This window comes from Cygnus atratus, chromosome 5 (assembly GCF_013377495.2).
Source record: "Cygnus atratus isolate AKBS03 ecotype Queensland, Australia chromosome 5, CAtr_DNAZoo_HiC_assembly, whole genome shotgun sequence".
NCBI lineage: Eukaryota > Metazoa > Chordata > Aves > Anseriformes > Anatidae > Cygnus > Cygnus atratus.
Window position 1 is genome coordinate 3,264,646 of NC_066366.1, and position 55,224 is coordinate 3,319,869.

Genomic DNA, 55,224 nt, shown 5'->3' on the forward strand with positions numbered 1-55,224 from the left:
ATGTTCTGGATGTTCCATGCAGTTAGCACGTTTCCGTTGATCTGCTAACAGAATTGTAAGTGGGCAAACTGAAAAGTGACCATTTGCTTTGCCATTAAACTATTCAGACCAACCACCATCTTCCACAGTGGAGCAGCTGAAAATCACCCTAGTTCCTGCCTCCCAAGAAATCCCATGCCTTGCATCCTCCACGAGAAACAAACTCTTTGAGGTGCTGAGTGCTGTTCAGCTGCCGCATCATGGGCTCTGCTTTCCACATGCCTCACCTGACACATAGCCCAACAGCGTCTCGGGCTCCTCCTTGTTCATCCAGGCTTGGAGATCTGGGCAGGAGAACATCAACTGGTGCCTCCCCTCCCAGCACTGGGGCCAGCAGCTGTGTTCACCCCATCTTCCCGCTGCAGCCAGACCAGCACCATCCTCTGGGCCCTCAGAGAGCTGGGGGAGCTCTCACATCTGGAGATGGCTGTGCCACGCTGCTTTCTTATGCAAGGCTTCGTGTCTGCCATCTGACCGAACAACCTGCACTACTGGCAGCATTGCTATAAACTTCACATTTCTAAAACAGCTTTGACAGGAAAGCCAGGACACTGGTAAGCACGTGCAAAGAACAGACACAAATTAGGCCCACTTTGTAATTCAGACAGTTGAGTCCAGAGGATCTGGAATATTGGCTTGAGCTATTGCAATACCATAGAAATTAAACTGTCTACAGAGCTGCAGCAGCCAGCGTCCCTGCATTTTCATGCTGGCGTATACCAAGCTGCAAATGAGTGGAAAAGTACCTGCTGAGTCACCAGATGATGCGTAACATTTTTAACAATGGAAAGTCAACAGCACAGAACAACTTCAGGTTAGGTATCCTTGAAACAACATGAGGTGTAAGTGTACATTTCAGGCACCCCCAGACAGCATATTTTCCAGCAAAACCTCATGTTCAGGTTCCTTCATTCAGGAAGGTACCTGGGTTTCCACCCAAGTGCACCCAGAGCTGCTGCCTGGGTTTCAGTGTGCCGCCAAGAGAGGGCCCTACAGCAGGTAAGCTGAGCCTGAGAGCTGCTCAGGCCTCTCCTGACAGGTTTAGGAACTGAAAGCTTCAATCATTCGTGTGCACTGCTCCTTGTTCCTGCAACTAATGGTGCTTGACCAGAAGCAGTGTGAGGTGTTGCATACCTGTGGTGGCAGGTGAGGGCCACCGCCGAGCCTGCCTCCTTACCCATTTGCTGCCTTAAAAGAAGGAGGAGACAGCCTGTGAAGTAACGCTGCATGATTTATGTGAAAAACACAAAGGCACGCTGTGAGGTACCTTATGTCCTAACACAGCTGAGGAAAGCAGCATGAAAGCATGTGAGCTGCTGAAGAGCAGCTAGCCTTAAGGAGAAGTATGTGCCCCTGGGATGTGCAGATGAGGCTCCAGGTACCTAACGTCTGTGCCAGGGACTAGTGAGCCTTGAACAATACAATGTTCTATATTTGGGAAACAGGAAGGAGGAATGCTGCTCCTTTGTTGTTACATGTGCCCTCGTACTACTCTGCCAAAACAAAGCTCATAAAATTTGGCTTAATGATTTTCTCTGAAAATAGGGTACTTACATCCGTAAGAGCTTGAAACCAATGTATCCATCATATCCCTGTATTTAATTCTCCTTTCAAAGGATAATACTACTTCTAAAAAATCCCTGTTAGAGTCGTTACAATTTTAGTTTGCTCCCAGTATAATAAACAACTTCATCTGTCAGTCTCCAAACACTCTGCAAAGGAGTCAGCATCATTACTTACATCTTACAGAAAAGAAATCAGAGCATAATGACTTTCCCCACAACCACCAAGAAACAAGGAGCAGACGTACATACTGACTGTAGGCCTCCCACTGCAGCACCCTGTGCATTGCAATGCCTCCAAGTCCTGCACAGGCACAGGACAACACTGACCCTGCAATAATCTCTTGTCTGGAAGTGTTTAGAAACATGTCTTTATTTTTGCTGGCTGTGCAACCCATGCTTATTTCAAAGTCCCTCTTTTGGACAGGCTTTGCTACTAGACACACTGCTGCTACTAGATCGACTGGTGCTGCACTCAAAACAGCTCAACTTTTTTCCTTATAAGTGATTAACAACACTATATTTACTATACGTGCTATATGCATGCTATTTTAACTCTATAGAAAATACCATAATTACTAAACCAGCAAAAGTCTATAATAGCATGGGTGCTGATCTTTGTTTTTCAGCAGACTGTGCACTCCTCACAAAGCATATTATGAGAGAATTGCATGCTGCTTTTGTCCATTTGTGCAATTCTAATCACTACAGCAATCTCTTACTAGCTTTTTAGCTCGTTTCACCCCCGGCTCCTCCCTGCAATATTGGCTAATTTCTCATATTTACAGAAATTGTCATACATCAAACTCAGGATTGTGCCTATGGACAGCTACAGTGGCCTTCAGCAAATTATTGCTTTGTTAATACAGATTGGAAGTGAAATAAAAAAATTGTTTGGGCTATTTGGAGTGTTCCTTGGGCTTAATCAAGGCGTGGAGGCAGCCCCCGGTTAGGAAGGCTGACCTAGAGGCTGCAGCAACTGACACCAGAGCCACCAGAACTGGGCAGCAAAGCCACTCAACCGTGCAAGGACAGGGAGATTTCCTGTTAGAGCAAGTCCTGCTGGACAACACTTCTAGTGGCATCTCCCTCCAGTGTGACTTTGCCACGAAAACTTTCTCTACCTGCACAACCTTTTGGGTCTCCCACCAAAGCTCATCAGACAGTGAGTGAAGTACGGTATCTTCCAGCTCTTCCTAAACGGATGTCCCAAGCTGACTGCACTGTCACTGACCGCCACCATGGTGGGCTCGCTGGTGGCAAAGTGCAAGCCCAACACGACAAGGAAAGGACCCAGGAGAGGCTAGGAGTCACTAGCACAACAATACTGGAGGCGACCCATGCTACATCCAACCACAGCCCTTCCAAAAGTAGTCTTCTATTGCTCAGAGACAGTGCTAAATTAACACAGGTGTGCTGTTAGGGAAAACAACACTCTGCTTGTGTTCATCTTGTAGTTCAGTTGGAGCTGCAAACCGAAGAGTGATAAGGGAGGAATAATTTTAGAAGTCACCTAAAAAAAAGAAAAAGTGAATCAATGTATTTAATCAGAACTAGGAACTGAGGCCAGACCTCTCCAGCTCTTGTCCCTGTACAGTAAATGTACCACCTACTCTGTTAAATCGTCATATTCACACCACTGTGTTTTTTTAAAGTAAACTTTCCCATTCACTGCCAGTGCAAAAATCCTGGTGAATTTTCCCACATAAAAAGAACCTGGGCAGGGAGGGATGCAGAAAGAAAAAAACAACTAGAAAAAAATTAGCTCGATTCCAGTCCCCATCTGCTGGAGGATTTTTATATTACATTCATTCCTGGGGACCAACATCCTGGTTATCTGTGAATGTTGTTTCTAGCTTTCCTTCCAAAAAATTACACCAGATACTGTCTTCACTGCTGTGATTGAGCTCCAAGTAGGAGACGAATGAGCACCCACAGCATCAAGCAGCAAGATTAAGACTGAAAGACAGGTTCTGGGTAAGGGATGGTGTCAGCTCTCGGCAGTGCCTGGCTGGGCTCTGCGACATGCTGAGCCAGACACCCATTGAATCCTGGATCCCGTAGGAATGACGGCATCAGTCCCAGAGCAGAGCTGCGTCCTGCAGCCAAAAGGTGTTGACATCTCCACCCTGCATTATCCATGTCATTCCCCTTGCTATTCCTCCAGAGCTTCTGCAGGCTTTGTGATTCAGCAGTGAACTGTTAATACTTCCTTTGGTCATGTTTTTGCATGCGACTACTGATGCTCCTGCAGGTTTCTGTAACTACTACGGACAGGAGGCAAATTAGACAGCAAGGTAGGCCTGTCTGCAAAGCAATGCACTAACAGGGACGCTCTCTGGCTGGCTTCTAATACTGGAATTTTTAAGCAACTGTACATCCTGCTAGAGAAGTAACTCAGTACCAGGAGCACTAAAGCATGGTTCCTGCTCAGTCTTTTTAGGTCAGGATGCAAAACAAACCAACCACCACCAACAACAAAAATACCACATTTACCCTTTTAAAATGAATTTATAAAGCTTAAAAAAGCAAAAGTCAACATTAGTTAAGTGTCTTGGGAAACTGGGAATACTTTAGGAAGAAAATTAAACTGCAGAACCTGAAGTACATAAAAATATAAAAAAGTTAATTTGAGCTTTTGCAATGGCCTCCAGGAGGGACATGTGCCCGCGTGCACGCTTCAGGCTGCCCCCTTGCAGGGACAGCACAAGCTTTGTCACATCAGTGCTGTGGCACAAGTCAGAGGTGACATGGCCACCTCGCCTTGAACAAATGCTATCTTTGGGAGAACCAACAAAAAGTGAATACGGCTCCACACATCTGCCAGACCTACCACATCTCAGTTTTTCCTTGTACAAGACAATCACAGATTTCATGGTGGAAAACACGGGTACTGTAACTACAGCTTTTTAGTACAATTCTGAAATGAGTAACATAACATGCAGATATGACAGAAAGTCACTTAAGTTGATCTTGTTCTGGCTGAAAAGAGCTTTTAATTGCAAAATCCTTCACTAGACCAGAATATCGTGACAGAGTCACTCTTACGCAGGCCTTGCCTTCTGAGGACCCACCTCTGGGTGTTAACCATTAAGCAGCAGAATTTTTGTCAGGTGATCAGCTGGAAACTAAAGCAAAAGCCTTTTAACAGGCTGATTTCCAGTTCATGAGCTGTGTCTCACAATGACAGGCCAATGCATCCCTTTGACGCACCAGCTATGACACCTGTTTCACCGTTCACTTAAAAGGTCCGAACCTGAGCTGCAAAATGCCTTTTGTTTCCCCGTCACACCAAGCTGCCTCTTGCCAGTAGCCAACCTAGTCCTAGCAATATGAACCAGCCCAAGTAATAAGTCAAACAGCAGCAGCCCATGCTAAGGGAGTGCTCTGTGCTGAGTGTGAAGCGGGTGTCTATTCTCCGTTTGCATATCCAGAGCCCTCCAAAGACATTAGAGATGACAGTCAAAACAGAGCAGCTCTTGGCAGCAGGCTGTGTAACGAGATCAGCAATGGCAGAGCCCAGCTCTCAGGACTCAACAGTGATAGATGCCTTGCCAGACATCTTGTAAAACCAACAAAAAGTGGAATTAGACCCTGGCAGATGTTGACAGCATCATGAAGCTGGCTATTGTAAGGAGGATTTGATGATCTAAATTGGTTAAGGGAAAGATAAACAGGATAGGTCTAACTTCCTTTTAATTATATTAAAAAAAAGAAAAAAAGGATCAAGAAGTTAAGAAGTTCATAAAGACAACTCCACTGGAGAGGTAAGCAACTTCAGTGTGCAACTTGCACCTTAGGAATCTACAAGACAAAGAAAAAGATGTGCCCAAACATTCAGAATTCACCAGGTACTCTCAACTCCTGCCAGGAAATCCAACTGGATGAACGGCTATTTAGGAAGCGGTGTGAGGAAAGAAGAGAAAGTTACATAAGGAAGCAGTACATTCTACAACCTTGAAAACATAATCTTCAGAATGACTCAAAGTCAGCCCTTCAAAAGTTCATTAAGACACTCGATTATTTTGTAGATACTAAAAATCATCCTGAGACGCAGAATGGGTTAGTCTCCCAAGAAAATGAATAGGAATGAATGCCTTTTAAAATGAAACAAAAAACCAATGGTGGAGGAATTCTGTGAAGCAATGACAGACAGAAATGTTTTACGGGTTGCATGAGAGATATTAAAGCACAGATGTTTTTTGTGTGAAAACACAAAGTCTTGCAGCAGGAAGGAAAAAACACTCAAATTTTGTTTCACTTTCAAGGGTCGGTACTGCATTCAAAAGATTTCCCCATTCAAAGTGTCACACCTAGCACCTAGACAAGTGACAGCATTTACCTCCTCCTAACAGCAAGCCTCATTTAGACCTCTTATTTAGCTGAGCAGTGGGTGTTTATGCATAACTTTCTGACTGCAAACCGTACAAGTAGCTAATGATGGGCTCCTGTATTCCGATACAGCTGACGACTATGAAAGTCTGGCAAACTATACAGAAATTAAGAATTTGTACTCTTATTTTAAGCTGCCTTTACTATTTTAGATCACAAACATCCTTCCTTCTTTTCCTGTGAATTTCTTCAGAACGACTCCTTATAAATCATGTTTTTTGCCCTAGCTACCAAAAAAAAAAAAGATTTTAGAGTTTACAGAACAAAATACTCTGAAATAGCACCGGCACACAGCCCTGTTTAATCACGTGTTGACTGCTTTGTTCTGTTTCTTGTATTTCATTCGTGTTCTGCTTGTAAGAACTTTAACCCAGTCTCAGTGCAAAGGCAGTGCTTGGAGCCTCTGGAAGTCAGGTGCACGCCCACCCCAGGCGACACCCTGTGGTTCCAGAGGGTGGTTTCATGCAGTGTTGGCACTTGGGGGATCCCTCCAGCCCCACGCTGCCCCGGGTGAGCGCTGCCCAGCTGCCGGGTTTCCCAAGCACCTTCGCAACACAAAGGTAGCTGACCACTTGCTCCTGGATCGCAGCTTTCCACAGTGAGGATGAACTTGTTTGTGTAACGGGCTGGACATATGGTCCAAGATAGGTCTCAAAGCATTACATTACCAAATACTCTTTAAGGAACGAAAGCTATCCATATCACTGGAGTGAGCTCACTTTTACATGTCACGAGAAATGTGGGACACATTCAGAGAAGCATTTGTACCCTGCTGACGCTCTTCAACAGTCAGGTTCAGCTGACATTAAAGCTTTCTCAGGTACAAATTAATTCATGCCCAGGACTCAGAGGTGAGAAACTAAAAGGTGTTCTCATTGCCTCTACTCGCATTTCAGGTGCCTGTACTTTGCCACATTAATTTGCCATGCCCTCTCTACACTACTTTGTTAGAGGCATTTTTAAAGAATGCAGTAATTTATGAAGTGCTGACTACTAATTAATGAGTAACAAATGCTCTGTGTAGCCTATTACAGTTCACAGGACCCAATTTAAGTAGCTGCACAGATCAGTACGTTCCTTCCAGCAGCAAGATGCATTTAGTTCTGCTTGCTGGCTGGCTCAGGAACATCACTAATTACATTACATACATTAATCCAATTTAGCTTTTGCGTGGGACATCATCTGCCCTTTATGTTCAATCCACAAAAAATCTCTCAAACTCTCCAAAATAATTGTGGTCTTACTGTAAAAGTCCAGCACGGCTGCACAGAGCAGATATAGCATGCATTCCCAATGCTGTTTTTGGGTATGACGCTCTCCTTGCAGTTTAATCCGTTGCCTCTTCAACATCTGCTGCTGCTCACTTAGAGCTCTTTATCTTCCCAGCTGAAGGCTACTATGACAGCCCTACCTATCCTCATTTCTGCACCTGATCAGCTGCATAGGAAAGTACCGAGGTTGTTTTCCTCACCTTCTGTGTATTACCATTACTAGACAGCCACACAGTTTTAAGGAAAAAGTCGATTCCTTTCAACCAGTTATTTCCACAGTTAGAGTACTATGAGAAAATCTAAATATCCAGAACATTCACAAGTTTTCTGGCCTAGCATCATGTGCCACACAACACAGGTCTTAAGACCTCGAAAATACTTATACTTACTCCCACTTAAAACCCAGAATCTGCTTCAGGACTACAACTTTAGCTCAGCTCTCCGGTATAACCTGGTGAGCATGGCAGAAGAGATGTTTACAAAGCAGTGAGCACTGCATTTACCCCTCGGGATGCTCTGAGCAAGAGAATATCTTAAAATTGTTAAGATTTCAAGTTTTAATGAAGACTACTGCTCTGCAGTGGGCCAGCTGGTTAACAGTGAAAACAAGGCAATGCCCCTGGATTTCCAGTTGTGTGTTTTTGTAAATTCATTTTGAGTGTTTCATCATGGTTTCGGCACATGAGGGTAACCAACTACCACAACTTATGCCTAAATCAAGTGAACAAATGCTTCACAAGTGAACAAGCTGCTTAGCAGATTCCTGAGCTTCTCCAGGCAACAAACTTCAAACAATAAGTCCAGATAACTTCTGGTAGCGCTTTGTCTAGTGACTGACACTGAGAATCTTGTTTGAGATAAGCTCATTAAAGCACTAACAAGATTGTGTGGGAACTCCAGTCAGTGATGGCCACAGCTACGCCACAGGTGAAGTGCTGCATAAGCTGATGTTAGAAGAGAGTTAAGCTTGTAATTTTGTTTGAATCCAGGCTTCAGCTTTATCACTGACAACTAACCACAAGGCCATGTATAAAGTCAGAGTTTTCCTTGGCATTAGCGGGCGTTAACTCCTTCCAACTATATTTCACTTTATTAACCGTCATACAACAGCTCGTCTTGTTACATGCTCCCACACTGGGCTAGCCAGGCTTGCTTAGGGCATTTATCTCACCGCCTCCTGCCCGACAGTGTAAACACAGAGCACTTCGACACAGCCAACAGGAACAATCAAAGTAGCAAATGAGGGGCGAGCAACCTTTCCTTTTGTTGTAGGAAGAGGGATGGCAGGACAGGGCAAACGTATTATCAAAGAAATGAAAGCAAAACAACATTGACAGGAGGATCAGATCCTTGAATCTCCCTAATGTTACATTTGAAAATTTCCCTGCATGTTCCTCTCCTGCAGAAGCCTTGAAAACATGTGCAGGGGAATATACTTTATTCATTAGTAAACTTAAAGCAGATTTCCATGGCAGCACCCGGTGGTCCCACTTGTTTAACTTGTTGAAAAAGTTTACCATGTTTACAATGTGGCTTAGCAGATAGGAGTAGGCTGCTTAGCATCAACCACCTCAAAGCAACTTTGCTTTACAAATGAGGAAATGCAAGGGTGGGGTGCTCTCCACCTTTTCTATGAATTACAGAGAGTTACATATTAGAATACCTATCTGTGTAACAGTTATTTTAGGATCAATTTATTATGAGTGAACAGTCAAAAAATGAAAAAGATGAAACAATAAGCATATGCGCACCTCACAGATTTTATCTCAGATGGGCATGCTGTAATGTGTCTGAACTCACTCTAATGCCACACATTTAGTGACTTAACTCCAGAGACCTTGTCACATTTAAGACAATAAAACATAAGATCTTTGCTACAGGCTGTAATTTCTTACATTTGACTTGAAAAACATAATCCATCTCCCAAATGCACTTTCACCATAACTTCTATTTTGAATTTTTTAGGCATTATTCATAAGTAGCCTTTCATCAACCAATAACTTTATTTAAAGGTGGGAAGGAGGAGCCACTCACTCTCTCAAATTCAGAATTACAGAACCTAATCTAAATTATGTAAAAAAAACCCAAAACTTTGCATTCCTCTGCTATGCATGGCACTAGTGTTTCTTCTAGTTTCTTCTAATAGCTTTGCTGCAGTAAATATAACTAGAACTTGCTTAAATACTGTTTCTCAGCAGACATTTACAGATTCATGGCACAGCCTGAAAGCACAAAGGAATTGTTGAGTGGCCCACTGACTACATATTTTAAATCAAAATAAACATCAGCTTTTACCATCTATCATGATTTAAGTAGACTTTACTTTCAAGCTTGAAGGAAAGTCATGCAGATATGCACATTACCTCCTAAGTTCCATCAGCCTCTTCTTCCCCCCACCCTCCAAAAAAAACATAGGTTTTAGAAGAGTCAGAAAGAGGCAATATGCTTACCCCCAATAACAGTTAGATCATCTTTAATTCTAGCACCTGAAGTTATACAAGGGTTTGCTTAATAATCAAGTTTCAAAGAACTGTTGGACACATTCAGTAAGGTGACAACTGTGCAATACCACTCAGTATTTCAATATCAGGGAACATACTCTTGAATTGTTTAAACACAATCCACAGAACTCAAAATTAAACAACCATCCACAGTTTAACTAAACAATCAGTTAAAAGTCTTACAGTTTAATAATTCACATAATGGTCAGTCTTTAGTAAGGGATACTGCAATTGATTAAAACACAACACTAGATTTTACTCTACGGGTGTGTTGGGCAGGCACATAATTGGCCATTCTTGGGTATAACCAGAGGAGTAAGGAGAAGTTTACCACAGTTTGGCAAATCCCACATTTTGTCAGTTAAAAGTGAACTGTGAGAATTAAATACTCATCTTTACATATACACAAGTTATGCTGTGAAAGCATATTTGCTTACAAACATATAAAAATACTTGTTAACTAGTTTGATAAGAAAATAATGTATAAAAGTATATAGCAAAAACATTTAATCATCTCTGACAATGGAAAGATCAAATTCATTTTTATATCACATGAAACAAAAACAGCTAGAATTTTAGTTTTCCTTAATCCCTTACCCAGAAATACAAAGGAAGACACTTTTTTTTTTTGTTGTTTCCAAACAATGATGTGAAATTTCATATTAAGCTGAAATGCCTCAATCCAGAATGAGCTCAGGTATTTGGCCATATTCTAATTGTAGTAGTAATCATCCTGTAGCTGTTCTGGATTCATAAAATAAATACAGTAGACTGTTTTGGCCACTGAAATAAAACTGCAGCATAAACAAGAGATAAAAATTTTTGCTGACAATGAAATTCAGTGTAGGTTTCTTAAGGCTAGCTGAATACTCAAGTCTAATTTAGCTGAGGGCAAAAAAGCCAATCCACCCCTTTTTAAAAGTATTCTCTATGCTTCAGTATAGGTCTTTGTAATAGCTAATGAAACGTCAGAAGTAAAAATAAATTAATTCACAAGAGACAACTTATGCATGACTTCAACACCTTGTCCTACACGGTTTTGTTTCATCTCCTTTGCGAATAAAACTCCACAAGGTGCAAGCTCTTAAGAGAGAGGAGGGAACTGTGGTATTAAAGAAGCAGCCTTAGTGTTTTGCTTTGAAGTCTGCCCCAAGATGACAGTCTTCTTCAAGAACTATTCTGCCAGCTTCTTGGACTAAGGCTATTCTGGTGACCACTTTTAGGACATGCACATATAAGGCTAGACCAATACCAGAAGTGATGTAAAATGATGGAAAGAAAAAAAATAATCTGGCAGTTGATAGCTTGGTTCTTGGGATTCTCAGAAAATAACACAATGGCAGCCTTTCTTGTCTTTCTCTTTCCGTGTTGGCTCTGGTGAAGGAGGGCACTCTTGTTCTTGAAATTTCCTGGAAACAGATATTTCAAGTTAAATTCATAGACTTATTTTCACTAAAATAAATACTGTATTTGAATTTACTGTTTTTACACTTTTATAGAAGATGGACTTACTTTTGATGCTCAAACTACTTAAAAAAATGAGTGATGGTATTTTGATTTTGCCTTTTTTTTTTTTTTAAAGAAACCCCTCTTTTTACAGAAGGCCAATATTCAAATTTATTTTATCTGTTTGGCTTACTGGGTAATCAATAAAATCTGAAATAGTAAGGTGAAGAAGTTCTGTTTCAAATACATGTAACATTCATGTGAGCCTTTTTGCCAATACACAGGAAAATTTTAGAACAGAGTATTGGTTGAAGTTCACTGATAACAGCAGGCAGGATTTTTTCAGTGATCTCCCACTGCATTTCAATATATTTGCTGGAGCTATCCATTAATACAGGGACATCAATTATTTGGACTTCAGTTACCGTACCTTATAACTCTGACAAGTTCATGAAAAGCTTGGTCTACATTCAATCGGATTTTTGCTGAGGCTTCCATGTACGTTACTTTAAGTTGTCGCGCTAGCTGCTGACCTTCCTCTTGTGTCACCTGTAAGTGAAATCAATTGTTAAGCTAAATGTCATGCAGGCACATTTGTATCAGAAGACACTGCAAATACCATCAACCTAAGGATCTACTCCCCTCCAACAATAATGCTTATTTGACCCTAAACTAGTTCCTGCACTGTCTACATAATACAACTGGAAAACAAACCCATGTGCTACAACATACAAATTGGTTGTTTGTTAAGCATATGGATTTCCTCCACTGCAGCTGCCTGCCATTCACCTCATGTCTGCAATAACAAGACCAGAGTTTTCTTCCTAAGCAGACAGGAGTTCCTCAAAGCAAGTGCCTGAGTCAAAATCTGATGGATTACTAAGAGCACTCTGAATTCTATTGCTAAATTTACCCTCTTCCTGGCCCAGTTAAATCTAGAGAAAAAATAAAGATTACTTCTTTTAAAACAAGAAGTGATGTTTAGCTTCTGAATCTTTATTAAAATCATAAGAAATATATTTATGACATAGCAAAATGTTAAGACGGCCAATTTTAAATGTAGCCTAAATCGCAAGAGATGTAAAAAACACTGTGAAGTCTCCCCTCTTAAATATTAATGAGACATCATCTTGCCCCTTGTCTCCTTGTGGCAAATGAGAAAAGGGAGATTAAGAGGAAATAATGAGCACCATGAAGAGCTGGAATAAAATTTAAAATGATGAAGCAGAAGGCAGGAAGCTTCCAATACAGGAAGGAGGAATAAGTTGGTCACAGGGCAAAACCAAAGGAGATGGCTACATGCTTTTGGATGAGCCAAAAGCAGTGAGGTCAGATGACAGAAGGCCACCTTGAGCAGTGCAAAACATGAAAAAGACTTCAACAGGAAGCTTACCCCCAGCACAGGGAGGAAAGGGCAGCTTTCAGTGATAAAAGGAAGTACGACAGATCTTGCCAAGACAGCGGCTAGTGGCAGAAATGTCAAAGATTACACTGCTTTCACAGAAAAATGTTAAACCAGCACGTACAGGACTGATATCATGAGAACAAAAAACCCTAAGGGTTTATTTTTAGTTTGTTTTTGAAAAAGCAGTCAGATGCACACTGAGATTAAGAAACTACACAGAAATGGAAATAGAAAAACATCATTGCAGGCATTCAGCACAGTGCAAGATGTAGAAGTTTTAAGGTAAAGTTTTACTTTTTAACTTACAAAATACTTTCCTACAGCTATACACATGGTCTGAGAGCCTTCTTGCACAGCATCTCAACACACTTGACTCCTCTGTCACTAGCACCCCCACTTGCACTGTATTTATACAGTTATTGCTGAACTGAGAGCTGCTCCCACTAAACCCTCTCCAAGGAGCCCCCGCAGCACCTTGTGCCATTACAGCTAGAGTAACTCAGGGTGCATCCGCTGATCTCAAACACTCGCTGAAGCTACATGTATTTCAGTGTTATCACCATCTGCTGAAGCCAGGAAAAAAAAAAAAAAAAAACCTACACAACCAAGATAACTTACTGGAGCTGCATTTTTAATAGCCAGGCACAAAGTGAGAATGACTGGGATCCTTCATTTCTCCATTATTGTCTGAAAACTGAATGATATTCAAGTTTTCTGCTCCAGTAGCTACAATCATCCCACTTTCATCTTCCCCTCCAGCCCAAAATGTTGAAATGTCCTTGTTCCAAAGCTTATGAAGGCTGCATTTAAGAAATGTTTATAGCTGGCAGATTAGTGACATGGCATAATCCCACAAAGTTTGTATGAGGACTTTCAGAACCTTTTATGCCTCTCTGCCTCATTCACCAGACAAAAATAAGCTAAACTATCAGTAATATGGTAGCAGTTGCAAACCAGCCCCCTTTATTTTCCTTCATCCCTGCATAGTTACTGCAGCCCCAGAAAGTGAGAGATTAAAGTCTAATAAAAATAAATAACTGGGAAAGACAGCATGACAGCGAGGATAAACTCTATGCAGTCTTTACAGGTACCTGATTATTATTTTCTTCATTATTGTACCTAAAGCATGTTAGAGATACAGCTACATTTGTTTTGTAGGGAGCTAACACTGTAATAAAGTTAAGCTACACTTTCACAATATTCTGCATTAAAAAAAAAATATAGATATAACATCAGAGCCCTTACTGCTTTTGCTAGATTATCTGTAATTGCTCAATTCAATCTATCATTTTGTCTAATTTTACCAGTATTTCCTGAAGTAGCTTGCGGTCAATGCCAGTGACCACAAAGTCAGTTTAACAACAACAACAAAAAAAAAGCAACAAAAAATCTTGGTTTTGGACACACTATGGAAACATTTGCAGTGCTCAAACAGTAAATTAGAAGCCACAGCAGACCAGTTCTGTTCTTAAAGCTGAGGGGAATGTTGGAAGGACAAACGGAAATACTAGAAAACAAAAATATGAATTTACATCATGACATTCTCCCTTCTCCCTAGGTATGTACAACAACCCTGTGTGTGTCATGACAAATTTCAGTAAGGATGATAGGAAAGCTTATTAAAAATAAAATTATAAAAATTACAGCAAAATAAGAATTACACATTTTTTCTTCAAAGAACACTTATTTTGATAGAACTAAATGGAACCACAGAGTTTCTGATCGACTGTATGTGTTGGTTCTGCTCTGAAAATCTTAGTTTTGGTAAAATGAAGGGTGAACATGAACGGGCATCAGTTGCAATGCTTATCCCTTGTTTTAGGGCATTTTACCATTTGTTTTCAGATATTGTTCATTCACACTGTTCAATATTTGGTAAAAGTTTCTCAAATTAATGTAATGGATTATGTCCCATTGTATATACATTACATACATGTAATGTAATGTCCACTGTAATGGATGTAAATGAGCAAGTCAAACATGGAAAAACTTATTCCCCAACTCCCTAAGTAACAGGCTTCTTTCTGAAGAAGCTTCCATTTGAATATCTGCAGAAGAATCCTCTGAACATCTCAGATTGCCTTCCTTCTCCACTATTTTATCTGAGAATTGTCAGAAATACATTCATTTCTGAACTTTCTGTACTTTCCTGCACCTAGAGAAATGCTACAATGCTCTGCTGCTTTATACACTTATTTTCAGTTAAACACTGTGTGTGTATTTTGCCTCTATACTTACACAGACTAAAGGCTATGGTGTACTCATGTCAGAAGGTGACAGGTGGTTCCTCTCCACCTCGAGGAAGCACTTCATTTCTATCTCCTTGTGGTCATTCCGCAGTGCTCCCTACACAGCAACGTGTTCCCACTCCTGGGGAGAGCCCCATCATTCCTGAAGAGCAGCTTTGTCACCTATAGGTGCTGCCACCTCTGGCTTATACCAGGCAGCATTACCTTCATACGCCTGGTCCGCTATTCATACACTGTATTTTGTCCACGTTCTGATTTCAAAGGTCCCCCTGGCACACACAAACCATGGTTATGAAGAACTGATGCATTTAAACAGGCTGACTTGCTGTACTCAACTCCTGTATCAGATGGCTGATTGCTCATTATCTACAGAGTTCAAAAAAATCAAGCAAGTCATGGGAAAACCTGAAGGTACAACCCATCCGTGAGAGCAGACATCACCATAAGGGGCCGTAACAAAACATCTCAGGCCAAGCCATTTGTGAAACAGCACAACCACCCTACTAACCGCTTTTGCTGGCATCCAGGCTGATGCTGAGCAAGATCAAACCACAAGACTGCCTGCCCGCCCAGGATCATCAGCTGCCTAGGCATAAATAGAAGCCACAAGGACCTCACCTCTCTTTTAAAACCTTGTTTTAAAGGTATCTAGCAACATAGATGGTCTTAGCACTAGGTCACTGTATTCGTTCAGTAGTAAAGCAAAAGGAAAAAACTATCATTTAATGAAATTCAAGCACTTTCCTGTTGCAACTTGGATTTTCCTTGAACCCCTGCCATCTGGGGAATGATCGGACTTGATCTAACTTAAGCTAGCAGTTACCTTCAAAAAATCATACATATTGTGCACTGACAAACCTACTCCCCTGTTAGTAGCAGTTATTACCAAAATATCAGGTGCTCTACTGAATTGCCTTACTGTAGAGATATCCAGCGTTGTCCGAGTTGCACAGAATCAACCCATTTAAGAGAGAGACTACCACATGGCATTTACTTTATGGAAAGAGCAATGAGAGAGAGTGCTTCAGCTTTGGCTTTGTGGTCGGTCACAAATCCATGACTGATTGGGGTATCTGGAATTATTGGTAACTGTATTCTTACCATAGAAGGAAATTCAAAAGATTAACGCTTGCTCTTCCTCTAATGAATCGGTTCTCTTTGCCAACCTAATGCCTGGCTATTCAGGACTTTGCCTCCCATGCTACACGGGAGACAATTACATGAAGTCTGCTTAATTCCATTTATCTACAAGTATTACTGTAGTGAATTGCTATTTCAAACTTCCATTTCATCTCTTTTCTTACAAAACCACAGAAGTTGACCTGTAGTTATTACAGCCACCACTACTTTAGGCTGCACTTTCAGTATGCCACTGACATTTCATAAAAATCATACTACAGGTTGTGCACTTCTGCAGTACCAGGCAGCTCCCCTATTTCCTGAGAAACACTTAGAAACATTTGCCATTGCATCAGGATTATCAGTTACACATTATTTACTTCCAAATTTATGGTATCATAATGACAGCACTCTACACTGTGTTCAACTACAAATTACAGTTACTTGCATAAAGGTGTGGTCAGACCCTTGAGACACCCAAACCACTTTCATACATTTAACTCTTTCAGGATCCAGGAAGATCTGTGTGTTAATTCTATTGAGTATCAATCGCTGATCAAAACATATGCTAAATGACTTTAACTTAGTTTTACGTTCTCAGAGCACATGTTCGCTATTAGTTCACTGGTTTGCCTCCTGTCTTTAGGAAAAAGGAGGATGTCTAATACAAGCAGTTTTGTTCTAAAACCTTATATCCAGCCTCCTGAATTTCCAGAAAGTGCTAAATTCTGAAGCTGAAAAACATACCTTTCTAACTGAACAAGTTTAAAAGAGCAAGATGACTTTTTGCAGGACTGCCTCGTATGAAAAAGGAGTCTGGCTGACATGGTAGAAGAGAAGCCTGACACACCAGCAGACCGAGAACACAAAACGCAGAGGACTAGCACTGCTCTCATGTTTGCCCACAAGTCACAGCCCCGAGACACCTCGCTAGCACAGGGCTCCGGGCTGGGTGAGGGAGAGCTCTGCCTTCTTCCCCGGAGCTCCCTCGCAGCCGCCTGTGCAACCAGTGAGGGACAACCCTGCCTGGCAGGCTGAAGTTTTCCATACTTGGGAAGATGTGGTGGCAGGACTCGTTTTCAGCCAGGTCAGCAAGCTGATCCAACTCTGAATGGACGCCTGCAGTGAGAGTTCACGTGACGGAGCAGAGGCTCTGGCTGCTGTTTAACATCCAGCCGATAACATCTAACTGCTGACTGCTGCCAAAAGGCGAGGTCTCACTTTCTTCCCCCCACCCCAGCTCCCCCTTGCTCTGCTCAGAGCCACAGTCCCACCCCTTCCCATGCTTCGAGCTCTGGCACTCACTCTATCTCTCCATGAGCTGATTTAACTCGCACATGTACCAGAGCCATTCCAGCTTGCCTGTTTTTCTCCCTGTCTTGAGAGATGATTCAGCTTACAAAGTGCTTCAGATGAGTGCTAGAGCCAGCACAGGAAAGAGTGCAAACGTGAAGTCAAGAGGGACGGGAGGCCTCTCCCTTCTGGGGACCTCTTATGTCAGCTCGGCATCCCAAAACCATTCCTTTAGACTGACTTAAGACCAACTGAGCCCCCACCATGTGATGGGGGAAGGCGCAGGGAAGAGTTAAAAAGCACCTGTTTCAGCAAACTTAGAACTTAGCTTCTGCAAACGTCCAGCTTAACGAAGGCTGTTTAAGCCCTGCCCTATTGTGGAAGTGACAAATCCACTAATTAGCACATAAATTATGTGCACGGCAGTACCAGAAGTTACGCTTGCCAGTAGTTAATCAATTAGACAAGCCAAAACAACAACAAAAAGCTTCTGGGGACACATGCTTTTATTTGTGTTCAGATGTTAAGCAACTTTCCTTAATTTTGGAAGCAGCTGCTTTAAGCTTACACTTTTATCAGCCTATCACAATCTGAAAAAGAAAATAGGAATTGAATATGGAGGAACTAACAGGAGAAAAACGATGGGCATCTCTTCTTTGAGCAGAGAAACAGGTAAGTTACAGCCTGTGTAATAACATTAGGAGGGTGAAGGAGGCAGAACAAAGACCCTAAGTATTTCTAGAAATAGATCTATAGGATTACCATTTACATTTGTAGGAATCCTGTGAGAATTGGGTTTGACAGAGATGTTAATTCCCTCTCAAAGCATTCATATATTTGTCCTTCAGCTGTTAAAAGTCTGCATAACAGCTCAGTTTTACCTACATGGTTTCCATGGCAACATGTGTGCATTAAAGTACATCATGTTCCAGGACTTGCAAGGTTAAATCTGGGAATTTTGATGGGGGTATGATGTGTGAACACATTCCACTTTTGTCTAGGGGACAGGCCAGATAGTTCTGTGCACGTGGGAACACGTGAAGTAACTTCTGATGAGCCTCTGAGGGACTTCTACAAAAAGTTCTCTTAGACAAGAGTATCCCAAGTTGAAAGGGACCCGCAAGGCTCATTGAGTACAACTTTCGAGACACTATCTTTCAGCACAGGTTTTAGTTTTGTAATGACCTTCCTACTCATGTTCTGGGTAAAGAGGATGCAACAATCACGGGAGCATATTTGACAGCAACTATTTTGTACTAAAGGCTTCAGGTACTATTGGAGAAACTAAATAAACCACTAAAGTATTAACATTGTTTGCTTCAAGTCTATTTTTCTCATGTTCCATCCACCGGTTCTTGACATAAGACAAGATTTTGTTTAGCCAAGAGCAGTATTTATGTAAGCAATTGTGGACAGATACCAAGTCAGGTAAATAAATCTGAGAGTATCTTATCATATAAAGATGACTTCTCTTTGTTAATCTCAAAATAATTACAGAATTTCTGTTAGCATTTAGTTTACTTTCAGGTTACTTTCATGTTTGCCAGTAAAACTTTAAGAGTCATCTCGCTGTCTCATGAAAAAACACTAGAATTCTGAAACACGTTGAAGAACAACACAAATTTGACACCCGCTTCTCTCCTGCTGCTGTAGTACGATTATTCCCATTCCAGTTTGAACCACCAATTAGATTAACGAAAATCAATAAAGTAAACACGGAAAACACATGTAAGCTCCTTCTTTAAGTCATTCTAAATCAAATATTTCAAGCTATCTTTCAACTACAGGTGAGAATAAAATCTACTGCTTCCAAAATTTTAATGTTAAGGTACATGAGTAAGGAAGACATTGCGTTGCTGTACTTCCAACTTCTAAAGCTGTTAAGTTAGATGTACAGAAGGTAAGTGGTTAAATGGAAAAAGACAAATGGCTACTCATTCATACATAACAGCAGTGAGCAGTAAAAGCAAGGAATCGTCAGGATCATTAGAGCTAGTGCTGGAATGCACTCTGCTTGGCATAGCGCGCTATAGTGAGTAACAGAAAGGAAAAATTACACACATTCATGCTTGAGTCATGACAGATAGCTCTCAACCTCTGTATGTGAATAGATTTGGTCTTAACATTATCCAAGTGAGTCAGACTGAAGATCTGCTCTATGTAGAATGCCACCATACTTCTAAGATTCTTCAAGCAAAGACCCTGAGTGTTGTTTTTTGCATTGCAATTAGCTAATATATGACTTTTTTCATCTGTTTTTTGTTCCCACTATTTTTGGGAGGAAAACTGTGATGTTTCTATAAGAAAGTACGCAGTAACTAGCAATAAATTAGTTACCTGTCTTTGGTGGTCCAGATCTGCTTTATTACCAACTAGAATCATAGGAAACTCATCACGATCTTTCACTCTAAGAATTTGTCGCTGAAACTTATAGATTTCTTCAAAACTGTAAAAAGAAAAGTAGAGCATCAGTGTACTAATTCATAGATTCTCAAGTTCTGCAGAAGTTCAGGAACAATGAATCACCTATTTGGACTTGCCCTGCCACACCACACAAGCACAGACAGCTGCAGGCACTCTATCAAAGAGTTCACTGTCATAGCATGACTGATTAGAGAATCATTCAATACTCAAACTAAAAAAATCCTGACTCAAGCTAGCACTGGACTGGACTCAGTTTGGACAGCAAGGTAAGTAAAACCCTTGTTCTGTTCAATTCTAGAGGGACCAGGATGCCAATTAGTTGAACAGAACCAAGCAACCACAGTCCACTTTATAAACGTTGATTTTGGAGTTCAACTCTACCTAGAATATTGAAAATACAGTCTGGAGACACTGGTGATCAATGTTTCAGCTAGCTGCCTCCACAGCTACTTCTAGGAATTTTGGTGGAAGTGGGAAAATTATTTCTTGGAGAAAAACAGCTGGGATAAATCAGCAGAAAGCTTTCCAGTTACCAACTAAGTTATATCAGGTAGTGATGCTGTTTAGGCATTAAGAAATATTTCAGCAGCGCTTAAAGGTGAGCAAGGCAAAAATCTCCCCCAAAGGCAGTATATTTGAGAAGCTAATTCTGCCCTAGACAATGATTTCTGGAGAGAAAAAAAATGCACTACTTTCAGTAAGCACTGTTAAAGCTATGTCAATGCATATGGAGCTCCAGCACTGATACTGGTAGACAATTGCATTGCCTTTAAATCAGAGACATCCCAACCACTATATTTAAGTCTGGGCATATAGTATGAAGTCATTTACACTTACATTTGTAAACTAAAATTTAAAAGCAAGATGATCATCAGTAAGAAAGTTTCATCAAAAAATACATAGACATGATAATACCAATACAGCTCATTCTTATAAAACAACCATAAGAAGTGTGAATTAGAAAGAAGGAATGCCACGATGCATACTTGGATCTCCCTTTACATATGCATTTTTAATACTCTGCTCAGATGTCTGTAGCAACTGAAGGAAAAGAGTTGAAAGTGACCAACTTCTTCATCCAGACTTCTTGGTTCAGAATCCTTCCACCACACAAGACATATACCCTTGAAAGATACATAGTTCATGGACAGGCAAGGCAAGTCTTGAATTATACGGATAACAGAACAAAAATGAAAACCCTGCTCATCAGCAGTCTCTTAAGGATTTTAGAGGGAAAGTGATATGCAGGATTAACACGTCAAGTTCTGCTTAAGAAAAACTTAAGGTTTTTAGAAAAGCAAAGGAGTTCACATTATGACTTTTAAAATGTACAGTCCTCTGTTACAAAAATATTTATGTTAACGTAAGTGCTCAATGTGTCCTAAAAAGCATAGACACAGACCTCTAACAGAAGTATAAAAGTCTCTTTTGACAGTACGTCAAGATGAAGTTGTACTTCTAGCAGCATTCTTAAGTGTAAGGTACAGATCCAATTGAACATGCACATGCTCCATAGAATATTTATTTTAATTCTCATTATAGACAGATATTGTAACATCAGAAGTAAATTATCAGATCACAGACTGAATCTGCAAGGTAAAGATATTGCAAAGATTACCCCCCCTCATTTTATTGCTCTTCTTCACAACTCAAAGCAAGTAGAAAGACAGCTCCCTGACCTCTTCTCCTTTATCTCTACATACCTGGTAAGTTCAACAGGTGAAGACCATAGCCAAAACATTAAGGGACTTTCTGTACACGCATGGCATTTTCCTACTCTTACAATAATCAGGATCTACCTCACTGAGCTGTCTGAGCTTCCAAAAATGCACGTTTCACCTGAACTCTGCCATAAATGAGTTATGCAGGTTCCAGTCAATTCATGCAAATAGCCTGCAGAAGAGTGAGAGAGAGCCTGAACTGGGCACACATGCTCAGAAATCCAGAGCCAGCCACAGGATGCTGACAAGCACACAGCAAGGGGGTAGCTTTTTTTTTTTGTTTGTTTAAAAAAGAAAACATAATAGTGAGCAACTCTTTAAATCTGTCACCTACAGGAAACTAGGTATTCCGGACCATAATGAAGTGCCTGAACAGAGTTGGCTTTTTGTTGTTGTTTTTGTTTTCAAGTCACCTCCTCTAAGAGGCAGATACTTTCATTTACGTGATCCATTTCAAACGGGTTTTTGTCAGTGCTGAAGACATATTACATTGCAGAATGTAACTGAATGCATTCTGTTAGAGGTTATTTCAAGAAAGGATGAGTAGCAATTTCAGATTAGTTATTAGAAAGATAGATTTTGTTACATTAGCTTGACATCAGGCTTACCTTCCTCTGTCAGTGACTGAGAAAACAAGCAGAAAACCCTCCCCTGTCCTCATGTACTGTTCACGCATGGCTCCAAATTCTTCTTGTCCTGCTGTATCCAGAACTGAATATAAGCAAAATATTAGTTACTACAGTTCATGTTCTTAGAATACAGACTGAGAATAAAAATCCTTCCTAATAGGAGATTGTGAAAGCCTGTCCTATATATCGGTAGCTAAGCAAAAATCTCTTTTTACAGATTCTACTAGATTTCTACTAAGATTCCCAATGCATCCTTGGACTGATTGAACAATTCCAGATCTATGAAGCAAACTGAGAAACAGTCTGGCAAACTTTTACGAATTTGGGACCAGCTGATGCAGCTCTAAAATGTACAGAGAGGCTGCAGGGGAAGGGTGTTGGGAGTGGTGCTGTTTTGTCCTTAAAGAAATCATTGACTAGGGGGAACTGAAACTTTTATAGCAAAACAACTAGATTGGAGAGGCAGCACGTGACAGCCCATTGATGCAGGTTTCATTCCACCACATCACCCAGGTCACTGACTGGAGTTCTGTAAGTTCTCCTAGTTTTTATGGGTACTAAAACTTTGGGAATAATCCTTAGAAAATGTCCAATCTACTGCAAGAGAGGCACTTACACACGTTAAGACGTAAGTATCTTGAATTCTGGGTATCACATTAATAAAACAAAGATAGCTTTTATCAGCCACGAACTGACATAAAACCACGTGCTGCACAGTTCAGCCATGTTACATTTATGCATACAGATGCAAACATGGGCACCGACAGCTACAGCTGCTTCGTATTTGTTTTTGTTTGGCTACTCACTGTCCAAGCGCGCAGCTCTTTCGTCTATCACGCATTGTTTGGTGTAGGAGTCTTCGATCGTTGGGTCATAATCCGTAACAAAATAGGACTGCAGGAAAAAAATAGCACATGTGTAAGACAAGCACATACAGGACACCCACTGAGTAAGATGCTAAGGCTGGGCGCTCCATGGCTTAGTGAAGATGAGCAGGTTGATATCCATGTACAACAGATTGTCACTTAACTCAAAAGGACAGCAGCATTTCTATTCCTCGTAGATGCTCATAAGTCACAGAAATTACTAGCAGACTTACTGGATTTACTGGATTCCTACAGGATTTCTAGCTTCTAGTAATCTCTAGAGTTTCCCAGCAGGAATTACTAGAAGCTAAAAAGTTTCTAGTGGCTTTTTAGGCCTCCAGGAACTGCTAAGTCTCTCTGAACATCTGGTAGGGTGTAGATGTTTTCAGCAATTCTCATACGTTTCCAGGATTTGCTTCCCTCCCCCCTCAAGTAATTTCTAAGAAGCACTAGGATTTTCCCAGCAATTCGTAGAATTCTGGAGCAGATTTATAATTATTTCTAGCAAGGGCTCCATGCAGAACAAGCAGCATTCTGTTTTTAAGCTCAAAGGAGTTTAACAGATCATCCTTGCTCCTAGGATTTCTCTCCTAGGGTTAGCATTTCTAATGGCTTTAACCACAATCCCCCCTCCACTTTACCAGCTGTGTATACTCTCTATAAACTACACCTGTGCTCATATACCACAACCTGGCCATCTCGCAGGTGGCTACAGGAACAATATGCATAGGTTGCTGCTGATCTACTCATTTAGATTTGGCATCATACCAAAAAACTGTTGACCCCCCTAGCCTAGATCAGAGAGATCAACCCACTTCGCACATCTCCTCTACATTTGGTTAGAGGTCAGTTAACTGTCCTCTCGGGGTACACATACACGGCACTCTCAGTAGCTTTGCCTCAACGGTATCATGGTACAACCAAGCTACCTACAGGTAACAATGAAATTAAAACAACCATGCTCCTCTCTGGAAAGGGTAAAATCCTAGCGATCTGTCCCACTGGAGATACCTGTGAAGTATGAAGTGCTATCCTTCACACCTTTCTCAGTGTCTAATGTTGTTTCTGGACAAGCAGCTGTTAAGAAACTGTCCTCCCCCCTCCCTTTTTAGAATATTTGACCAGGTTAAATAATTCCAACACACACACACACAAAACAGGTATGGGATAGTAAGAGGAGCACAACTTTTATAGCAGAAGGATGCTTATTTGCAGTCAGCAGAATGTCTCACTACAGAACAGGAACCCAGATGATGTTCGGAGTACAAGTCATCCCTTTACCTTCTCTGAAGATTTAAAATAGAAAAATACATCCTTCAAAATCATTCTCTTTTTTTTTTTTTTTTACCTATATCCATGACTTAGTTTTATCCAGAAGCTTAAAAACTGACTTTTTAATGAATGAACCTATTCATAAACTATAAATTGTCTCAAGTCCTCTGTGACCTTTAACAAACTTTGAAAGAAGGAAGAAAATCATTTATGTGACCATACCAATGTGTAAACCAAGTTATTTACAGAATCTGACTTTAGAAGGAAGATCACAAGGAAGAGAAGTCCAATGTTTCATTAAGGAAACAGAAAAAGTTTAAAATTGAAAAAGCCGTTTTTTTAAATAAAAGGGAGAATTTGGAATCAGCTTATTTCACTCTCCTGAATGGGTATTAGTAGACCACCTAAAGCACCACGTTTATATCCAACAAGTGCAATATTTTTCACCAAGAGAAGCCAGAAAATTGTCATCATCTCAGAGGGATTCTTCATATTTTCCTTATTATCCCTCCAAGGTCCAAGTTCTGCAGTTCAGCAAGTTCTGCAATATCCAGAGCATTTCTGTACCCTTCCCTTCTCCCCAAATCCTCCAACTTTTTTTTTTTTCCCTAAAAAAAGAAAACTACAAATTGAGAGCATCAGACACGGTACACATGCACGGAGCACTTTTCCGCCCTCAGAAGAGAAATTGTCCCAACCCAGCATCAGCTGCATCTCAAATTCAGACTGAGCACAAGCCAGAGCTCCCCCATTTAACAAACCTCATAAGAGCAATTTCTTCCCTCCCGTGGAGATACACTGCCAAATCTGCTGTCACAGCCACTCTAGGAGAGGTTTGCAAGGCAATTAGTGTTGTGGTTTACCTCCAGGCAGTAGACAAAGCTAATGTGCCTGAAATAGCTGCTGGTTTTGAAGGAGTCTTCCCAAATTGCACTGGGACTATTTGCCACAGGGAGCATTAACCACAGCTCACAGGCCTTATTCAGTCAGGATTGATTTATGAAAATTAGATGTAGCAGATACAGCATGCATCAATCCGAGCAGAAACGGACCTTACTGCTGCCATACAGACAGTGTTTAAAGAATTACAGGATGACACAGCACCCCCTGAAATATTCCTAGGGGCTGCACCTCTACCTTCAAATCCTGTCCTGCAACAGTGAAGAGGTGCCCATACACCCAGCAAGCCCAAGACTTGAGTCTTTTTGCAGAGAAGGTCAAGGAGTTGGGCCAGAACTGCTTAAAGGACTTGCATCTGTTTGTGGTCCTGTTAAACACTGCCACCCTACTGGTTTTACACTGATGCTGAGTCCAGGCAGATCAGCAGGGCACACAGATGCTCAGCACAGCAGTGCTGTCCATGCCAGTGTCCAGAAAGCTGGGCCAGCTTTCTGCTGCCTGCTTCACAGAAGTGGTATGTACCAGCCTTAACGCTTCAACACAGCTGCTCCGCTGAACTGCAAAATGCCAGTGAGCTTCAGCAAGCATCTTGAATACCAGCTGGTACAAACCACACAGAACCACTCTCCAGTGGTACTGCGATGGGTCACCCTACAGGGACACAGTTCTCAGATGTCTCCCAAATGTAATTAAGTTTTTAATGATGAACTTGAAGAACTAAGTCTCATTCAATTGGCTCCACTGCAGCTGGCCACTGCCTGCAGGAAATAATTAGAGGAAACTTCTATGAAGATAGTAACTTGAACATGCTCTACTGTTACACCACTCCCTTAATCGCTAATGAAATCAAGGCACTTTTCCACCCACTTCCTCGAAGGGAAACAAGCAGCCAAGCCTAGTAGGCTCATCAACCATTCAATTTACCCAAAATATTATGCAACAAGTTTTCTAGGTTTCCTCTTTCTAAGACTGCTGAGGCAATCAAGTCCAGAGATGAGAAAACCTGCCAAGGATGCAAGCCCTTCTGTGGAAAAAAAAGTCATTCCTGCAACAGCTACATCACTTGCAACTGGGCAGCCCACCGCCAGCATCCCTTCCTGTACACACACATGGCCTCGCCAACTGCATTTCAAACACCATTTCCTGACCTTCCCAGGAGGTCCTACTTGTAGCACTCTGGAATTACGATATTACCATACTGACCACTGTTCTCACAGTTTTCCTCCACTTAAGGTAAGAGTAACTCCAAATCATTGTTTCAATCACTCAAGTCTTTTGGCAAGGAGAATGTGTGAAAATCTGCTTTTGGTTTATTATTTCCCCCGCTCGTTATGCTGCCTTTAATGCACAAAGGGGACTTCCTCCATTAGCTGGACTCACTCACAGTCTCAGTACTCCCTCTCCATAAATTAATAAAAGCAATTAGCAGAGTGAAGACATCTTACACATAAAGATGCAGACCCACAGGGAAGTTTCACATTTGTTGTGTAGCTTTTTTGAATTACTCTTCATTAGGCCATGAATAGTCTGCAAGCTGAAAAACCATCGGATACTTTTGCACCAAAATCTAAGCTCTGGGATGAAAGAGAAGTCAGACACTACCAGCAGGGTGCTGCTACATGCTGTAGTCTGGAGGCCGGCTGCACGATGTGCTTCTTTCATCTTCATGCAAAGCCTGAAGGGCATGCAAAGAAGGGCAGCCCAGCACAGCAATAGCACCACCATGACCAGGTTAAAGGGGCACCACATGCCAAGATACATATTTATCCTCGCTGTGTCTATAATCTCCATTTGTATTTACTAAATATACGCTTAATGTTTCAAAGAGCTGCTAGCTGCTTATTTAAATTTTTTCCACATGTTTAAATTTTTGGTTTCAGCCTAGTGAAGGCAAGGAAATAGAAGGGTTTCCACCCTCCAGTTGAAGTTACAGACCATCTCTGGGTTTAAATAACACCCACAATTTCAGCATTGCAAATAGCCCCAAAATCCTTCCCAGCTAAAATTTGTAAGTTCGGACTTGAAACAAACATGTTGGTGAATGTTACACACCAAAGGTTCAGCTTTAGACTCAAGTACATTCACAGATACCTAAAGCATATGATCCCAAGACATTACCCCAGCTGTGCTACATGATTTCTTTTGGAGCTTCTCCTCCGACTATCCCCAACGCTGTCACCTCTTCTCTAGCTTCTTCCTCTGCATTTCACCAAGCACATCAGTCTGCTCCTGCCCCGCTCAACAGACCTGTAGCATGCCTTTACACCACAGGCACAGAAAAAACAGTACCTGCTATAGCCCTAACACACATCACAGTGATTGTATCAGAAATACTGAACCCAGAAAAAGAGAAAAACCTGACCAAGTTATCTTCTAAGCATCTTTCTTCATTTAAATCGGTATTTCTGGTGTTTGTTCCAACTACAGTGCCCTCGGCTAGTCTGTAGGAACACAGGCAGCCACCCTTCTGTCTCAGGTCCTGGGCTATGCCACAGAAGCTTTCTCAGACTATGAATTAAGATCTAAATGAGTGGCTGCATAGATGTTTGTAACTATCACTGCTTAGCAGCCCACTGTAGCCTTACAGCTTCTGCTACCTACAAACGCAACACAGCAGCAAAACCCACGCTAACAAACACAATGTGGTATTTTACCCTTCTTCAGACTGCAGGAGCACTTAGCGGCTGTTTCATGGAGCTTTGATGTCCCTGCCCCTCGAGGGGCACAAACACGGCTCAGTCCCCAGGGCCACACAGCAGCCGCAGCCTGCTGTTGCAGGCCTGGCTCGGGCCTAGAGCTGTGCTGCCCAGCAGAACCGCTCACAAGGCAAAGCGTCCACCAAGGCTGATGCCCTGGAAGAGATGAGCAGAAGAACCTCCTGATGAGCCTCCAAAGGAGGCTCCTGAGCTAATTCCTTGAGAGATATGTGAGTTGGGTGGCTGGAAAATGTGTGTGTGTGGGGTGGAACTAAGCCGACGGAACAAATACAGCAAAACAGAGTTACCACTTCACAGACCCCCACATCACAGAAAAGAATAAAACCCAGAGCTGATCAGGAGCCCTTGACAGAGCTGCCAAACACTCAGCCACCCCACGACTACGCGATGCCCTAGGGCTCAGCACTTCGGGACGGGCCAGGCGGGCTGCAGCCGGGGGAGCAGGAGCTGCGGCGGGGCCAGGACAGGGACTGCCGTCTGCAGAGGGCTCGGGCCCTGCACAGAGACACCAGGAAAACTGCAGGGGCTACCCATGCCAACCCAGCGTCATTTTAAACTGAAGTGCTCGAGGCAGCACGGAGCATGCTTTGCTGGCATAAACAGTCACTTTGCAGAACTACACAAGTTTTCTGTGGTGTTGCAGATCGCGGAGAATGTGGAAAAAAGTCTGGAATTACATCAAAGACAGACCAGACAGCAGACAGCTACCAAAACACCGGATCATACTACAGAAGGACAGGTGTGTCCTTCTCCAGTCATCCCATACTCACACAAATCCCTAAGAGTCACTTTTACTTCCAGAAAGATTAACAGCACCTGTTCCTTTCTTCTGAAAAAAAGAGACATTAAAACACAGTCTGTGCTTCAAAGCAATCAGTGATGCTTCCCTCAATTTACAGTACTTCCCGCTGTCCTAATGTCTACTGCCAGCACTGTTATGGCCACCCAGGGAAACAGATGCCATTTGTTACTACAATTACCATAATTATCACGTGGTGTGAAACACTTGATAATTTCACTAACAGTGAAAACAGGTACAATAACAGAACTGAAGAAAGTTACAGTGAAAGAAAGATGCCACGAGCCATACACAGAGCAACCCCTTTGCAGGGGGACTACAATCTGAGCACCTTCTTTGATTCTTATTGCCCCTTCTCAGCATTTGGCAGAAACGACAAGGCTGCTTTTATCAAGATGAGAAGTTCTTTTTATCTGTTCCTGAAGAACGAGAATTACATGTACATAAAATACTGGTATTTATGATTAAGCTTATGCTTACTCAAACCTCAGAGAATGCAATGTTCTTACATTATCCAGAATTGTCTAAGAGCACATCCACTAGGCTATCCCACAACATGGACTTCACAGACAGAGGTGCAAATCTTAAATTTTGAAGAAGATATGGTGGGAATACAACAATAAACATCTGACTTGGTTACATATAACTAAGTCTTCCCCTGAGGATGTGTATATATAATATATATTTAAAAATATATACACAGCACACAAGGATTGTCAAAAGCTTGTGCTTTGTTTGGAAACACTAAAAGCACAAGTTAGTCCTACTATACAGCCACTTATTTTTACATCTCTCCCTCTCTCTGCTCCCCGCTCCTCCATATGCAGCAACCACTGAACAAGCACTTCAGAAAAAAAAGTAATCTGTGTTCAGTACACGGAGGTACTTAATGCACATAGCCATATATACTACAACTCTTTTCTGTAAAGAAAACTCTGCAGCAGTCCCTACCCAAAGTACCTAAAAACAAAACCAACTTTTCTTCCCCCGCAGGCATTGGGAAGCATGAGGTAGGACAGGGGGCGCAAGGGGACACAGAATAAACTGTCTTTGGTTTGAAGACAAATACACGTGTATCTGAATCCTGGATATGCACCTGTCAATTCTTGAATTCCCTAAGTGAACACTTGAACTTCATACCCATAAACGTACTCACTTGTGATATATTTCTCTAGATAGCTGTACATTAAGAAGTTCCACATTCGTATCCATGGTTCAGCAGGACTGGCTCACGGCAGGATTTAAGAGCCACGATGGTTCTGGAGCCTCAGTTTGTGCAGGTCAGACAGCAAAGCAGAGCTCAGGAAGATGAAAGGCTGAAATGAAACTGATTTCTGTGCTCTGAACAGGAACATCTACCAGTGCTTCAGATATTCCAACATCTGTTAATTTTTGTCCTCCTAATTGCTACTTGTAAGAAAGCAGCTTTACTTTCTCCTACCCTGCTTGGGCTGCAGCAGCCCAGGAAAGAAATCTCCCTTCTCCCTTGAACCTAGTGCCAAGGAGTGACTTACAAAACAGCTTGGGCTCACAGGTAGAAGTTTGGAGAGTTCCTAACTGCTGAACAGAAAATTAAAAGATTCGGGGGGGGGGGGGGGGGGGGGGGGGGGAGGGGAAGAGAATCCATGAAAACACAGCAGATTCTCTGGGAAAAAAGTCTGACACATAACTGAGGCAGCCTCTGACAAATTTTGAGTGCATGCTCCTATCATAGAGGCTTAAAGAATAAATATTGCAACTACTTTATTGAAAAGGATTATATGCCTTTTTGCTAACTTCCTGCCTGGATTACATAAACTGTCAGGATAACTGTCATGAAGTGTTAATGCAGCCTCAACACTTGAGCTACGGACAGAGTGGATAGCAGTTACACATGCATAACATAATTAAGTGGTGGTTGTTTTTTGTTACTTTGGGTGTTTTTTTTAAATACACGCATTTTCTTGTGGAAAGGAACATCATTTGCCTCAATTAAGAGCTGAAATACGTTTAAACATTTTTTTTTTTTTTTTTAAAGGAAGATAGTTTTTAAACAGCTTTCAGATTTTAACTCAAAGAAAACCTGAGCTATGCTTACATTTTTCCCATTGCTGGTTTACAGCTAACCACAGTATGCCTAACTCAGTACTGGTAGTAGTTCAGTGGCCTGTGAACACCCGCCTCTGATTTATCGTTTTCATACTGAACACCAAGTACACTCTCACAGACCTGTTGTAAGCAATACATACCTTAAACTTTGGACTACAACTACTTACTTTCGATACAGTTCTCATTACTCAAGGTCAGAGAAAAGTTCACTTTCACTGTCCCTTAAGACTTCTTTGTAAAGCCCAGAATTAATGCCTTTTAATGCCAGTAAGCACCAGCAACATTCTTTGAAGAAGGCTATGCAATTTTTCAAGCCTAAACATGTCTGATTATAAAACGTGCTCTATCCTGCCAGTATAGACAAGTCTTGATTTCATTTAATTTCATTTTTGCTTCACAGCAAATATGTGCAAGAACCACTTGCAATTCAAATAACATTTAAAATATTCAGTACTATCTCTTCAGCTATAAAATTTCATCAGGTTTGGACAGTTTTCAGCATAGTAGCACATACAAGCTCTTCAGGAGAACCTCATTTTCTACCTCAAGAAGCCTGACATCTTTTTATACTTAAATATCTGACTTTAGGACACATGTATAACCAGGTAACAGGACTACGGCTGTAAGTAAAAAGAAAGTAATGTTACTCAAAAAAATCCCCCTGGGGGTGGGGGGCAAGTAAAATTACTGGAATGTACTTTTATCACGTACATGACATCATCAGAACACCTCAAATTACAGCACTGTGTAACAAGAGGTTTTGATTTATAAGTTTAGGTACAGTAACAGGGTAAGACAATCAATTAAAATAGCTCATTACTTCAGTATCTTAAACCTAAGCCAGCAAGGGCCTTCAGATTAGAGGTGATAAACTACATTTAGGGCATTTACAGTCTTAAGAAAGACAACACTTCACAACTCCGAGGAAAGTACTGAAATCTACTCGAGTGTAGACTGAAAAAACTTGAGTCCATGGCAAAAATAAACCCTTGAGGAGAGTGCAAGTATTCGCATCAAATCAGAGCCTTTAAAATATATTTAAGCTGCAAACAAATTGCTTGTTAACTGGACTTCTCAGATTGCCTGGCTTACACTAGGGACATTGAGACTCATTACTTTAACACAGTAAGAAGTTTTTCTAGCCCAAAATAGCAAGTAAAACAAAAACTCACTTCAGCAAGTCTAGTGCGTTTTAGTAACGTTAAGTCCTACTTAATATTTTACTTTCTTCAAAGTACCTGAAAAATGTTTGAGCCCTGAGACTCTGCAACAAGCTACAGTAAAAAACATTCTGAAGTTAATACCTTTCTTATTCTGAAAGCAGTAAGTAAAAATCTGCTTTAGGTAGTAAAAGCCTTTTCCTACCTTTACTACCACTTTTCAATTCTCTACAATGCCAGGTGCTTTTGTCAGTTGTGTGCATTTGTTACAGCTTGGAAGCCGATGAGGACTTGGATCAGAGTTCATTGGAAGCAGGCAGGCAGAAAGCCTGAGGAAGTTGGGTTCTCCTCTTAAAGAAATTGGTTTAACATGGAGATACAGCCAGGTTAATTAGTCCATTAAAACCAGAACCTACAGTTTTCTAGACTGATTCAAATTAGGATTAAACATTCATAGGATGATATTTCACCGTATAATTGAACTACGTTAACAAGTTCCTGGCAGTGGAAAAGGAAGATTTGTCATCCCATCCTGACCGTCCACATGGTTCCCACCTCCTCACACTGCCTCCTCCTGCTGCCCGCAGCACCATCCATCAGGAGACCAGACTGTCCAGATTGCCAACAAAAGAACACCCCACCCAAATACCAGTCAACTGCAAGTCATATTTTAATGTCCAGACACTTCAGGAGAGCTAAAAAAAAAAAAAAAAGGCCTTTTTACCCTGCCTTTAAAATATATTTACATATACACACAGATTTATATGAACACACACTTTGTATAGGCGTGTACACCTGCCAAACAGGGGCTGAACCAAAATAGTCCAAGCTTCCAGAAGGTTTCACCATTTACCACTTGTGCTGCTAATAAAAGAAAAAAAGGTTCAGAATCATCAGCATATATTTAATTAAAAGTGAAGATGACTTTCAGGGCCGGTAACATACCTTATGTACACTATGAGACCGCTGCAGTCACAGACAACAATACACTAGTCTCCACCCAGTATTTTTTTTTCTCTATTACTACAGTAAATCCCGTAGAATTTTTGAGCACCAGCTTGGACAATATCCAACATGAAAACATTCAACTTCATTAGCAAAGTCTGTAGTATTTTATTTTTCCAAGACTTATTGGCTGATCATTAGAAGCTAATTATTTAGGAAAAAGGCTATAAAATAGTACTTAAACCTAATAAGAATTATTATGTCAGACAAGCACTGTTCTATTAGCTTTATGTGCCCAAATCATGTATTTATTTAACTCCAACCTTTTGGCCTGAGACTAGGCTGTCTAGACTCATTTCACAGACTACAGACAATTACTGTAATCTTTAAGTTTTGAAAGTGCCATAACCAGAAGTGCCAAGAATGCTGAAATGGCAGCTGTGTTATTTAGCCATCTATTTTCATTAGCAAGGCTAATAATTACTAGCTTTCCCCAAAAATCCTCACCCAGCTAAGTAAAATACACAAAGTAGTTATCTTCTTGAGTCATGAAAATTTTAAATGATAACGAAAGAAGTGGTTGTCTACCTATGAAAACATGGACTTCTTGAAAGTGCGTTAATTATTCAAGAGTGCCAACATCCGCAGCTGAATGATGTACATTTTACCATTATAATACGTGCAGTAAAATCAACTCAAAAGAAAACACCCTTTTCTAAGTGGAAACTGCCTAGAGTATCTGAATAGCTTGCAGGTGGCAAGCTACAGACAAAAAGATCATGCTAAGAAGCTACCATAATGATAATGCACGGAACACACACTTTTAACAAGGCAGTTTCCTAAGTTTCTTCTCACCACCACCAACACAGCTTGCAAGCCATACCAGATGAGGCTGAAGGCCTCAGCACGTACGAGCCCCATGCCGCAGTGCCGCCGGCCACAACGGTCCGACAGCTGGAGCACCCACTATCCCCAAGCACCAGCTATTTCTGCACATCCACATCAGGCATCACTCCACAGCCTAAGATGAACGTGTGCATTTTTGCCTACTGAAATAGTTTCTTTGAAGTTTGCAGCTAAGCAGTAAAACTTCAGACAGAGAGAGGATTTATCCTGGTTGACAAACATTATCAGTGGCCTGTACTTTCAGATCCTGGTAGGGCCAGCACACAGGCTCACGAAATGAACAAAAATGAGAAAGAAGCACCTATGTGCCATCACACCCAAGCCCAGCAATAAGCTCCATAACCTTCATGTCCTCTCTACAAAGAAAAGTTTCTCCAAGGAACTGACGTTACAGCATCACTTTCTTAACCCATATATAAAAGGAAAAGTATTAATAAGCTTCATTTGGGCTTTAGAGCCAAACAACAAAGCTTAAGAGCATTTTCTGCCTCGTCTCTAACCCAAGGTGTCAGGTTAACCTACCTGATTCTGAGAAGGAAGGAAGAGGACTTCGTCAGGCAGAACAGGCTGTGGAAACCCTTTAGCACTAGAGACAGCATGTCCAGAAGCTCCCAGGCACACAAGCAGTCTTTGTTTTTCTCATCTGTTTGGACACAGCATTTGATGGATCAAATTCTAACAGAGGGGAAAAAAAGACTGAACCTGATCACTGTCAGCCAAACGGAGCAGAGCAATGTGATAGTTACTCCATCCTTGAACGTGCCCGTAAGACAGAGAAATTCTACCCCTGCCTGACACAGATTTCAGAGCTACAGGTGAACCTGACATCACGATGAGGCATGATGCCTGTGGAAAAGCACAAGTACTTTAAGCAGAATTCTCACAGACATGGACACTGCTGGGCCAAAGTAATACTGCCATTTCAGAGGCTGCAGGTTTCTATAATAACAAAAGATTAGAATTCCAATATACAGCGTTCAAGGAACCTGCAGCACAGATCTGTGCAACTGAAACAAAGCTTTCAAAACCATTTAACCAGCTGAAGAGTAATACCGAGCACTTTCCAGATACCGGTGGAGTAGAGTGCTTTTCTTTCCAACCTAACCTGTGGTCACACTGAAGTTAAGTCTCTTAACATCCTTGGAAAATGTCTTCAGAGGCACTATGTGACTTTTTCCTCTCACTACCATTAGCAGCAGAGTTCCAGATCAAAGGTTATTCCTTCACATCTGACAACAGTGTCGTTCAGACTGCTTTTCTCATTAAGTGTGAAGTTGCAGGACAGTACATGAGGACTGTTTAGAAAAGGAAGTGCAGCATTTTACTTCTGATCTTTCAGAATGTGTCCCTTGAAACTTCTACATTGGAGACAGATAGTTCGTGTTCCTAGAAGAAATACAAGAGGTAATAGGGAAAATTTTACCCTCAATAGTCAGAAGAAAAAAAGGAAAAAAAGAGACTCATGGCTGTGAAGTCTGAAGTTTCTGTTTCATGTTTTGTGTCAGTGTCCTATAAGTTTATATTGCTTACACCGACACAGCTTACATATAGGGAAATGTGTACAGACACTAATTCCAGGAACCAGAAGCTATCAAGTGGTTTTACACAGTTGCTAATCTTGACATGCGAGCAAGATTTGGTACTGCAGAACTAGTTACAGGCACTGCCTTGCTAAGTTCAGCTTGGTAGCTGATTTGTAGGGGAAAGGATGAGATCGACAAGCTCCAGTGTGCAATTTCAGTGCTCCTACACAGTGCCAGAGTTTTCAGCCACAGAAACTCTAGATTTTAAAGTCAAAAAACAGTGTCAAATGGAAATATACTTACGTTCTCAAATTTTATTTTAAAAAAGCTTTTGTCTTCAGTATTCAGTCTCCATATTTAAGCAAGCAACAATTTCCATCTAAAAAAAGCATATTTACCAGCAAAACATTTGCTTATACCAAAACCAACCACAGAGTTTCTTCCCCTTTGTCTCTGCACCTGCAGGTGTACTACCACTCTTAGTCAGTGTCACCCTAACCACAGGGCAGGAAAAAAGCAGGAAAGCACACCAGAAACCCAGAGGGAGCTTACTTTTTGCCTGGAATTAACACAGACATTGCATGGAAAAGAAAAGAGAGAGATAACCAATGTTACTTAATATCTGTGGCATTAACGTTTAGATGAATATTTCAAGTGACCCTTCAGCTAGAGGACCTAAGCAGGTATGTGTTAGCAGTATCTTTTCTACCTTTAGAGAATTTATGATCTTAATAGCAAGGACTGCTTTACCTCAAGTGAGAATATAATTACCTCCCAACCAAATATTGTTATAACTGAGGCAGAAAAGCACATCTCCTGTAAGGCACCATCCTCATTCACCTAACAAAACCCAGCAGCACAACACGCCAGAGACGAGCATTAGCAGGCTTGTTCTCACGTTCAGATCCGCTTCACGCTATACGATGCCACGAGCTACAGTTTTATGTGCAAATACCTACTTTCACGTTACAAAAAGCCACATCTATTATGAACCACATCAAGAAACTGCAAGTAAACATTCAGCTGAAGCGCTATATAATCAACCACCGCAAGCAGTCAACAAATGTTTTTACAGTACAGCCATTTATGGTAGCAGTCAAGAAAGCAAATGGAAGATGACAGCAGCTCTACACTGAGCAGCATCACCTCCCGTGATGGAGCTGGCTGCAAGTAACAAAAGCTTGCGTTAAGCACAACATCCACAGACTGTCCCTTATTGTTTAGGGAACTCAGTTTGAGCCTGAAACACTTGCTAGAGTCACACTGACCTTAGGATCACTGGGAAAGCGAGGTCCTGTATTTTCTTCCCTAGCATTCAGGTATGCAGGCTGTTAAAGCAGGTCCCAAAATAGTTCTCTCCCCACTGTTAAAGATCAGCCTGTACAGCTTGGACAGAACTTATCTCATTCAGAACCACACACACACACCACTGAAAGGAAGCAGCACTTTATTCAGCCCCTATTTTTCCGAAGGGCTGGATGCTCAGGCAAAATCTGAGCTCTCCAGGGACGTGCTTTTCTCATGAAACTACAGGTGCTGCATTTTGTGGTTCAAAGCATAAGCACTTCAAATATTAACCTAGCAAGAGATGCTACGATGGTGCAGACCAAGACAGGCACTGACCCCTCTTGATTGTACCATCTAAAGCTTGTACGTGCAGCTTTGCCAAAGTGACTAGCAAATTAATACTGCAAATAGGGCTCTAACATCAAAACGCTTGTTTTCCAATAGAGCGGTGAACTCTCTGGAGTCTATTAAGTCAATCTACAGAACATAAGGTCATTGAGAGAACCCCAAACCCCACCATCCTCCTTTTTACATCCTCTCCTGGCCCATTGCTTAACCCTCACGTTAAGAACCTCATGGGAACCATCCGTATTGCAGAGTCACAGAAAGCTTTCAAAGAGGGCATTTCTAGTACTGTTTCTGCTGGTGTCCCAAAGCTCAGGAGACTCCTTGCACATACAGGCCTTTCCTTTCTGTTGATGGCAGCTTATTCTTTCATGGGCTTCATTTCAGTGAACTGCCTTGTCTCAGCTGGAACAAAGCAGAAGCACCGCCAGTTTGCCTAGAACAGATCTCAGCTGAATGCAGTTAAGTGCCATAAAGTATTCTCCTCCCCATCCCTTTGCAACATTGTAGCTTTCTATAATTACTCGATTGCACTTGAATCCCTTTTTCTAATGGCTTTACTTATTAAGAGACATGCGGCAAAGTCTTCAGAGCTATGCAGCTATGTCCACACTAACCTTTAAGGACAGCTCTTTACCAAATGTCACTTTAATAGATTCAATTATCCTCACCCTGCTAGTCCTGCTTTGAATACAGCACAATCCTGTATTTGAACAGGCTTAGTACCTCTAACATTCTAAAGGAAGATGAGATACACATCACTAAAAAAAAATAAAGCATTTGGCATTCTCACACACCATACTCATGTTGGCCAGTCCACCATCCCATCTCAAGGTTGGAAGGCTTCTGAATTTTTAGACTCTTAAAAGCTGTAAAGTTAAAAAAAATTAAGGATTCGAATACACGTTCAGATACTTCAGCTTTACAACACTATATGGTAAGTCAAGATTTGTTCTGGGGGTTTCCAGCAAGGTGGTTTCCCTTCTGTCCCCTACATGCTCTCATTCTTTCAAAAATTTACATAAATTCTCAAATAAACTTGTTTTCTAAACTTATAAGCTACCGTCAGTCTGAACAGGGCAGATGGAGCATATGATCTACTTAATTTGCATTGGAGGATACATGCTGAGCTCTCTCTATCGCACTCCTTTACAGACATCGGTTAAGGAAAAAAGCATCATTATCTGGAAAACACAGGTGCAAGCCATATGAACACAGGTCATAAAAAGCACCAGTAAACGTATTAGCTAAACCGTGAAGGCACAATTATTTCATGATAATCAAAGTATGGAAGGACAAAGAGATGATGAGAAAAAAATTTGATCATGCTAGTCATATATCTTCACTTTAGACAAGATGGTTCCACTACCTGCTGTTCAGAATCTCTGCTTTTAGGATTACTAACTTGAAACAAAGCTTCAATGAAGCTACCTTCTTCAGGATAGATTTGGTGACCAGCCACTGCCAAAAGAGAAATTCAGTAATTTGTTCATCACTAAGATATTTCGCCTTTAAAAAAAAAGTTACTTAAATATTCTGTAACTTAAAGCAGACAGCAAGGTCAGAAAAGAAGATAGTGGTATGAATCCAACAAACAGCACAGAAAGATTTCTATAGATGGTAGTAGCAACTTAAAAGGAAGATCCTTTTTGTTCATTATCCCAAGATGACAAATTAAGCTTACACTATCAAGTGCTGTAGTCAGCTACACTATACTATTCTACAGTCTTTCAGCTTGTCAGGTCCCATAAGATTTTCCAAGAGTGAAGCTCTTACTTCTGAAACGCAACCTCTCTCATCTCGGTTGCCTTTCAGCCCCCTTCAAAGCAACCCGCACGTTCCCCAGCGCATTTTTGGGGCCAGAATCCACGCAGCAGTCGGTGCTACAGTGCAGAAGGCACAGCAACAGGAGAACCGGCTATCCTGTGCAAGAAGACAGCAATCCAAGAGTTTCTGGAGCATGAAATACAGCAATTACAAAATCCCCAAACAAAAACATGTAAACCAAATCCAGTCCTCGTCTCCAAGCAGGTTCACGTTCGCAGAAACTAAACTAAATTACCTGAGCTCCATTCCCAACGTGCACAGAAGGGAGGAACCCCACTAGCCAAGTCTGTACCGCATTGGCTGAGCTCAGCATGCGCGGCAGTGCCCCAGCACTGTACCAGGTCAGCAGCACCTGGACACAGTAGCTATATTACACACCTCCTGGGAACCAGTGCAGAGTGCCTCGCCCTGAAGAAATCATTACCCACCACCTAAAAGCACTTGTTTTCATTAAATCATCCACACTGAAAATTTCAAATTCAAATAATAACGTGCAATGCTCTTGCCCAATCATACAGGTGCACCTAATTACGCCCTTAAATAAGCAGAGAATGCCATTATCTCATCGCCTTCTCCAATAAGTAGGAACTTAGGCAAACGCTCGGCGTAAGGGTAGAAAGAGGCAGCAGTACTAAGCAGTCTTAAAACGTGTGAGCAGTGTGCAAAGACCTTCCATTTGTTTACTTTTAGAATAAGGTTTTAGAATGCATGAGGTTTGATCAGAGGTTTTTTTGTTGTTTAAAAAAAACCCTGCTGCTATTTCCGCTCCCATATTCTACCGAGTAGTGATCTTGTGGTAAAGGCATTTAGTGAAGAGAAAACAGAGCGTGGAATGCACAAGCAGCCAGCCTTCTGCACCGAAACCACAGGAAAGCATATTAGTTTCTCTCATTTTTATAGATTAGAAACAGGTTCTTCAACTTCACCATAGTTAGAATAATGGACTATTCAGTGCTATTCAGACTTCCAGTAACCACAGGTGAAATCCCGGGGCAGCCAGTACATCAGTACAAGAAGAAAGCCTTCAGGACACCTTATCTTGTTGGTTAACTCTTCCTCAGCTGAGTTTGAATATAACCTTAACTAGCATAACACTACTGCCACAGAGCTCTGGCAGCCTCTAGCAAGCAGCAAAGCCAACGTTAGGTTATTTACAAGAGCGGAAAGGATACTACCAATTAAAGGCTTTCTTCCAGCATTAGAAATCATTTTAATTTAAACCATAAGTTTTCTACACTCATTTCCTGTGCTCGTATTAAAAGCAACCTTTCATAACTACCAAAACTCAAAACCGATTAGATGGGCCGTATACATTACTAACTCACCAGGCACAACCCATCCAGATTGCACTAGCCTGTTGTTGTTGCAACTCTCTGTTCCTTACAAAGTCCTCTTTGGAAAGGTTTTAGCACTGGCAGCCTATGAGCTTCAGGGTTAGGAAATGACTGTCAGATCCCAAAGACAAGACATAAAAGCAAATCTAGGGATATCTTCCTATGTATCTTCATGCCAGCCAACTGCTAGGATAGCAGGTTGCCACTGCTTGGTGACAGCGTACACTTAAAAAGTACCCGTCTAAAAGCTGCAAGTTAGAGCTCCGTTCCTGACGTGTTCAGTCAGCAGGAGGAGAACTTGGGATACATGTGGGATTTTGCCCAGAAGAATAAATACCGTTGAGTCCCTCTCACTAACGAGATGACTTTTCCTAGAATGAAGAGAGACCAGAGGCATCACAACCCATTAAAGGAAGAAGTTACAGAGATAAATACCTAGCTGAACTATTAGGTAATCACATTAACATCTTATAACTCTTTACACTGGGGGAAGCTGAGATATGGAAACACTCGTCTGCAAAACAGCCTGCTAGCATATATGCAGTGCAGCAAATACTTCACATAAGCTGTTTAGTGGTCACGAAACCAGGTCTCAATTATCTAGTCTGAAGCAAGTGGCTGGAGCTTAAACTATTCATCTGCAACCAGACTGAGCAAATTCTTCCAGATCACCACTTCCCCTCACACAGATCACTTCATGAGATGCAGCGCTTGTTTGTGTTCTGTGTTTTTTCAATTTACAGATATTCTTAAGGAAATAATTTCAGGGTACAGCATTGGCTCAAACTAGAAAAACCTTTAAACTGTGAGCAAAATCCCTGACTTTATACAAGCTCAGCTGCATTTTAAGATCCCAGGTCACGCTTACACTTGAACAAACATTCGGCCAGCACAGAGTAGATTATTCTCAAATTCTGCTCAAAATGATCAATTTGACCATCAGTTCCCTTTTTGGAGGAGACTTCTGGAGGGTCAGCCTAAATACTCAAGGCCTCCCATCAGACAAGTCAAAGCAGCCATGGAGGAGGGGAAGCCACCATTAAAAATGTGTGGAATGTGGCCTACTCGGAGGGAGGCAGCTAATGCTGGGACAAAGGAGGTGACTACTTTAGATCTAAGGCTCTTTTCCCATACAGTCGCACCAACACAGATATTGGACAATTTCAAATATTAGACTCCTAGAAAGATTAGTGAATTTAATCAACATTTACAGAATATACATGGCTGAAGATTAGTTTCACAAAAAAAAGCTTATCAAATCCTTTGACTACCTGATATATACTATATCCATCCTAATGCACGCAAGACCTTTTAGACAGCAAAACAAAAAGTGTCTAAGTATTTTGGCTACTTCAAAAGCTGAGCTTTGAAGAGTCTTTTTTAAACTCAAAGAGTATGCTTCAATACATTTGAATGTAACCTTCCAGCAAGATAAAAGAAAAAGCAGAAACTCCAGAGAGTTTCTATGCATTTTCTATAGTTAGCAGATTCAGGCCACAGATACAGGAATTCAGAAGTTTTTCCGTTTTTAAGCATCCTTGTTCAGAGCAGTGCACACAAGTCACGAATTTCTCCCTCCTTGCAGGAAACAACGCTCTCAGCACTAACACCCGGCGGAATCACACAGGTTCTGCGGAGGATGGTGCCTGGGCTTTCGTGGCCGTTTCACAGCACAACCCCATCGGCAGCAGCGCAACAGGTGAAGTCCTGAGCTACATAACTGGCAGAAGAGAAGTGCCTCAACCCATCTTTACTGACAGAGACATGTTTTAAGGTGACGCTTGAAGCTGAAGCACGCTCAGGACAATTCCAGCCCAATTCCCTCGGGATGATTCGCCTTGCAGAGTGCCTCCAGCTGATTACTCCTCCAGTAGCCCAGGCACACAGGGCAGTTTGCAAGTTCACTGATCGTAACAGCCAAACAAGGCGAGAGCTCCAAGTGCTGTACTTTGGCAGGCAGTGGTATCACCTGTACAGCATAAAATAACATTGCACCAGCAGCTAGAGAAGTAGCTAAGCTATACACAAGATTGCACAGAGGTTCAGTGTGCCCTTTCCCTTAGTTTATGGGAGAGACTTCTGGCCTCAAAACAGGTCAGAGCACGCACATCGGAACAAGAGCAGGCCGCCGGCAGCACTGCCGCTCGGTGGCAAGCTGGTAAGAGGCAGCACGAAAGCAGCGAGGCAGGATGCTCAAACCGGTCCACCCGCTCTACCAGGGGAGCCCTGGTGCCGCAGGCAGAACACCTCACTTCTGGAAACAACAGAAAAGCCTGTCCCTGGAGAGATGGAAATAAGATCCATTTCCACACTTCAGAACTTCTCATTTTAGTGCTCTCAGACTGCAAGACAAGAGACATTTAGCTTCACAGATGGAGTTGTTTTACCTTGCTTATGTGCTGACTTTGGCCTTGTAGGTTTACCTTCAAGCTTGAGGGTCTGGAATTGTTTAGTTCAGCACACAACCTACAAAATTCTCCAAATTTATTGCAGGAGTGCTGCTGAGCACATTCCCCACCCCCCCACCCCCGTAATATTCAAGCTGAGAGCTCCAAAGCAAGGTGAAAAGCTGGCTCACAGGGACAAGGAGCACCAGGCGAAGGCAAGTCAGCATATGGGAAACAGAAATGCTTCAGCACTTACATCTGCAGCGTGGAAATCTCTATCAGAGTATGTGGTCAAGACTCAGATAACTTTATTTGGGGCCTGGGGAGAGGCAAGAGAATGACGTGCAAGGATAATGTGCTTCTAGGGGACCTGGAAGACAAACACTAGGAAAAAGAATCCCTAAGCAGCAACTGAAAACACAAAACTAATAAAAAATGTCCTGGCAACTGTTTTCTTAGTGATGCTGCATCATGCAAAGCCTAAATCCTTTTAAATATACCACCAGTACTTATTTTGCTAATGAAGACTTATTAGCATGAGCTAGTAGAAGAAAACGTCACATGCGTTTTTAGCAGCATCTCCTTCTTTAGCAGTAGTGCTGGCAGCACATACTCAAGCGTATTATCAACAACTACTTTTTCTGCATGATTACAAAGAACCTTCTTAAAAGGAAAGGCAAACACAGAAAAACTACTAGGAACATGCAGTTTAGAAACATCCTACTACAAGCAGCACATATTAACGTAATCCCATTTACTTTCCTTACATAAGTCTAATAACAGAAGATATTTAACAGATCACTTTTCCATCCAAAGATGCCAGATTTTTCACACAGATTTACCATCAACATCCTACCATTTCATGGTCTACATACTACATAAGAAGCACAACATTCAGCTTCACTTGCAGGTTTTCAAATTTTTTATTTGCTTAAATTAGAAATGCTGAAGACACTCTGTGGCATGACCTGAACAAGTTAGTTTTGCCAGAAAAACCTGAAACTGGAGAGATCTTAAAATCAAAATTTCATCTTTTTCTAGCAAATATAACTAATGAATCAACATGTTAAATCACTACAGTTGCAGAATACTCAGACCAGCACTGGAAAAGTAATTTCCTTGTAAGTTTTAGGGAGGCTCAAGTTTATTTTCTGGCTTGAAAGAGTTGAGGAAAGTGACGCATGTGACAGTCATGAACACGTACGACTTAGGTTTATCTGCTCAGAAGTACAGCTACGCATAGGTCTTCTGCATAAAGATCTTCAGTTCAAGAAAAAAGAAGTGTGACAGTAACTCCGGAGCATTTTGTTGTGTGGGGTTCACATCTAGTTAATTACTAATGCACGCTGGTCCTAGCAGCTAATACTTTATCCTAAGCTTAATGGGGTCCTTTTATGTAGTCTCTCACCACCCGAAGCACTAACACACTGCTCTATCCCCATTCACCACAAATTACAGCTTACTGTCTTGACAGAGCTGGCAAGTCGGTGCAGGTCTGGGTAAGCCGGCTCCACGGCCAGATGAAGTTGTTTGCAGAGCTGCACAGCGAACCAGACAGGGTAACTGATCCCGGGTAGAAACATTCCCCAGTTATTTTTAACTCTGATCGCTTAAGGAGTTTCAGAGAACTTGATGGAGAAAATAGCCTTAGTGGCACAATCGCTGCGGCAGCACGGGGACCCGTTGAATGCTTTTCCTTCACAGTAGTACTAGCTTACCATATTAAATGCTCAGCTACAGCAAAACCCTGTTCTTCAGGCTTGAAGAGTAAAAACTGTTCTCCCAGCCCTGCTCCTCCCCACTGGCTGTCCCTTTTTAAAAAGCAAAAAACAACTTGTCCTCACTTTCAAGGCCCTTCCATCTCTCCAGCTGCACCACCGCTGCTCCAACCCGCTGAAGTCTTCAGTATGTCCCTCGTGTCCACATATGCACCGCTCGCTCCCCACCGCATTTCTGGGGAGTAACTTCTCAAGTCCTGTGTAAGCTTTTACTGTTGCTTCCGTCAGCACGAAGGTAAGACTTCATGTCACTGACATCTTCCTTGCTCTATCCGCACCAAGTGACCAGCTCCTTGAGCAGTTTTGCCACGTGTCAGCTCATCTGTAGGTTGCACAAAGTTTACCAAGGAGCTTACCCTCACCCAGGATCTCAACCCATAACCAGACCTTACGGCACTTCCCCATGTAATTAGAGAAGTGCATTGCAACCCTCCCCAACCACCTACACCCAGCTCACGTCAAGGCTCTGCATACACTTCAGGACAGCCACAGCGCAAGCTCCAAAGCTTTTCCTTTGCTGGCAGCAGATAAGAAACCAGGAGCCCACTTTCATGACGGGCAGCACTGCACATGGTGCTCAGTTAGTCACAAGATCAAGTGCTTCAAATGTGAACACCTGGCCTTCCTTAACTGAGCCCTGAGCAGTCCTTGCACGGCATTCCACCCCAGCCCTCTTAAAAGCAACCTAACAAAAGCAAGCAACCTATAAAAAAAGGTTAAAAAAAACCCGTGGAAGCTCCATCTAGAAACAGAGCTACATATCAAGGAGTTTACCCATTTGACTTTGGCACCAATGCCGGTACGTGACTAGTTTAGGTATACACATGGTGGATCCTCAGAAAAGAGTAAGAAAAGGCAAAGCAACGAGATGAAGTAAACGTCTTTTTCTCTGCTATCTACTCCAAGTAATTAAGTTATAAAGATAGGAAAGAAATATTTTCTTTCACATCACCTATTCCCCCAGAGGGGCTTAGAGGCTATTCTGGACCCAAGCTGCAACCACAATGAAGCTGTGAGACAAAACACACAACTAGCAAAGAAAAGGCAAAAAAAGAACTGAGAAAAAATAAATAAATAAATTTGAGATCATAGGGCATGCAGCATTTAGTAAAGAAAAATACAGTTCAAGACAAGCAGGTAGGGCCTCACCCAGCGCTCATACAGAATTCATTCATCTAAGATTCAGCTCAATTCCCCAAATTTCTAGCAATGGGTTACCACTACTATCTATCAGCATTTTTAAACAGAACTCCACCAACTCTATATGGCAAACATTGCCTACAGGTGTTATTTATAATTAAGCTACCTACTCTGTATCCCATTCACTCCACCCCTTTTGGTAAAAATTTGTCTAGGCTGATTTGAGTTACATCCAGAAATTTTTGGACATGTTATACACAAAGCCAGAGGGAAAAGTCCAGATGTGAGGAGCAATTCCAAATGTGATTTCAGTTAGTATTGGTTTAACATATTTCTTGAAACAGAGCGCATTTATAACGCGTGGTGCATTTACCTGGATGTTATGTTTTACTTCAACCATGCTCATGGCCATATTCGAGCACAGGACTACCAACGCAGTGAGCTAAACTGCCTCATCATCAGGAGCAAGTGAGAAGTTACCCGTCTGTGTCACACAGTCTAGACCTGAAAAAAAGACTAATTTTGGAAGGTCTGCAGAAACCTAGCTTCCTACCAGCCTGCCAGACAGCCGCTCTATTTCCCCTGAGGAAGCTGGTATTCATCTCAGAGCAGTTCAAGGAGCTCAGCCCCAACATTTGCAGTGCAGGTAACGCTCCTGGTAAACGCGAACAGGTTAGGGGTAAACCCGAGCACCTCGGCCCTCCCAAACTCCCTCTGCAGAAGGGCTCACCAACCAGGCTCCCCACAGCGGCATGGCACAGGGCTGCAGTTGGAGGGATGTGGCTCTGTGCCAGCCATGCCCGCACATCCCAGGCAGCACAAAGGGCGGCTGCCTACGGCGTGGGAAGCCATGCCAGCACTCCTTGTGCAAGCGGCGCTACCAGCCAGCAGATAACCGAAGGTACGTCAATATTGACTCGCTGCGCCAGCGACTGCTGCGGGGGTTAATACGTGGCAAGGTGCTCTAAGTTATCTCAAAGGAATTTCACTTTGGGAAAGAAGCATGAATTCCACAGAACTGGAACGATCAGTATCTTAACACTGAAGTGCTACTCCAAACGTGTGCCCGCTTTTGAACCGAGGGTGCTTCTTACAGAGCTGTTCTCGCAGTGTGCCCCTGGCATCCGTTAACGTGCGGCGTCCCTGCCGGGCAGGTTACATTGCAGCACACCCCTGGAGCCCCAAAGCCTAAAACACCGTCCCTACACGCCTCCAGACAGCCAGGCCCACACACCGCCCAGCAGCTGGGGCTGCTCCTCACCACACCTTGACAGTGGCACCAGGCGGCTGCACTGCTGGAAAGCTGCACCGCTGGGATGCCGCGAGGAGCTGCCACGCATGCGCAACATCAGGGTAGCACACCAGGTTCTTGGCAGCTATTGGCAGGTTTTCAGCCATTCCTTCTTGCCTGCGAGTTAGGCCAGAAGTTAGATCTGCAGCCTGGCAGCTGCAGCGGTTACAACTGAGCACCAAGTCTCCCTTGGTGGCAGTACTCCGGAAAGCCAGGAGCCAAGGGGTTCAAGTTTCACAAGAAGTGAAACAACCAGCCCTTATTATTCCAGGTGACTGCATCACAAGTGCCTTGTTTGGACTAGGATTTTTATTTCCCACCTTCTCCCAACATACGCACATGCCACCTTTAACCCTGATAGATGCCAGCCGGCGCTAAGCTGCTCATGCTCCTCAACTGTATTTTGCCATCTTTTGTTACACCGCACTACTTACCACAAAAAGGCCCCATTCTTTATCAAAATGTAAGCACACTACTCGAAGCATAGCCCTACATGAATCCACAGCCTGGAATTCATGGCATTTTATTCCTTGTTTTTTAAATGGTCTCACTTGAAGAGCGCTTTCTGAGGGCCAGCAGTGGTTTGTCAGAGCACCTAGGAACAAGAGAGGGATTTGCAGCCCCTCCACGTGCAGCACGCAGGAGCGGTACCGGATAGACAGACACCAGGGGCTGCCGAACAGCCAGTGTGGCGGCACAAACACCAGCTGCATTTCAGTTGTTGCTTTTCCATCTGCTTTACCACTCTGTTTTAGAGCTGTACCATTAAATTCGGAACAGGCCATTTTCTGGCCCAACAGCTATATCAGATATAAAAGGTGCTTGGAGTAACCCACCTTCAGCTGTATTTCTAGTTCGTGAGAACTAACATCCTGGTGAAAGCAGCAGCAGGGGAAAAGAAAGGAAAAAGAAAAATAGCTGATCAGTTGCTCACCACCCACCTCTAAGTAATATATGCTTGCTTTCAGAGAAACATCTGATATTAGGCTTGAAGAGTCAACAAATTTACATCCTATTTGCTTTACTCGCTTGCTCAGTAACACAACCAGCTCAGGTCCCACCAGAACTCATTACTGACAGTTGGAAGAGCAGGAGAAGACATTTACGCAGCAAATTTCCACTTGTAAATACAGCATGAATTCAGTATGTACACACAAAAATCCCTACATACATTCTGTATCACATTAAGTGCTTTAGCAGCCTAAAACTTGTTTGTGTGTTACCACACTCAACATTAAGTTGACCAACAAACTAAGCTCAACTCAGTCCCACTGAACTACATCCACTCAAGACCACCTCCAGTGACATTTATAAACAAATACATCCGTGTAACCCACTAGAGTCTTATTCAGTATGCAAACATACATGCGCATTTGTCACAAAGCAAAATCTTTAGTTTTATGAAGGGGCAGAACAAATAATTTTAACAACTTGGATCAAAAGCATCCACAATTTTGCAGAGCAGATACTTGAAAGAACAGAACGTTAGGGGGTTTCTTGCTGTACAGTGCTGAAACCAGCTATGCACAGTTCAATTTAATCAAAAAAAAGCATGAAGTAAATGGCAACTGCAGGACAAAATACGCAGAGGGTGATTAAGTATTTGCTAGGCTGTACTCCCTTTGAGTAAGGAAACCTGAACATTACAAAGGGCTGAGTTAGAAGGGAATGTGGGGTATTTTGTGACAGACCTCTGCATGACAGCTGGAGAAAAGCTATTGTGGCAACAGCTGTGTGCTCTGCACAGCTCATACTCCCAAATACCTCAGCCTGCTACAAGGCCAGTTAACTGCCTGCAATTTATTTTAAAAGTTTTCTGCCTCTTTTGGGATCTCAGCATGATGGATTATTTGTTTATTTTTTAAATAAGAGGAGGAATGCTTAGCTCCAGCACTTACAGTTTTAAAAAGACCGTGGTATAAAGTCTAACTATCATTTGCTGGGGCTTTCCTAAAGTTTATAGCTGGTGACGGATCCCATCTACTCTACTATTAAAACTTCTCCACTTCCTGTCTAACAGCACACAGACTAGGGAGCACGAAGTTCATATATCACATCCTGATTTAAAGGAAATGATTTTAAAATTCCAGGATGAAATCCTGTCCCACCAACGCTAATATCAAGCTCTGTTTATCTCCTCAGAGGAAGGATTTTGAGGAGCACAGTAGTCATCTCCCTGCCGAAAGCTTTGATCTGTTACTGTGTATGCTAAAATTTCTCCAAGCTGTAAGAGGAGCCTCTGAAGAGCAAACCTAGCCTCACACGCAGCTCCACACAGGCGAAGAGCTGCATCCCATGTACCGCTCCCGCTGCGCTGGTCAGCACGAAGACGCCAAACCCAGTACGGGGAAGGGCTTTCTTGCGTGACACCAGTTCGTTCACCCAGCCCCCTTACAAGGACATTGTTGTTTCAGCTCGGATTTTAGCACAACCGATAGTCTCACATAGAGGAGTGCTTTGCCTGCTGATCAGTGCCACAGTAAGAGCCTGGCCCCAGCAGCAGGTCCCGGTATCAGGATGAGTGCCTCCAGCTTCCCCGCCAACACCTGAGCAAGGCTGAGAGCGATGCACTGCCTGCACATCCCCGAAAGCTGCCAAGAGAAAGCAGCTGACATGGTCCTCCCTACATCCCCAGTTCCCTCTTCGCTTATTCCAGCTGAAATGAACGAACAGCTTTCCCTCTTTCCAAATATAAAAACCCTTTAGTCTTTCAAAGGGACACCGTGAATAAAGGCGCATGCCCGGCACCACAACAGTCTTGTTTACTGGGAAATAATTAGCAGCACTGAAGCAGAAGCAAGAGTAACTGTACTGAAGTACTCCTTTACAGGAAGTTAAACACAGGGCTATAGGGAAGCAAGTCCAAGCGTGGAAATATTCACTAGTGCCAGTAAGAAAAAAAACTTTCCTTTTTAAGCTTCAGAACTGAGACAGCAACAACCACACTATCACAAGCAATAGAGAAGCAAAACAGAATTGAAATCCCTCACTGACATCAAGATCTGTCATGAGGCCAAATCTCGTACCGAGCCATGTTTTAGTGAGGCAACTACAAGTTTGTCACTTAATCCTAAACAATTCCAAAAATGAAGCATGTGACTTACTCGTAATCAATTTTAAAACACTTCAGAGTGGCTTCTACACAGTCTTAAAAGACAAACAACATACTTGGCAATATATTTGCCACACAAAAATGACAGAAGCAGTTGTACGGCATCACGCACACTTGATAACATCACAAGCACAAGACGCTCCAGATACCGTGGTGTACAAATAATCCATCAAGCCTCACCTCTCGCTGTCTGTAGCTATGTAGTAATACAGAACTCATCTCTCAGGAACCTAAGGTTCTGCTCAAAACATCTTGATTTCTCTGCCATTTCTCAGGTTGTTCAGAAGGCTGAATTGTCTGCTAAAGATCACTCCGTGGTGGCAAGATTTCATCTCAAGATAAAGCAACTAAGAGGGCAAAACGATGCAGATAGTTGAATACAAACTGACTACAAGTTATTTTGAAAAATTCGCCTTCAACACATCAGCTCAGCGCTACATTGCTATTCCGACACCACTCTTCTAAAGTAAAACATTTCTTTTACTGCTACTGCTTGGAAGAAATTCTTAAATGATACAAAGCAGGCTTAGGTTCCACCTTTGCAAGTCTTCTCTGGAAGACCAGTGTCGGTAGAAGCTCTTGAGCCAAAACTTTCTACGTGCGTGCGACTCAAGCTCTTAGCTGAAAGAATAATTTCTACAGGTACTCAAATACTGAAACGACGCAGTACTCTGCAGAGCCTTACTGCTATTAAAACAAACGCACGTAACAAGGCATTAAGCATGAACTTTGTTTTTTTCTATTCTTCCTTCTGCCGTTAATAGAAGTGTCTGCATCATCTTTGCTGCGATGTTAAAATTATCCAAAAGCCTTTAACGCAGCCAATACAAGTCCATTCGGTGACGTTTCCCAACGCAGCAGCATTTCGGAGCCGAACTTAAGCCCCGCTCGGCTGCGCGCGCTGCTGTCCCCGCCAGCCGGGCTGCCCGCAGGGCCGGGCGGGCAATGCCCCCTAAAGCAACAGGACCGCGTCCGAGTGAGCGGCGCTGGACCCAGCCTGCGCCGGCCCCACGCAGGAGGGCGCGGGCAAGTAACGGGGGCCGGGGCGAGGAGCGCTGCTCGCGGGGTGCCGCACGAGCCGCCCCCCGCTCGGGGAAGGCCGGGCAGAGGCTCGGCTCGGCTCCCCGGGGTGCGGGCCCGGGCCCGGACCCGGCGGGGCGAGGCCGGCACCTTCCCCTTCCCTTTCCCCTTCCCGCAGGGGCGCCGCGGGAGCCGGGCCCGGCGCGGCCCCACCCCGGCGCCGCGGGCACCGCCGGGACGGAGGCGGCCGCCGCCGCCCCCTCCCCGCTCCCTCCCGGGGGGCGCCCAGCGGGACCCCAAGGTCACGGCACCGCCCCTGCGGGGCTGCCCGCACCGAATGGCCCGGCCCGGCCCGGCCCGGCCCCCCCCGCGCTGCACGGCAGGCGGCGCCCAGGCCCCGGCCGGGCGGCACGGAGCGGGGCGGCGCGGAGCCTCCCCGTCGCGGCCGGCCCTCACCTGGATGAACTGGATGGTGAGCGCCGACTTGCCCACGCCGCCGCCGCCCACCACCACCAGCCGGTACTTCTCCTGTCCCGGGCCGTCCCTGCAGCCCGCGGCCATGGGGGAGCCGGGGGGCGCCGAGCGCGGCAGCGCCGCCGGGTCCGGCGCCTGCCTCCTGCCTTCCTCTTCCTCCTGCTGCTGCTGCTCCTCCCGGCCGAGCAGCCACAGGCCCCGCTGCCCCGCGCAGTGCCCCGCCGGGCGGTGCGGCGCCGCCGAGCCGAGCCGAACCGAACAGAGCCGAGCGAGCGCCGCCCGCCCCCGCAGCCAGGGCGCCGCGGCTACAAATGGCCGCCGGGGGGCGGGGCCAGCCCGGCGGTATGCTAATGTGGCTCTGCATATGCATGACGGGGCGGGGTAATTAAACTTTGGGGGCAATAAGGCACCGCGGAGCTAAGGGGGAGCCCCCCGAAGGCCGCACCCAGCCGGGGAAGGCAGCGGCGTGTGTGTTGTCTGAGCCCTGCCGTTCCTGAGCTGCCCTGCTGAACCTTGCCATTTGCATGCTGGACTGACCTGCTGGAAGAAATAGGGGAAAGCAAAGCACGGCGAGTAACATAGCTCAGCGCTGTCCTGGCTCGGTGGGAGGGAGAGGGTTTGACACAGAGAAAAAACACAGCCGGTGAGGTAACGGGGTAGCTGCAAGAAAGAGGTGAGAGGCGTTGGGTTCATTCCTGTGCTCTCAGGAGGAAAGGCAGGACCCTGGGCTTGGTGCTCCTGCGGTGATCAGCCAGTGCTCCACGTCCATTTCCTTATTGCCCTGGCTGATCAGAAACAAGGAATGGCTTGCACAGGAGAGATCAAATAGCCTAGGATTTCCCACCTTGGAAAAGAGAAGTGAGAGAGCGGTCTAGCAGAGGTCTGTAAAGTCCTAAGCAGCACAGAGAAGTCGGACAGAGAAAGTTTCAAAGCAGGAGAATTGAGGGACACCCAGTGACAGTATGAAGAAACAAGTTCAGACAGAAACAAAAGGATGTTTTTTTCCCCACAGACACAACAACGGGAGCAAGGAACACTCTGCCACAAGGTGCTGTGGAAGGCAAAACTGTAACTGAGCTGACGGAAGGTTAGACCAAGTCATTTGGTATAGAGCAGATACCAAACAGAGATCAGGGACATGGCTGTGACTGAGGAGGTTTCTAACACGCTGGCAGCCTGAAGATGGCTGGCTGGGAGGAACAAGTCACCTTGCACGTGCCCCGGTCCTGGAGCTCTCCCTGACCAGTCACTCACTGGCCTCCGCCAGGCCCAGGAGCCGGTGAGTGCATGAAGTCAGCAGGCCGAGTCCTCTCCTCCTGTGCTCCTAGCTGCAGGAAAAAACAAGTGCTGGCTCCATGAAGTAAAAGAAGAAACTGAACTGCTGCTAGTTTACCAGGCATTAGTTTAACCGGGGGGGTTGTTTGTTTTCAATAAAAGCCCCGTTAGGGTTCCATGGTTGGCTGCTAGCACAGGAACCAGCAGGCTGCTCGCAGCTCACTGATGTGGAGGCCGACTTGAGCCCAGATGAGTTCTAAGAACGCCGTAATCTCTACGCCAACTATTGCAACAGGATATTTGGTTCCTTTGGTCTAGAGATACATAGAAACAAACATTTTATTTTTCCCTTATCTTTTTTTTTTAAGGTTTCAGTTTCATCATACGTCACTTTAAATAGCTATTTTTGCTGGTGTGGCTATCCGGTCTTGTGAATTTCACTAAAGAAACAACAAGAGTCCCTTAACACTGACAGATAAAGGATTAAAACAATTAACACAATCATCCATTACTTTAACAAAGGCTCTATTGTTAAAACTTGTTACTGTTAAATCCTTTGTGTTTGTTATTTTGGGGAATGAAATCCAGTTTCACAAATAAAGCAATATTCTTGCAAAGCACAAGGCAGCGATCGCAGAACAAGAGCTGGGCAGCAACAGAAGAACAGCACGTTTTTGTGGGGTGTAACTTATCCAAAGATCCCTGGGACAGACTCAGTGCCTTGTTTTCCCTCTGGCAGCCCTTGCTACGAGCCCTAGTTTTGGGAAACACAGAGCTTACCCGTGAATAGACATGGAGATGAGGACACAGCACAAGTCAGGATTCATTTCAGGACTGGCTAACCTAGGAATGGCTGAAAAATGAGGTGTGTAGAAGGTGAAGACAAGAAACTTGTAACTGATAAAAGGTGCCGGGGAAGATGATTAGAAAAGGGTTTTGTATGGTCCATGAGATCAGGAAAATAAATTCTGCAGCTCCATAGGGAACAGCAGTGTGTCCATAGGGAGGTGGAAAGTGCAGAGTTTCATACTAGAGAGGAAGCACTTGAACTATCAAGATGTGAGATGGCAAAGATGTGGCCAAAGTTTTGGTAAAGTGACTGGGAAAGAAAGTACAGCTTTTAGAACCGTTACATAGAAAGAAGCTGCATCATTTCAGATCTAGCCTGAATATGTGTATTTAAAGAGAGACAAAAATCAAGAATGGCATCCAGATGGCAAGCTTAAAAGATAGAGCACCACAGTGCTTTATATAATGACAGAAAAAAAGGTTTCAGGAAGTGCTTGGGGGGAAAATCCAGAACTTCATTGTACATTGGCAGCCTGGCAAAGATGTCTTCTAACCTCCCAAGCTGACATCTATGCAGTAAGTGACATACTGAGAGCTAAAAAGTGCTCTGTGAGAACATGACAGCTTAATTAAGAGAGAACTTGTTCACAGACTTACCCCAGAAAAAAGTTACAAAATCTTTGGGACATGAGTCAGCACGGTAGGTTACTGTAACGCTGAGTTATGCCATTAGCGTAGCATTACATACATTCCTACAGGTGGCATTGTTTATTTACCCCGTGCAAACAGGCGCTGAGCATCACCCCTCATACCATATGGACACCACAACCTAATGAAACCCATGTGCTGCAATTTGCATCAAGAACTCCACTGCTGAGCATACAAGGGCAGGTGATGGGGCTTCACAAAGTCATAACACAAGAAGCTAGGGGCAAGTGTTACAATGTGATTTTCCTTGGGATAAAAATGGAAGACTTAATTCAAAATAAAATGTGCAATATTTTTTCCTGCATAAAAAAAAAAAAGACAAAACCAAAATAAAACAAACAAAAAAACCCACCTTGAACTATTTGTTACACTTACCAGCAACCAGAAACTAAAAGAAAAGACAAGGTATTTCTTCTCAGGCACACATACCGGTTTCTATCTGAGTAAGAAGTAAAACTATTTTCAGCCAAGTAACTGCAGCTTTTTATAAAATGTTCGTGTATTTTTGTATCTACCTATTCCAGTAAAGAACTCTGTAGTAAATACTCATATACATGCACAGACACTTCAAAATATGTCATTTTCTTTGAGGTTTGAAATTGTCTTTTCTTTTTTTTTTTTATTTTCTGTAAGTTCTGTAAGTTGGGCTTGACAATTTTTATTAATTACATGATTCCTTTAGAACTTCAGATGTGCTATACCCAATGGTAATTATAAAACAATGGCATCCCAAGGAAAAATGAGTAAAAGTCTCCCACAGTAACTGAGTAAGACCAGGATTTTAGACAAGGAATTTGAGATGCTGTATGTTTTCCCTGACACTTACATAACTGCACAGAGTAAGGAACAAGTGGGAGAATGTTCTTCAGTGGAAAATGCAACAACAGTCATTTAGTGAGCAGGTCAGGTCTGGCATGCTCAGATGTCCAGGCAATCCTGTAGCAAAACAACCAGTCCAAAACCAGTTTGTCCAAAACAAACCAACGTATATTTACATATACATTTAGATTTTGTGTTTCTATATATATTTATATATTTATTGCTTGATATTGCTGGGATAAAAAAACAAGCAGGAAAGAAATCCAAGCTAGCACCTTTCAGACCTTCCCTATAAACCCTAAAAAAGTGAAGGTGAGCCTAAGCCTACAATAAAACGAAAAATTCTCCATAAATCACACATAAATTATTCCTTTTAAGACCCTTGCCCTATTGGGAAGGAGACAGTACCTT

General features: G+C 42.9%; 1 protein-coding gene across 2 annotated transcripts; it reads right to left on the bottom strand.

Annotated features, from left to right (window-relative positions):
- Positions 1–9,720: 9,720 nt before the first annotated feature.
- On the bottom strand, positions 9,721–51,554 carry RRAS2 (RAS related 2). Of its 2 annotated transcripts, none has more exons than XM_035550410.2 (6): positions 51,205–51,554; positions 22,858–22,945; positions 22,031–22,133; positions 19,615–19,723; positions 11,642–11,760; positions 9,721–11,174 (listed from the first exon to the last, which is right to left on the bottom strand). In XM_035550410.2, the coding sequence occupies exons 1-6, from the start codon at positions 51,307–51,309 to the stop codon at positions 11,087–11,089; spliced, it is 612 nt and encodes a 203-aa protein (XP_035406303.1). In that variant the 5' UTR covers positions 51,310–51,554; the 3' UTR covers positions 9,721–11,086. The 2 variants fall into 2 exon arrangements, with proteins under 2 accessions (XP_035406303.1, XP_035406304.1); XM_035550411.2 differs by lacking the exon at positions 51,205–51,554 and adding an exon at positions 49,909–50,915.
- Positions 51,555–55,224: the final 3,670 nt, after the last annotated feature.

Bases quoted from the DNA above. Each gene is read 5' to 3' on its own strand.
- RRAS2 (XM_035550410.2), bottom strand. From the start codon at position 51,309: ATGGCCGCGGGCTGCAGGGACGGCCCGGGACAGGAGAAGTACCGGCTG. The intron at 22,946-51,204 runs GTGAGGGCCGGC...TTTTTCCTGCAG, and splicing joins TCACCATCCAGTTCATCCAG to TCCTATTTTGTTACGGATTA. The intron at 22,134-22,857 runs GTGAGTAGCCAA...GCTTATATTCAG, and splicing joins AAGAGCTGCGCGCTTGGACA to TTCTGGATACAGCAGGACAA.